Source organism: Sceloporus occidentalis, unplaced genomic scaffold (genome assembly GCF_023333645.1).
Source record: "Sceloporus occidentalis isolate IW3139 unplaced genomic scaffold, rSceOcc1.0.p SCAF_92, whole genome shotgun sequence".
NCBI classification, from domain to species: Eukaryota; Metazoa; Chordata; class Lepidosauria; order Squamata; family Phrynosomatidae; genus Sceloporus; species Sceloporus occidentalis.
Window position 1 is genome coordinate 3,657,901 of NW_028317072.1, and position 63,186 is coordinate 3,721,086.

General features: G+C 44.4%; 2 protein-coding genes across 2 annotated transcripts; one reads left to right on the plus strand and one right to left on the minus strand.

Annotated features, from left to right (window-relative positions):
• The first annotated feature begins 1,466 nt into the window (after nucleotides 1–1,466).
• LOC149284489 (prenylcysteine oxidase 1-like) lies at nucleotides 1,467–21,091 on the plus strand. The gene is made up of 6 exons (XM_089496653.1): nucleotides 1,467–1,723; nucleotides 3,542–3,748; nucleotides 12,264–12,438; nucleotides 12,638–12,849; nucleotides 13,003–13,143; nucleotides 13,785–21,091. The coding sequence occupies exons 1-6, from the start codon at nucleotides 1,609–1,611 to the stop codon at nucleotides 14,441–14,443; spliced, it is 1,509 nt and encodes a 502-aa protein (XP_089352779.1). The 5' UTR covers nucleotides 1,467–1,608; the 3' UTR covers nucleotides 14,444–21,091.
• Nucleotides 17,427–25,449, minus strand: LOC149284490 (interleukin-17B-like). Its single transcript, XM_089496654.1, has 3 exons — nucleotides 25,368–25,449; nucleotides 20,752–21,071; nucleotides 17,427–18,057 (listed from the first exon to the last, which is right to left on the minus strand). The coding sequence occupies exons 2-3, from the start codon at nucleotides 21,069–21,071 to the stop codon at nucleotides 17,811–17,813; spliced, it is 567 nt and encodes a 188-aa protein (XP_089352780.1). The 5' UTR covers nucleotides 25,368–25,449; the 3' UTR covers nucleotides 17,427–17,810.
• Between the last annotated feature and the right edge of the window lie 37,737 nt (nucleotides 25,450–63,186).

Below are 63,186 nucleotides of genomic sequence, written 5' to 3' on the forward strand. Positions count from 1 at the left end.
CAAGTTATCCCCAACTCATGGTGACTGTGTGGATGAGACATCTTCAAGACATCTCCACTGATCAAGAGGTCCTGCAGATTCAGGCCTGTGACCTTGACTGAGTTTAGCCATTGGCATTTGGTCTTCCTCGCTTTCTACTGCCTTCTACCTTTCCTACCATTATTGTCTTTTCTGGTGAGTCATGCCTTCTCATGATGTGGCCAAAGTAGGACAGATGGCTTCAGTCATGTCATCTTGGCTTCCAGGGAGTATTTAGGCTTGATCTGTTCAAGGACCCATTGGTTTGGCTTCTTGGTTGTCCATGGTATCCTCAGCATTCTTCTCCAGCACTACTAGTCAAATGAGCATTGTCCAGTTCTCCCATCCATACATGGTGATGTGGAATAATAATAATAATAATAATAATTACTTATACACCACTCTTCAGCCAAAAGGCTATCAAAGCGGCTTACAAATTGTTAATTGGACATTTCCCTGCCCTCAGGCTTCCAATCTAAAGAGACAAATCACAAAAGGCTTGGGCAATTCTAACTTTAGTGCTTAGTTGTGTATCTTTACACTTTAGGATCTTGTCTAGTTCTTTACTAGCTGCCCTTCCCATTCCTAGCCTTCTTCTGGTTTCTTGACTTGTGCTTTCATAGCTCCTTGCAATCAGGTGCTGCGTTCCCACCTCCCTTGGGACACGGTGACCAGGTGACCTCCTTTTCCAGGACACACCCTCAATTTCAACCTTCCATCCTGCAGGAATTCCAAAATGACCTCCATTTTGAACATGACTAAGAAGCATGAATTTACATAGCTTTTCTTTGGCCCTGCCTTCCATTTTCCTTGTGCGTCCTCCATTTTACCGTGCCTTTGGGGTGAGGACAGCTGTCCACCGTGTGTTGGGAATTCCTTTCCAACCTTTTCTCCAGGTGTGTTGGATTGCAACTCCCATCAGCCCTAGCCAGCACGGCCAGTGGCGAGGGGTAATGGGAACTGGGGTCTGGCAACGCCTGGAGGGGCTGGGCAGAGACCAGAGGAGGCCATTGCTGGTGCAGGTGCCCTGGCCTGCCCTCACCCCAGGGGCCCTTGGCAGAAAGCAGGTCCAGGGCTGGTCACAGGCAGAATGGCCTCACCACAAAGGAGGACGAGGCACCACAAAATGGAGGACATGCCAGGAAAAGGGAGGATGGGATCCAAAATTAAAACCTCAAAACACTGATGTTGTGCTTCTTGGTCCTGCTCCACATGGAGTGCATTTGGGAATTCCTCCTAGACAGAAGAAGGCTGAGATGGAGGACAGGCCTTGGGAGGAGGAGGAGGAGGAGGAGGAGGCTGGCTTCCTTGCTGAGAGGAGGAGCTCTGTCTCTTTAAAGCGGAGGAGGAGGAGGAGGAGGAGGCGGGCCCTGAGTCTGGGCTGGGAGCATCCCTTCCCAGCAGCCAGGGCCTTGGAGGGAGGGAGGGAGGGAGGGAGGGGGAAGCTCCCTCTCCGCCGCAGAAGGGCGCGCGGGCCAGGGCTGCTGCTGCTGCTGCTGCTGCTGGAGTGAGGTGCATCGCGTGGGTTGCCTTCTGCAGCCCTCTGCAGCCACAAGCCCCCCCCTCCTCCTCCTCCTCTTTGTGGCCCCCATGATGGCAGCCTTCCTTCTCCTCCTTCCCCCTGGCCCTGCCTGGGGGCTGCTTTTCCTGCTGGCTGCAGGAGTCCTGGGGATGGAGGCTGCCTCTCCGCCGCCGGGCAAGATCGGTAGGTCGGGCGGGGGGCTGGGCAGAGGCCTGGGGATGAGGCTGGGGCAGAAGGGGGCCTGGCTCTCCGGTGACACTCCTTGCCAGGGAGGGAGTGCCACCGACCGCGTCATCTCCGATCTGGGGCTGGAGCAAAGGGGACCCCCCCCCCCCGATGTCGTGGTTTGAGGGCTGGGCTCTGGGTTCGAATCCTGGGCTCAGCCCTCTGAAGAAACTTGCCAGGAGAAGGAGAAGAAGGAAGACCCCAGCCTAGGGCCTTGGAGGCACACTGCAACCCGATGGAGGACAGTACTCCCGAGAATAGCCAAAAAGGCAGAGAGATCAAGGCTGATCTCTCTCTCTGGAAGCCAGGATGACATGACTGAGGCTGCCCTGCTTTGTCCGGATCAGCAGAAGTAAAGACTCCTTTAGAAAAGATCATGATCCTAGAAAAAATGGAAGGAGCATCCAGAGCAGGCCCTTCATAAATTATTATTATTATTATTATTATTATTATTATTATTATTATCCTTTATTTATAAAGTGCTGTAAATTTACACAGCGCTGTACATCAGTCTGTTTAATGAGACGGTTCCCTGCCCGCAGGCTTACAATCTAAAAAGACACGACACAAAAGGAGAAGGGAGTGGTGGTGGGGAAAGGGATCAGGTCCAGCAGTTCTTCTCTCCCTCTGAGGCCTGGACCAAGGCAGATGGACTGGAGGGAGGGCTTGGCTTCTTAGCAAAGGGGACTTGCCCACTCAAGTGCAGGCCCCCATTCAAATACTTTAGATTAAGAGAGAGAGCTCATGACAAGACCTTTCTTGCTGGGAAGGTCCATTTCCCCCTCCTGGTAGAGTGGCAATTGCTGATGGACCTGGACAGGACTCCAAGGAATGTGGCAGCAAGTGTCATAGTACCTGCTAATGATAATCTCTGCAGGGTTTTCACCTGTGGCCCCAGATGCCACTATGCTGCTTAGCAAGCATAATGTAGAATGGCCTGTGACAGGACAGAGTAGGGGAGGAGTGGACCAACAGCATGGTAGATGTTTCTGTAGTTGTAGTTTTTGCCTTCCTGCCAACCAGACGGGCATTGCCCAATATGCTCTGACATTTGCATTGGATACTTGTGGTTTTTTATGGGAGGTAATGCACACACAGTTCTGTAATATGGAAAAGGCAAGATGGGGGGGGGGGGCTTGCTTCTCTCCTTCAAGCATTATGTTTGTGCTCATGCAAATGCTGTCCCCTTTCCGGTTCACTTTGTGGCTTTCTTTGGTGGTGGAGAAAGAATCAAGAATATGTGTGCTTCTTGTATTAAGCAGCTCTCTCATCCTTGCTTGGGAGAGTAGGCCAGGCAGTCAGAGGCAATTCTGCTTATGCTGGTTTATACAGTTAGCCCTCCACATTTGCTGATTTGATTATTCACAGATTTCATTATTGTGTTCTGTCTAAGAATTTCTAAGTCCTCCAGTGTGACTCTAAGTCCTCTATGGAATTTGACCATGGAGGACCTAGTATGACTCCTAGAGACAACAGTTCTCTATGCATTTGTAAGTCCTTCAGGATGATTCTATGGTCAAATTCCCACAGATATTGACTAGAATTTGGTTACACCAGGGATTCCTAGAGAGGTGTTCTCTCAGGTTGAAAAACTTAGTGGTTTCTTATTTGTGGTTTCCCCACTTTTACAGGCGTCTTCAGCCCCTAACCCTAATGAATGTGGAGAGCCCACTGTACTCACATTTCATTCTGATGGTGAGAGGTCAAGATGGGTAAGAGGTAACTGTGCAGGTACTGTCTCTTATAGTAACCACTGCTTTTGGTTTGCCCTGGCAGCTGTGGTGGGAGCTGGGATTGGCGGCTCATCCGTGGCCCATTTCCTCCAGCAGCACTTTGGGCCACAGGTACAGATAGATGTGTACGAAAAGGACACCGTGGGAGGCCGTCTGTCCACCATCACTGTCAACAAGCAGCTGTATGAAAGTGGCGGAGCCTCCATCCACTCCCTCAACTTGCACATGCAGGACTTTGTGAAACTGCTGGGTGAGTGGAAACCATCAACAAATTGCTTTTCCGATACCTTTTTCTACTTCCTAGAAATCTGTGTACTGTGGTAGCCTGACATTCTTTTTATTTTTATTTTTGTTTATTTCTATTTACAGTATTTGTTTGCTGTAATAATAATAATAAATAAAAGTTTTATTTTTATACCGCCCTTCTTACAATCAGGGCGGTGCACAGCATATCAATAATCACAAATACAAATACAATAAAAATACAATTAAAACCCACATTAAAAACCCCATTCTAGCCAGCTTGCCACTGCTGTCGGGGGGGGGGGGGGGAGACTAACTGGAACTTGTGTCTGGGAATGCTAACTGGAACAGGAAGGTCTTTAATTCCTTCCTGAACTGGGCCAGGGAGGTGGCCGAGCAGAGCTCTATGGGCAGCGTGTTCCAGAGGGTCGGGGCGATGATGGTAAACGACCTCCTCGATGTGGAGGCTAATCTAGCCCCTGGGACCCTCAGTAGCTGCTGCCCAGATGTTCTGAGGGTGCGGGGCGGATTGTATGGGGAGAGGCGGTCCTCTAGGTATCCTGGGCCCAAGCCATGTAGGGCTTTATAGGTTATAACCAACACCTTGTATTGCACCCGGAAGCGAATAGGCAGCCAGTGCAGATCTTTAAGTACAGGTGTAATATGACTGGCCCTGGATGTACCAGTGACCAGTCTGGCTGCCATGTTCTGTACCATTTGTAGCTTCCGGGTATGGTACAAGGGTTGCCCCATGTAGAGCGCATTGCAGAAATCCAATCGAGAGGTTACCAGAGCATGTACTACCGTTTCAAGGTCCCTCTGGCCCAGGTATGGGCGCAGCTGGCGGATAAGCCGAAGCTGATAACAGGTGCTCCTGACCGTCGCATCCACCTGAGATGTAAGGTGGAGCGACGAGTCAAGGAGCACCCCCAGACTGCGCACGGAGTCCTTCACAGGAAGCGTGATCCCGTTCAGGACAGGTGGAACCACCGCCATTCCCGGGCCAGGAGAACCTATCACAAGTACCTCCGTTTTCTCTGGATTCAGACTGAGTCGGTTTTCCCTCATCCAGCCCATTACTGACTCCAGGCAGGCCACAAGAGGAGAGATGCCATCCTCGGTCACTGCATCAGTCGGAGACATAGAGAAGACTATTTGGGTGTCATCAGCATACTGATAACCCCGCGCCCCATGTCTCCGGATGATCTCTCCCAGCGGTTTCATGTAAATGTTAAAAAGCATGGGAGACAGAATGGCTCCTTGAGGAACCCCAGGTATAAGGGCCCTCTTATCAGAGCTCACGTCTCCCAGCTGCACCATCTGGAACCTCCCGGAGAGGTAGGACCAGAACCACTGGAGCGCAGTGCCCCCGATTCCCACCTCTGCCAGGCGCTCCAGAAGGATACCATGGTCTACGGTATCGAAAGCCGCTGAGATGTCCAAGAGCACCAACAGGGACACGCTTCCCCTGTCGATGCCCAGACGGAGATCATCGACCAAGGCGACCATGGCCGTCTCAACCCCGTAACCCGCCCGAAAGCCAGTTTGAAATGGGTCCAGATAATCTGTTTCATCCAAGATCGATTGAAGCTGGATTGCAACCGCCTTCTTGATCACCTTCCCCAAAAATGGCAGCAGCGAGACTGGCCGATAATTACTATGCATCAGGGGGTCAAGGGAGGGCTTTTTTAACAGCGGTTTTATAGTGGCCAATTTCAAGCTGGATGGAAATTGCCCATCCCTCAGAGACGTATTAATAATCCGGTGTAACATCGAAGTTACCACCGGTCCCCCCTGAGCTGCTAGCCATGAGGGACAGGGATCGAGAGAGCAGGTTGTCTTCCGAACGCTTCGAAGGATCTTGTCCACATCCTCGGTACTAACTGACTCAAACTGATCCAGTTTAATGGAGTCCACGGAGGCTCTGGATGCCTCTACTCTAGATTCTGCCCTAATGTCGGCGTTAAGACCTTCGCTTATCCGAGAGGTTTTATCCGCGAAGAAGTTGTTAAATGGGTCACAGCAGGCCTTAGTAGGTTCAAGGATCTGGTTCAGGGTGGGAGGGAGCTGAGTTAGCTCCCTGTATTCCTCAAACATGAGATATGTAAGTGATTAGGAATCATAACTGTTCTGTTATAAGCTATTTGACACGATGTGGACTCTTCCCATTTTTAGGATATTCCAGCATAATAATAATAATAATAATAATAATAATAATAATAATAATAATAATAATTTATTAATTTATAGCCCACCCAATCACGAAGAATCTGGGCGGGTTACAACAATAAAATACATCAATTACAATAGAGTTAAAAATCAAACCCTAGACCTACCGCCCACCCCATACCCAATACTAAAACAGAATTAAACAATAATAGTATTAAAAACATTAAAAACATTAAAAGCATTTTTAAAAAGGCAGAAACATAGGTGGGGAAGAATAGACAAATGAGGGGACAATATCTCTGTATCTGGGGAGGGTAACTAAGTTGGAAAGGCCTGCCGGAAGAGATCCGTCTTGAGTGCTTTCTTAAAAGCTGTCAGAGTGGAAATGTGACGGATCTCCTCCGGCAGGTCGTTCCATAGTTTAGGAGCAGTAGTAGAGAAGGCCCTCTGGGAAACTGACGTTAACCTAGATTTTTTTGGCTGTAGTAGATTTCTTCCAGAGGACCTTAGTGTGTGGGGTGGACAATAGGGAAGAAGGCGTTCCCTCAAGTATTCTGGGCCCAAGCCATGTAGGGCTTTAAAGGTGATCACCAACACTTTGTACTTTGCCCGGAAACTAATACGCAGCCAGTGCAGGGACTTCAAGACTGGTGTTATATGGTCATTCCTAGAAGTTCCCATGATTAATCTGGCTGCCATATTTTGTACCAACTGAAGTTTCTGAACTTGACACAAGGGTAGCCCCAAGTAGAGCGCATTACAGAAGTCCAATCGAGAGGTTACCATTGCATGTACTACTGTTTCCAGTTCCCTTGGCTCCAGGAAAGGGCGCAGTTGGCGTATCAGATGAAGCTGATAGCAGGCGCTCTTGACTGTCGCATCCACCTGAGCTGTCAGTTGGAGCGACAGGTCAAGGAGCACCCCCAAGCTGCAAACAGAATCCTTTAGGGGAAGTGTGACCCCATCCAGAACTGGCTGACACAACTGCATTCCTGGATTCGGGGTTCCTATAGCGAGTACCTCCGTCTCACCTGGATTCAGCTTGAGTCGGTTTTCCCTCATCCAGTCCATTACCGCCCCAAGACAGGCATTCAGAGGAGAGATGCCATCCATTACAGAAATCTAGACGAGAGGTTACCAGAGCGTGTACCACCGTTTCAAGGTCCCTTCGGCCTAGGTAGGGTCGCAGTTGGCGTATCAACCGAAGTTGATAGCAGGCACTTCTGTCCGTTGCATCTACTTGAGATGTCAATTGCAGGGACGAGTCCAGAAGTACTCCTAAACTGCAAACTTCGTCCTTCAGGGGAAGTGTGACCCCATCCAGAACAGGTTGACAGATTTCCTTCCTTAGGCCCGAGGAACCTATCACAAGTACTTCCGTTTTCTCTGGATTCAGTCTGAGTTTGTTTTCCCTCATCCAGCCCATTACCGACTCCAGGCAGGCATTCAGAGGAGAGATGCCATCCTTAGTCACTGCTTCAGTCCAAGACATAGAGAAATATATTTGGGTGTCATCAGCGTACTGATAACACCCCGCCCCATGTCTCCGGATGATCTCACCCAGCGGCTTCATGTAAATGTTAAACAGCATTGGGGACAGAATCGTGCCTTGAGGGACGCCCGATTTGAGCTCCCTCTTGGCCAAACAACTGTCCCCAAGCGACACCATCTGGAACCTGCCTGAGAGGTAGGACCAGAACCACTGCAATGCAGTGCCTCCAATACCCAACTGTCTCAGGCGTTCCAGAAGGATACTGTGGTCAATGGTATCGAAGGCTGCTGAGAGGTCCAAGAGCACCAGCAGGGTCACACTTCCCCTGTCGATGCCCAGACGGAGATCATCGACTAAAGCGACCATGGCAGTCTCAACTCCGTATCCTGTCCTGAATCTGGTTTGAAATGGATCCAGAAAATCCGTTTCCTCCAAAACTGTTTGTAGTTGATTGGCGACTGCTCTCTCAATCACCTTGCTCAAAAATGGTAGTAGTGAGACTGGTCTGTAGTTATTTTTATCCAGGGGGTCCAGGGAGGACTTTTTTAAGAGTAGTCTAACTACTGCCTCCTTGAGACAGGGAGGCAGGGAACCTTCCCTGAGGGATGCATTAATTATGTTTTTCAACATCACCTTTATTTTTTCTCCCCCCTGGATAGCCAGCCAGGTTGGGCAAGGGTCGAGAGGGCAAGTCGTCTTTTTCAAACTACTAAGAAGCTTGTCCACATCCTCAGTACTTACCAACTCAAATTGATCCAGTCTAACAGTAATGGTGGAGGCACTGGATGCCTTTCTAGTTGTCTCTGTCCTCAAATTGGCATCCAAATCAGCTCTTATCCGAGAGATTTTATCTGCAAAATGATCATTAAAAGCGTCACAGCAGGCTTCAGAAGAATCTAATAAAGGGTTCTGGGTAGGAGGTAGTTCGGTTAGGTTCCTCACTACCCTGAACAGCTCAGCTGGATGAGATTTTACAGACGAGATAGATGCAGAATTGAAGGACTTCTTCGCTGCATCTATCACCACTTGATAGGACCTAAGAAAGGTCGAATGAAGTGTTTTATCGGATATGAGTTGAGATTTCTGCCACTGGCGCTCTAGTCATTGTCCTGTTCATCCTGTTCTTCAGTTTTTTCTCTCCCCACCACAGTTAGTATTCCATGCCCAAGCTCATTTTTCTTTCAGCTCTTTGAATTTTGTTTCCTTTTAAAGAGTTTTTCCCCTCTGAAGTATGCTGTTCCTTCCCTCTTGTCCATGACGTTGAGCTGCATAAACAGAGACACTTTTATTTTATTTTATATGATGATGAAAAGATAAAGGAAAATGTGTTAATAATAATAAAAATAATAAATCGTTTATTTATATCCCGCCTTTCCTTGGAGATCAAGGCGGGTTACAGAACAATAAAATATACAAAAGTAAACAGATAAAATACAAGATAAAAACAGTATAATGAAAATACAGATTAAAAAACCATACAAAAAAACTAGCTGAAGTACAAGTGCAAAACAGGGAGGGAGAGGAAGCATTACAACATCTGAGGGAAAGCTTGGTGGAAGAGAAAGGTTTTTAATCTCTTCCGAAATAGGTTGAGGGAGGTGGTCGAGCGGAGCTCGTCGGGAAGAGAGTTCCAGAGCTGCGGGGCCGAGATAGAGAACGCCCTCTGTGCAGTCATAGAATGTTTTGTATCTGGAACCCTCAAGAGTTGCTTCCCGGCTGACCTGAGTGTGCGGGGCGGGTTATATGGGGAGAGGCGGTCCTCCAAGTACCCTGGGCCCAAGCCATTTAGGGCTTTATAGGTTATAACCAACACCTTGTATTGCGCCCAGAAGCGAATAGGCAGCCAATGTAGATCTTGAAGGACAGGTGTTATATGGCTGGTCCTGGAACATCCAGTGACCAGCCTGGCTGCCATATTCTGCACTAGTTGAAGCTTCCGGGTTTGGTACAAGGGTTGCCCCATGTAGAGCGCATTACAGAAATCCAACCGAGAGGTTACCAGAGCGTGTACCACCGTTTCAAGGTCCCCTCGGCCCAGGTAGGGTCGCAGCTGGCGTATCAGCTGAAGCTGATAACAGGTACTCCTGACTGTCGCGTCCACCTGAGATGTAAGGTGGAGCGACGAGTCCAGGAGCACCCCCAGGCTGCGAACAGAGTCCTTCAGGGGAAGCGTGACCTCATTCAGGACCGGTGGACAAATCTCCAACCCTGGACCCAGGGAACCTGTCACGAGTACTTCCATTTTTCTGGATTCAGTCTGAGTCTGTTTTCCCTCATCCAGCCCATTACTGACTCCAGACAGGCATCTAGAGGAGAGATGCCATCCCTGGTCACTGCATCAGTCAGTGTTAAGGATGTCTTGGCTATACAGCAGTTATACATGTGAGGGCTGCCAGTGCACCTGCAGGTATTGTTAGTGAGAATAATAATAATAATAATAATAATAATAATAATTATTATTATTATTATTATTATTTGTATCCCGCCCCTCTGAGAACAATCGGGGTGGCTAACAAAGTTAAAAATACGCAACATATAAAATCCCTGGTACCCTCCCCTCCTTAAAACAGTATTAAATCCAATGCAATACTTAAAAAGCAGGACAAAAACAACAACAAACAAACAAACATACAAGTTAAAAACTGACCAGAAGGTCAACAACATCACACCAGCAAACAATCAGTGGGAGCAGCAGTATCTTTCCCAGACATTTTTCTAAGTTACTGGTGTATCTGAAGGATATATTAGTCAAACAGCTTTAGATATAATTCCACCAGAGCCCACAAGAAGCTATATTTCTAATTCCTTTCATAGAGTTTGGTAGCTACATGGTCATCCTACATCAGACCTCTCTCCCCTCCAGTTCTGAGGGGTAAAAGACATTATACCAATTCTGGTGTAAAGGACATTACAGAAACCAGGGCTGGAACTGCCAGATTACAACATTTGTGAGGGAGAAAAGGGGAGTCTTAACTGATAAAGTGGAGTTGTGTGGTGACAGGGCCAGAATTGTAGAATATGCCTTATAGCAAGACAAAATGTTGTATGGAAAAACACCCTTTGTGTATGAGTTATAAATCTGTCTGACATCAGGTTTCTCCAGAGTCAATGTGTCTTGTGAGTCAGGTCTCTTCTCCTTGTTGTTTAATATTACTTATGCTTTCATTTAGGAAGGAATATTTGGCCCCCAGTGATATATTTGTGCTAACAGGGTGTAAGGACTTTTAGTTGTCTTTGTATCCAAATCATCTTGCAGGTAAGGGCAACCATCCAAAAGTGGCCACAGGGCTAGAGCAGCTGACTTGTAAGGAAAGGTTGCAACATTTGGGATTTTTTCCTTAACAAGAGAACAAGAAATGGGGGTACAATACAGGTTGACTATGCCTTATCCAGGAATCCAAAATACTCCAAAATCCAAAATTGTCCTCATGGGTGGCTGAGATAGTGACACTTTTGCTTTCTGATAGCTCTGTGTACACAAACTCTGTTTCATGCACAAAATTATTTAAAATATTGTGTATAAAATTACCTTCAGATTGTGCATAAGGTGTTTATGAAATATACATTACTTTCATGTTTTGACTTGGGTCCCGTTTCCAAGATATCTCATTATATATATGCAAGTATTCCAAATTAAAAATAAATAAATCCCAAATACTTCTGGTCCCAAGCATTTCAGATTAGGTATACTAAACCTGTAAATAGAATTACATAATGTGTGGAAAAAGTGGATGGAAAGAAGTTTTTCTTCCTCTCTCAGAATATTAAAACTAAGTAAGGGACAGTGCCCACTCAAGCGAAATGCTAGGAGATTCAGGTCACACAAAGAGCACAATGCATAGGAAATGTGCAGAATTCAGTTCTGTAGATTGTGGTGATGGTGACCAAACTTTGATGGCTTTAAAAGCCAGATTTATGGAGGATAAGGCTATCAGTGCCATTATGGTAATATCAGCTTCAGTATCAGAGAGGATATGTCTATGGTGCTTTACAGAGTGCCCAAAAAGGGTGCTCAGCCAGTGCCCGTGTTTGCTGCACGAGGGAGCTGCAGCAGACAAACCACACGGCTCCCCTGCACAGCAAAAAGAACCCACAAAAAGCGGGTTCTTCTTCCGGCGCAGTTGTGACGCCGCAAGGTGCCAATGGCACACTTGCAGCATCACAACCGCCGCCATTTTTACGCCCCCAGTACATACTAGGGGTGAGGCCTGATTGGACGCTGCATCCTCAGCCAACCCCTAGTACGTACTGGGGGCGGAGCAAAGAATACCTTTTGCAGAGTAATTTGTGTCTGATAGTATTATTGACCTCCTGTCCTTCCTGTCAGCTTCCTATAAGTGTTTCTTTGGTCACAGTAGCAACAGAATAGAGGACTAGATATGCCTTTGGTTTGATCCAGAACAGCTCCTTGTATGTTTTTAGGATTGAATTAAACCCAAATCTCTCTAGTTGTGCAAGCCCCAAGGCATCTGAGAATATCTGGACTGAGGTTCTGACTCACTTTCTCATAGGAGTTTATCACATTACTTACCTCCCACTCTGCTCCCGTTGCCCCAGCATCATCGATCTGCGACAGGAGCCTCCTGGTGGGATCGCGGACAGCGCTATATAGGGGGAATGCTTCCATTTTCTTCATGGAAGCGTTCTCGTAATTGTTTAAAAATGGGCCCTTTTTAAATAACGGAATTAAACAACGGGAATAGAGCGGGAGGTAAGTAATGTGATAAACTCCATAGTCTGAAAATTCCTATGAGGTTGTATTCTTTGACTTGGAAGAACTCACTGCTTGTGCACCACTGTACAAGATGTTAAGGATGACTGAAAGTAACTTTCTTTTCAACTTTGTTGTTCCCTTGTATAGGACTGAAGCACCGTCGAGAAGTGGCAGGGAAGAGTGCCATCTTTAATGGGGAGCAGTTTGTCCTGGAGGAGACAGATTGGTATCTTCTGAACCTCTTTCGGCTTTGGTGGCACTATGGCATGAGCTTTCTCCGCCTACAGATGTGGGTGGAGGAGGTAATGGAGAAGTTTATGAGGTACGTAACAGGGAAAGTATCTCTGCTGATTCCAGAGAAATGAGAGGAAAACAGCATGGTCTGTCTTCTTCATTAAGCCTTGAATTTAGATAGCATCTAACTTGACTGAAGAAATGCAGAGCAAGATATTGAAATCACTTAAGACTGCAGGAGAGGAGTCCTGCTGCCTAAGCTTATTCTCCTTCTTTTTGTCCTGCAGGATCTATGAATACCAGGCTCATGGCTATGCATTCTCTCGCCTTGAGGTACTCATGCACTCCCTGGGTGGTGACACCTTTGTGAACATGACTCAACGCTCTGTGGCAGAGTCCCTGTTGGAGGTGGGCGTCACCCAACGCTTCATAGATGATGTCATTGTGGCCATTCTCCGTGCCAGCTATGGCCAGTCCCTACTGGTGCCTGCCTTTGCAGGTGAGCGCAGCTGATGTTCTCTTGCTCCCAACCTACCAAGGCCCTTTGATTCAACATGGCAGTCCAGAGCATGTAGCAGAAACCAGTAGAGTTGTATAGTCTTGTCCAGTTTATTCTTCTGATACTTTATATCCCCTGTATTTCTGTGTTCAGGTGCCATGTCATTAGCAGGAGCCCAGGGCAACATGTGGGCAGTGGAAGGTGGAAACAAGCTGGTGTGCTCAGGTTTGCTGAAGCTGACCAAAGCCAATGTAATCCAAGCTACTGTGACAGCCATCTCTCTGCACAATTCAGGTAAGCTACATGAGAGACATCTTTTTTGAGACCTTGGATAATATTGTCTAGTGGCAGTTGGAACTGCCTTTACTGAAGTTCTGAGAGAATTTCTGGCAATCAATGTACATTGCAAAAGGGTAGATTGACTTTGGGATTTGACTACAGCTTCTCAGTCAGATCTAGTCATGCTTGCAATTTTAGTACTTCTTTTTGCCTGTGTACCCAAGGTTACAATGTCAGGACATGTACATATCCTACTTCCTTTGCCTTTCCTATGTTAATTCTGTTCTAATGTTTTGGCTTTGCTTCATGTATCACTTCCATCTGTACTCATAGAAAATGTGATTGATCTGGCTTGATGTGATGTGATTGATCTTGGTGACAAAGTAGTGCCTGAATATTTAAACAACAACAACAACAACAACAACAACAATAATAATAATGTTATTTATATCCTGCCCTATAAAGGGGATATATAGAGGTTACAAGTAACTGTGGCTTGTGGAAAAAATAGGACATTGGCAGAATTATGTCTTTTGGAAGCTTCATCCCTTTTTGAGGCTTTGTTTAGTCACTTTTTAAAAGCTTTCAGCAGGAAGTGATAATAATGGCCATCTCAGTCCTCATTTAGTTTTGTTTTCTTTCTTGTCTCTTTCCAGAAGGAAAAACCTTCTACCAGGTACATTATGAAGATGAGGAAGGCCAAGGTTCTAGCTTCTATGATATTGTGGTCATTGCCACTCAACTGCATGACAGCAAGAATAACATCAGCTTCCAGAACTTTGACCCACCAATTGCTGAGTTTCCTGGAATCTTTCACACTACTGTCACCTCCATCATCCATGGCTACCTCAACTCCTCCTATTTTGGCTTCCCCGACCCAAAGCTCTTCCCTTTCGCTAGCATTCTCACCACAGACACCCCCACTCTCTTCTTCAATTCCATGGATAATATTTGCCCTGTGAATATATCAGGTACCTTCAGACGAAAGCAGCCCCAAGAGGCTGCTGTGTGGCGTGTCCACTCTCAGCGTCCCCTGGAAAAGTTGGAGTTAAAGATTCTTTTCCGATCCTACTACTCTGTCCAGGTGACAGATTGGCAGGCTTATCCTGACTATGAATCTGCCAAGACTCTCCCACCTATTATTCTCCATGACAACCTCTACTACCTCAATAGTGTGGAGTGGGCTGCTGGATCAGTGGAAATGGCTGCTGTAGCTGCCAAAAATGTGGCCCTCTTAGCCTACAACTTTTGGTATCATGATTTGGAGAAAATAGACCAGAAGGACTTGATGCACAAAGTGAAGACTGAGCTGTGAATTTTGCAAAAGCTGCTAGAGCAGACTTTCTGAGAACCTCTCCATTATTGCATGTAGGCAGAGGGGAGGATTGAAGGTTTACACTGGAGTTTTTGCAGGGAGGGAATGGTAACTAGCACATACATCCCTGTACCTTGTCTGCTGTCTACAGTAAGTGCTTCCCATATCCAGATGCCACTCTGTCTTAGAGTGTCTGTGAACACATATCTGGGGGTGAACAGCTTTTAAGAATTAGGAAACAACCTGGGAAGGGAGAGACAATCTAATCTGAAAATTGTCCAGGCTCACTCCTGCTTTAAAATGGAGGGGCAGAATTTTTCAGGCCAAGGGGTCCTTACCTGCTAAGCCATGCAGTGCTGCTGCACAAAGTTTGGCAGTTTTGAAGGAAACTGCCCAAGAAGGGATTCCCCTCGTGCCTCTGTAGCAAATGCAGTCTTGGCTCCCAATTAATTTGTGCTGGGTTCTCTTCTTGTGCTTAAATGTCTATATGAAAGGCAGTGGCGTTTTTAGGGTGTGGGGGACTTGTTTTTGTGAATTCTTTGTATTTCTGCCACCCTAAGCAGTGTTATTCTTTGCATTGTTACTATGCCTCAATAATTTTCAACTAAATGGTTAACCAGAGAACCCTGAGCTGGATCTTCAGATACTGGCAAAAGCTCAGGTTTAACATCTTGCTGACTCCTACTACCAGGGCATGTGGTACTGCATAACCTCAAAACCCTGCAGCTAATACCTGACTTCATGTAGTCTTGACCTATGTAACATGGAGGAGGGAAGACTTCCCCAAGCTGACAAAATAGGTTGAGCTTACTCCCCCTCCAAAGTAGGGCAAAAGGACTTCCATCATTTTCAAAACTAGGAGAAACTTACAGAAGCATTTGGGGGGAGGGGGGAATTCCTGTGTTTGACACAATCTACCATCTCAGAGATGCCTAAAGAAAATAGTAAAGGACTCCTCTCCCCTTAAAGTCAAGGCCAGCTAAGTTACTTTGGCATGTAAGTCAGAAAACCCCCACACCTACTTCTCTCTGTCTCCCTGGCAGTAAAAAACAAAACAAAAGAATAAATCCATAAATAACAGTTTTCTGACTTTTCACGGTACCACAAACCTGCTGCCTAAGGCAGGCATCTTACTGCTTAATGGGAGGGCTGGTCCTGGGGCCAACAGTTTTATCAAGCTGATTCTGTGAGTCTTGAAATGGATTGTTGATTCAGGAATCTTCCTGCTGCTGCCAATTAAGCTCTGCTTACCTGTAATTACTTTTTAGGAAACAAAGATAGCTTGATTCAGTTGATTTCTTGAATCAACCTGTTTTGATGTTAGAGAAAAGGCTAATCTCATCTCCATTGTCTAAGGTAGGGCATATATACTGGATTTGTTAAAAAGAATAGTTGAACATGGGTTTTGATTAAAGAATGGCATATCTGCAAAACGGGTGAGGAATACACTTTATTGTCAAAAGTAAAGCTGCCTCTTGGTCACAATAAATGGCAGGTGAATTCCTCCAATTTCTGGAAGGCGGAAGACAAGTAGAAGCTGGCTATCCTTTAATAAAGAAACATCCTTTGTTGAGTGTTGGATGACTGCCTGCTACTGTCTTCTCAAGTATGGTTGAACAAAAGTAAGCCAAAAATCAAGCTGTCAAGTCATTCTTCTCTGATGTTCAAAAACAGCCCTGTTGAGCAGGGGTGGGAATCATGTTCCTCTGCAATTATTGTTAGACTGCAAATCCTAGCAGCCTTACCCAGCATAACCAATGGTGAGGAATGTTGGGAATTTCAATCCAACATTTGGAGGGTATTGTTTTCCATGAGCCCGAGTAACCTCTATTCCATCCTTCATTATGGCTTTGTGCTCCTAGGTAATAGAGCTTACATTGTCTCTACTGTGTAATGGCAGTTCTTCAAAGGTCTTGGGTTGGATAAACAATGTCTAAGTACTGCTTGAGCTTGCTGAGCAATGCCTTGAGTTTCTGGGAATTGAACGTGGGCCCCTTGGCATGTAAACTGTTCACTCTGCCACTGGTCTGTGCTGCTCTTCTTCACTGTGGAGACATATTCCTTGCTTTGGCAAGGATGGATGTGACGTGTGAATGGCAGATTGTGTGAATTGTCAGTTGTTGGAGGTTTCCAAATGATCATGGTTCCTAACCCAGAGATAATTTGTTTAATGGCTTGGTTTGTGTGTTGCTCTTGCTCTGGCCTGTGTTTTCCCCAACAGACCCAGGCTAAGAAAGCTGAGAAGTGATTATTTCTATGATTTAGGTTCAATGGAAATAGTTGTCTAACAATGTCTGGAGTGCGAAAGCTTCCCAATCCTAAAATAGTCTTTGCTTTGCCTTTGGTACAAGTGCCAAATGTCTCTTGTTCCTTTGGCCTACACCCTAGCTTCCAGTTGATATCCATATCATATTATCAGAGCTGTCAGCCCAGATTTGCTTGGTATTGAGACACATCATGTTCTTAATAGCTTTGTCTGATGTAAACAAGACCTGTCAAGCAGTCACAGACAGAAAGTCCTCTCATTCTCCACCAAGTATGATGAGAAGTCAGTTCACTGTCTTCTCTTACTGTTCCCTGTAAGGCAGTGGAGGAGGATGAATATTGCAAATGGTCTTGTTCAGGTTTTAGCCTTTAAGCACTTGATGAGGATCATAGGCTCTACATGTGCATGTTATCATCATTTCAGAGGCGCTGTGCAAGAGAGAGTTTAAAAGAGCCTATTTAAATATTGATGTCCCTGGCTCAGGTATTGACCAATTCCTGAAGATGGATACAAATGCAAATTATAAACTGGCTGAGGACCAAGAAAGGTGAAATGGCTGGAGCTCCAGATTGAACCCATTTTCTCTCTCTCCCTCCCTCCCTTTCTTTCATTGAGACAGTTCTCGTTCACTAAATCCTGAGCAAGCAAGCCTGCCAGATAAGAAGGCTGGCTATTGGGAAAGTGGCTTTAGAGTCATAACATGCACTGTCAAAGTTTAATGATATAGTTTTATATTGTGGGTCCTATGGGGCACATAAACTACTTAGAGTCATGTGTGTACTTTCTGTGAGCCCTGAGGGAAGATGGGCCCAACCTAAAACATGAAAAGTTTAGGTTCGGGGACCATATCTACCAGAATCCCCCAACCAGCATAGCCATTTGTCATGCTGTCTGGGGACTCCCAAAAGCTGTAGGTTAAAAAGATATTTTTCCCCCAGCTCTGGAGGCAGCTTCACCCTTTGAAAGCCCATCCTTATCCTGGCAGAAGAAAGAGAAGAGCTGAGATGCTGGAGGAAACTTTGCCATCCAGAATTGGCAAGAGGAAAGAATTCAAAAGCAGTACTTTCCCAGTAGGCACCTGAAGTAGGGAGCAGAGATTCTTCAGAAGATGCAAGTGCAACCAACAGCAATGGTCTCCACAACCATTTTTTGCTCTTTGTGACACTTTTTCTTCTTTCTGTGAGACTTGCTTGGGTCACATAGCAGACGGCGCACTGGTATTTTGCTGTAGATGGGAATGCTCACCATGGTGCGGTCTTCCTGCATGGTGAATGGATTGATGCATCCTGTACATAAGCAGTGTGCTTCTGGGATATCAGCTGGTATTCGTGCTGGATCATGATTTATCCTGGAAGAAAATGTGATATCTGAACATGCATGTTTAAATGGTGGGTTGCAGGCACAAACAGAGATGCTCCAGAACAGAACATGGCATAGTAAAGAACAGCTCCATAAAATAGCATCTTCCAATCAATACTTAAGTAACCTTGAAGTTCTGAATTCTCCCCAAGAGAATTCATACCATAAATATGGGAACAACACAGAAAACTGTCTTAGGATGAATTAGAACATTGGTCCCTCTAGCTCAGCACTGTTGCCACTCATTGGCAGTGGGTCTCCAAGTTTCAGACAGAGGTCTTTCCAGCCCCTGGCTAAATATACCAAGAGCAGAATATGATGCCTCTGGAATGCAAAAGAATTACCTGGTCTCTGTTCCAAAGTTTCATGACTCATGACCATGCTCTTCTGTTGAATGTGGGCCACAGACTATTGCTATACATATGTGCATCTATGCCACAGCTGCATTAAAAAAACCAAAAAACAGCCGGGGCAGCAAACACAGAAGATCATTGTGCTGGGTGAAGCCAGAAGGCAGTGGAGCAACAGTGACCGTGTGCTATCATAACATGATGTATATTGCCAAAAATTGTATCATTGGACTATCTTTACTGAACCAAAAGGGTACCAAAAATATGTTCAAGCTTTTGAGATATCTGATCTCTTTATCAGAGAAGATGTGTCAGGACTGGGGGACTGACTTGATATTGGAGTCATGGTATCTGTATGATCCTCTGAGATGTCCTCCTCCCCATTTGTGTTCTGTAACACGTTGCCCAATGAAGTTATCTGGGGATCTTGGAATTCTGCATACATTTTGTGGCATTTTGGTCAGAACCTTTATCATGGCCAACATCATTACTTTTGATTTCTGTATTATCTCTTACACAGACTACATCTGTTTGATTCATCTTCTGGCATAGTCAGATTAGAACATTTTAGCCCAGACATTAATCAACTCCACACAGTGCTGGATGTTTTTTAAAAAATAGTATTTGGTTCCTAAAAGAAGGGTGAAATTAATAAAAATAACATACTCAGAAACTTTTAACACCACCACAAGGGGGTGATACAGTACCATGAATTCAGGCCCACATTACCGTTTGCTTCTAGTTTCAATGAGATTTTCTTGGCATGCTATTTGCCTTCAAGTTGTTTCTGACATACCACAACCCCAAAGCAATCATAGCACAAGGTTTTCTGAGGCTCCGAGAATTGTAATTGATTAGCATATGCTATTAAAATGGCTATCGAATGCCATGATTAAGCCTTCTCTATAGGCTACCCATGTTACCATGGTAATAAAACAAAAATAATGACCACAGAAGAATTACACAAATGCAATTTAGACAACGAGGAAATTGAAATAGTTAAAGAATTCCCATATCTAGGATCAAACATTGACTAGAATGGAGACTGCAGTCAAGAAATAAAAAGAAAACTAGAAATGGGAAGGGAAGCTATGAAAGAACTGGAAAAGATACTGAAAAACAAAGACATACAACTGAGCACAGAAGTCAGAATTGTTCAGGCCATTGTATTCCCAATTACCATGTATGGATGTGAGAGCTGGATAGTGAAGGAAGCAGACCAAAAAAAAAAAAATCAACTCATTTGAAATGTGGTGCTGGGGAAGAGTACAGTGGGCATTTCCCTCACGCGGGGGATCCGTTATGCATTCTCATTTTTCTCTACTTCCATTTTAGCCCATTAACATCAAACCAAAAGCTAGGGATGTGTTCTCTGAAAGAACGAAGAAACCCTGTTGTGCAGTGTAAGAACCCAATGCCACCAACTGAATGTGTGCCATGAGATTATTCAGAGTACATACCAGGGCTGAAATAATCTTTAATGTCCCTGTGACCCTTGCAGTTTGACTAGCTTAAATAGAATAAATGCTCATTGACTACTGTATAGACTGCCAGTTACATGTCATCCCTTAAGGTTGTACTTCTGTGGGAGAATATTATACAGTCCCAGCACTGGAGTGTTTTCTATTTTATATGTGGAAATATCACATAATAATAATAATAATAATAATAATAATAATAATAATACATAGAATCATAGAATAATCATAGAATAATAGATTTGGAAGAGACCGCAAGGTATTCCGCTTTTTTACAAAGGAATCAAAGCGGATTCCAACATTTCACATGTAGTATATGGTTCATTTTGATGTGGAATGTAGCTGTGCAAGTCTTAAAATCATAGAATCATAGAATCGTAGAGTTGGAAGAGACCACAGGGGCCATCCAGTCCAACCCCCTGCCATGCAGGAAATCCAAATCAAAGCATCCCCGACAGATGGCCATCCAGCCTCTGCTTAAAGACCTCTAAGGAAGGAGACTCCACTACACTCCGAGGGAGTTTGTTGACTTTTACAGGATGTTGCCTGTAACTATAAGAGATAAGTGATAACAAGTCATCCTCACTTTGTGCCTCTTTTGGGTTTTAATATGTTTGATTTAATTTATTTTCTCACTTTTATGCATTGCTGTATACTGGAATTCTTTTTTTTTAAAGTTTCCAAGAAAAGCACAGTTAACTCCCTTATACTCCATGACATGGGGGCAAGCTATTGATCTTTTAGCATTGAATCATTGATTGTGGGAATGAAAATAAAATAAGAGTTGGAGTACAGTTATTTGGTTTATACAGAAAGGGTCTGAGAAGCTTTGTCTATAGTCCTGGTCTATCTCACCTATAAGCCCAAGGAGACAAACTCCTCTTGTTGGACATCCAGAGTCTCAGGTTGACCTGGCACTTGCTGTCCACTGGCTCAGAGCTGTTCTGCAGATGGGCAACCATCTCATGAATGCTTTGCTCATAATCCTCTACAAGGGTATAGTCTGCGGAGGTCCCTGGATTTACTCTCAGCACTGGGTCAGGAGAGGATTCCTGAACCCTCAGGCGCTGATCTTTGGCCTTTGATCTCTTTTTCCCTTTAGTTCCTTTGCTCTGTTCTTTTGCTTCTGTCACAGCATCTAGTGTGAAGGAAAGGTAGAGAGTGCAGAAAACCATCTGTGGGAAAAAGGCAAACAGGCCAGTTACTTTATTTTATGTATTCTGTTATTTGCATTTATATATTGCCAATAATAAATAAATAAAAGTTGTTGCTGTTGTTGTTGTTTATTACCCACTTCTCCCAAAGACCAAGATGGGGAACAACAACAGATTCATATAACAATATATACACATGACATCTGTTAAAAATATAATATCAGTTAAAGATACATAAACCTGTCACAATACAGGACATCAAATGTAAAGTGTTATAAAATACCTAAGTATGATACAACTATAAAAATGAAACAATAATATAATAACATGCAAGTGAAGATTTTAAATTTCAACAGTACCAAACCATAATGAAAAATACAGGTGCAGATATAAAGCCTACATGGTAAAAATCAATTCGAAGCCAGTCTAACAAGATGTTGTCAAAAATGAACAGTGAAAATTATTCAAGAACGAAAACAGCTGTTAAAACCAGTAACATGGAATAGGGATTAAAACAGCAACAATTTTAACATCCTGGTATGCCATGTGTATAAGAAGTCACAGGAATGTCTCCTTTTCGTAGGTCATTTAAGCAGAAGTGGCAAAGAAATGGGATGCAACACTGTCACCATGAAATTTTGGTAGGATTCAGGAGGCAACGAATAAAGCAGAGATGGGCAACTTGATAGAGTGGACAACTCTTGGCCTTTCACACATTGGACTGCAGCTCCCATTATTCTTTACCATTGGCCATACAGACTGAGGTTGATGGGAAAGAAAGTTCAACATCTTCTGGAGGGAGGGAAGTTCTCCATCCCATGAGTAGAGTGAGACTGTCATGAGAGAGTGAAAATTCTGCAGGGTTGCACAGAGCAGTTTCACTGAAACTATTGGTCAGAAAACTAACCTTTGAGAGGTTGATCAAAATAATCCATCTTGGACAAGCCTAAGCTTCATTTTAAAACATCTATTCTGTCAAGTATTCACTGTATAATTCAAGTATAAATATTTCTTAGGTGGCAAAGCCCCATCACAATAAGCAGGCATGGCCAGAGCAAAGGGCAGGAAAGATACCAGACAGTACAATATCCACAAGGAATTCTTGAGAGAGCCCAGTTACATAATTTTTATTTTTATTTTTTGGTACATGCTGAGATCTATTTTCTATTCAGGCCCTGGATTGAAAGTGTGAAGCAAGCCTTCAACCACCAACCTGAAAAACAGTTTGGTTTGACTCTGAAGGAATTGCAGTCCAACATCAGGCGCCTCCACACAAGCCTCATCCCCGTCAGATGGGCCTACTGTACCATATCACATGGACTCTTACCAGCAGTCCCTCCCCAGCAGTAGCGTAGTGAAGCAATGGAGGTGTTAGACCTGGGGTGGGAATTGCATGGTATTCAAGATGTTGCTAGACTGCAATGGTGAGGAATTCTGGATGTTGCATTTCAACAACACCTGGAAGGCTGAATGATGCCCACTGGTGTGTTAGCTACTATTGGCTTCCTTTTTGATAGGCCACTTTCATCTCATGGCTTTCTGATCCATGAGGCATATGTGGAGCTTTAAATGTGTAAGCCAGCCATTCCCATGATATAACAGCTGTCCAGTCATTTGGCCCATATCTTCCATATCTACCATTTGATCTGGTAAAGACAGTCCCAATTAATTCTCTGCTCCCCCACTTTTTCAGCTGCTTTTATAATGTCTCAGTTTCTCTTTCTTTGTCCAATTCCCCCTCTTGCTTCAGTTGCTGCTAATTGAATTCAAACTGTAAAGGTTCAATCAGGGACGTAGCCAGGATTTTGGGAAGGGGGGGGTCCAGACTAAGTGCCACCATTATAATGGGGCTTGGGTGTGGCGGCGCAGCAACATGCACCATTCATTTTATCTAACGGAAGGGGGGGTCCGGACCCCAAGGACCCCCCCCCCACTTGGCTACATCCCAGGTACACTCAATTAGTTCAGCAGTTAGAGGGCAGGATCTTTCCCTTCGTAGATTATTCAGGCAAAAGCAAAATGCTGCAACCTTTCCTAGCTTGTTTGTTCCTCATTAATAACTATGGCCATCTTGACCACACTCTGATGTTGCTTGGCTACATGTATCTTGGTTTTCATCTATGAAATTTTGGAGGGCATATTTGTCCCTTTCTCTGAGGGTGAGAGGAACTTTGTTCCTCTGGGCTTTTTCAAGGAGGATGGGGGGATTTTAAAAGAAGAAAAATAAATCGTGTTCTCCATGCCAGGCACTGTTCATCCAAGCAAAATTTACACTTCCCAAAGCAAACAAGTCTGACAGCTCATTAATACACAAAAAGTCACTAAAAAAAGCCCCCCAAAGGCCAAGCACCTACCAGTTTTGGAGCCCACTCCATCTCAGTGGGCAAGGGCTTCACAGATTTCTCCCTCTGCCACAAAATGAAAGGAGTGATATGGGCTGGCCACTTTAAAAAGGAAAGCAACAGCCCCTAATCTCTTCATTGCCAGGGAGGTGGACTTGCCTGGCACCACAAAATGTTCTCAGGGTGCCAGTAAGGTTGTTGACAGAAGGGACAATTGCTCAGTGCTGTCTGCTATCCGCCAGGCTGGCTTGTAGATTTCCCAAAGAGGCAGCACACAGAGACAAACACTGCATCCAGAGGTTGGGCTTGCTTGAAGACCCAGGGTGGGAGATGAGCTTCCAAAAAAGGGTTTGCTCAATGCCCAGCATCCCTGGGGATGATGACGGCAGAGGGGGGCTGATATTACCCCCATGGAGGGGTTCCCCAATTATCTTCTCAGAGAAGAAGAGCAACGATTGAATGTTGGTCTTGGAGAGTGGAGAAGAGAAGAATGTTTCTCCAGAATGAGTGAAAGGAGGAGGAGATCAGGGCCTTGTGTGAATGTGTATGTTTGTGTGTGTCCTGGGAGGTCTGCCTTTGAGTGGGTGGGTTGCTGAATGCAGGGTTTGTCCAAGTTCACACTAAAGGTCCCTCTTCCATCCCAAGTCAAGCAATTAGCATAACCAGAGTCCTGGACCAGGTACGGTGAAGCAATGCAGAGGCCAGTCAGGGACAAGAACAAAATGGAAGGGTTGCACTCAAGTTTAGGAATGCATGAATGTGTGGTGAGGCAATGTAGCAGGAATAGAAAGTCCATTAATGAACTCCACTTTGGCTTGCTTGCTTATTTATTTATTGAGCATCTAGGATAATCTTGGTGCTGTTAGACAAAGAGGCAAATGATTCTCTTTCCTGGTATTTCATGAATCAAGAAAGAAGGGGGAAAGACAAGAGTAGCTTTGGGGAGGCACAGAATAAATAAGATTATTTTATTTTTTTTTTATTTTTTTTTTTTGGGTTTTGTTTTTTCTCACAAACTGTTTTAATGGTGGTGAATCAGAAAATGATTATGTGTGAGGCTGAGTTTTGGATGGTTTTGGATGGGATGAAGGAGGGAAAAATCAATGGCTACTTGGTGCAACAAGCCTTAGCTGTTCCCCTACTGTTACCCAAAATACTGAGGTCCTGTGAGGGCACCCACAGATTAATATGCTTTAGGGAAATTTTAATAACTCAAATTATGTTTTGGTCAGGGCAATAGCTGGTCTTGGGATCTTAACCCTCTTTATACTGGTACCAAATTAAACATAACTCCAGAGGCAATTCCAAATGGGTTTTGCAGTTTTATTAAGGAAATAATCAACAGACACACGCATATACACATCATACAAGCACATAAAAATAACGAAGCAAATGTGGAAGAAGGTAAATAGTGGAGGCCTTGCTTAACGGTAATACTTTACTTATCTTGAAGCTTGCTTCCAATCAAGGAGTGTTTGGAATGGAAGCACTCAATAGCCACCTAGGCAAGTGTATCAGCCAGCTTATTGAGTTGCTGTTAAGTGAAACCAACAGAGTGTCTGCCTTCTTACAAACTAGACCAAATGGCTAGTGTGCAGTTGGTGGTATATATACCCAAACTCATGTCCAGGGAGCAGAAATCAAGGACTGAATGGACTAACTCTCTGCTAAATAGTTTTCCAGGAGGAAAAGAATGGTTGGGAGCTGTAGTAAATGTTTGGATGATTAGTGTGAATATCCCAGAGAAAAAAAGCAAACCCCTTGCTACTGGAGAAGTGCCTTTTGTTTGTGTAAGCACAACCATCTCCTTTGGTCAGGGTCCCATCATTGCCCTCCATAGACAAAAGCAACTATGCTGATGTCTTGGGCAATCTCATTGTGGTGGGTGCCTTGTTTACTCCCTTGTTGGAGCAAACCCGATTATGGCCAGATTTCCACATTGGGGGCACTCCCGAGTCACTCACTGGTCACCTACCTCAGTGTCCCTTTTAATATTAGATCGACATCAAATATGAGAGGAGTGATTGGAGCTTGATCCAGGGGTAACACTACCACACAGTCAAATCCAGGGAAAGAGTATTGGTTCAAACAATGTGAGGAGTGGATGATTCTCTTTTTGGAGCAAGAGCTGTCGGTGGTCAGACCTTCTTAGGAATCCATCTGAGTGAACAGGTGGGATAAGCAAATTAAAGCAGTGGGAAACAATATCAACATATCTGTTTAGCATGCATTTGTTTTGGCTAAGACAAGATTCAGTGACATTCTGATTTTACTTTTGTCCTGATGTTCCTCTTTTCGTTCTAGCAGCTTTCCCCAACATGGCACCCTGCAGGTGTGCTGGACTACAGCTTCTATCATTTTCAGCCATCTGGCCAGTCTCTGAGTAGATTGGACCAAGTGTGGCTCTCTAGATGTTGTTGGATTGCATCTCTTACTCTTAGTATTCCTCACCCATATCTGTGCTAGCTAGAGCTAATGGGCTTTGCAGTCGCAAGACATTGGTGTTTATCACACGGAGGTTTTTGCAGCTCATATCCAGGGTGACTCCTGGTTCAGCTATGCAAATTCATGTTATAATGTGAATGCTTTATCACATCTGGTTGCCCTTCCGTTGCCCTTTCAAATCGAGGGGGAATCGAATCCAAGGCAAGTCACGTGATGCAGATTCACGCAAAGCGGAGTGAGTGCAAATTGTATTACCACACTGGTGCATACCATGTGGATTCAACGATTCAAATTGGCACCCTTGCGCATGCTCAGTGGGGGTCTGAATGCATCATGACCTTGTACGTTTCTGGGGTGAAAAGGGGCAAAAGTTCTTGTTCCCTGTTTTGCATAATTGCACGATTGCGTGAATATTTGCCTCGTGAATATTTCTGTGTCTTCTTCATCCCCCTTTTTTATTTTGCCTTCCATTTCAGCAATTTCAACACACACACATAGATAGATAGATAGATAGATAGATAGATAGATAGATAGATAGATAGACATATCTGTATATTCACATTCACGCACATACACACACACACATATATATATATATACCAAAAAATGAGTTGCCCTGAAAGTGAAAGGACCACCGAAAGGAAATGGGGGGGGGGGGGGAATTGCAGCGCCACATCATGGGAAATTTGCAACCTGGTGGGGTTGCGGTGGTGCACCAGAGCAGAAGCAAAGTTGCATTCCACACCAGACCAATTTGGAGTGAAATCAAAGTGAGCTTGGAAGCGATTTCTGTGAATTAGCTTGTTACCAATTTTGCCAAAATGAGGGGTCACTTTGGAATCCCTGCAGAAGCAGCACGGAAGGAGCCCCCATAGAAAGGAATCACGTGTGATAACACATCACATTATAGCATGAATTCACATCATTGGACCTGTAGTCACGTCAGATCTGAGCTGCAAAAAGCTGCAAAACCCTCAGTGTGATAAACACCATTCGGAGAATTGCACTTTGCCAGTCTCTTGTCTGTACATACTATATAGTCCATTTCCAAAATGGTAATAGATTTTATTTCATTTGAACATTGTGAGTATGCTTGAGGGAGCTTTCCCAAAAACTGTATTGTCTAAACACTCATCAAAAATCTTCTTCTCTTAGAAAAGCAGCAGCACACAACTCCTCTCAGGAGTTTATCATATTGCCTTTCTGTAATATCTGGGGGATCCTGTGATAGCTTCTTGTACAGCAATGTAGCTAGTCATAAGCACAGTGACTTCTATTTGTTTTAACTTCTTCTTCTTTTTTACAGAGCTGGGAGAGTGGTTCTGGCATGGCACTGCAATTCTCTCAGTCTGATGGGAATAGAGCAATAAAACCACCATATTTAGAACTCAGCTAAGAATATAAGTGAAATGGCCCTCTCTGTTTAGGATTGAAAATACACCTTTGTAGTTTATAACATTTGGAGACAGCCAGCCTGAGAATGTTTCCAAACTAGAAGTCTTTCAAAGTCCCAGGTTTTGTTCCTATACAAACAAATTCTATTTTGGAGGCAGGCTGCACTGCAGAATTAAAACAGTTTGAGACCACTTTAACTGTCATGACTCAAACTGCTTTGTAAACTGCTTTTTGTAGCTTGGTAAGTCATCAGAGCTCTCTCACAGATCAGCCTGAAACAGTGGTGTCTTGTATGTGTGCGTATGTGGGGGCTTTGGGGGGGGGGGGTTGGGGTGGACCCAAAAGGGCCAGCTCCCAATTCTCTGTCCTATGTGGCTTTACTCATGAGTAAAGCCTTGCTGGGCAGGGATGGAAGGGAGCTGGGCCTTCTTCCTTCATGCCCCACCTACCATTACTCTAAAATAAAGACACGCAGGGCAGGAATGGGGGGAGCCAGGCCCGCTTCATGACACATGGCAGGGAGGTGAGGGTGCTCACAGGGTGTCCCCCTCCTTTAGTGGTGTCACCGGTGCAGCCCGCACCCGCCCTAGTGATGCTACTAGGCTAAATAGAAGTATTTCCTCAAACTGGTGACTATACAAGGCATTCCCAACTGCTTCTGGAATCCAGTGCCTCCCAGTGCTGTTATTTATTATTGCCTACCACAAATGGATGGCCGAGGTTCATGATTGCAATTACAAATGTGTAACCTAGAGTTACATATTCATAACTGATTTGTATCTATTCAATTGTGCAGAATATGTAGGACTAGTAAAAAAATCCCCCCATCTTGATTTATTGGTATCAGCCACTGCAAGTGATGGAGATCTGTTCCCCTGTCAATCGGGGTGCAACAGATTGACATTTCCATCCCCCTTCCATGAGTAATGCAAGAAGGAATTACGATGGAGATCCTGCTTCTGATGGTCTCAGCAGAGATCAGATGCAGAAGGGGGTGGAAACATCTATCTGCTATGTCCTGAATGACAAGAGAACAGATCTTCATCACTTGCAGCAGCTGCTGCCTGGTAAGGCAAGATGGGGATGGAGTGAGGATGTTGGTCCAGGGGACACTGCTTATTTAATTATACTTAATTTAACTGATTAGCTTATTTAGAATCTTTGCCAATGTTTTAATATGCCAAACTAGAATCTTAAAAACAGCCAGGTATGAGATTTCATCTAGTCATCCTTCCCAAATGAGATATCCATTCTAGCCAACTTCAACAAATGATCCCACATCTGCCTTCTGTAAGGATTTGCTGCTGTTGTCAGAAACTGGGCACTTATACAGAGCAACAGAGCAAAGGCTTGAGGCCAAACCACATGAGATCCATGATCAGATTGTACAATGGGTACAGGGTGGGGTGGTTAAGCAGCTGCAGGAAACTCTGCATTTGCTTGGAGAAGTGATGGATGAGGATATATTTAACCCTTTCTTTCCAGTCCTTTTTTGCTAATCTAAATCACCTCCCCAGTTGTTTTTTAAATCCTGCAACAGAAAATAAGTTAGTGCAAGTATGCACAAATAAAAATAGAAACCTCTCTGTTTACAATTAAATTACAAAGCAGTTTAGTTTTTGTGTAGGTGACAGTGGCCCTACCAGATATTTGACAACGTATGATAAATATTTTATTTGTTACTGAAAAGCATTCTCATCCCATCAACAAAAAGAGAACAAAGTTATCCAAAGCTGAGAGAGAGTGCATATGAAGGTTTGTACATGCTTTTCCAGCCTCCAGATGTGTTGAACTAGAATTCTCATCCTCTTCATGGATGGGTGTGATGACAGCAGTAGTTTTAAGAAACATCTGGAGGGTACCAGGTTGAGGTTTTTGGGTTTTGTATGAAATATACCAGCTATGCTTGAGTGCATGTGTTCTGAACCAAAACCTTGAAGTCCATGCTGCTTGGTGGTGCCAACTATATGTTATTATGGAACTGGCTTTTTTTTTTTTTTTTTTGTGACAAGGTATGTTTGTGCATCTGTAATGCCCTTTGGACACTATCTTGAATATTGAAAGAACCCCTGGAATATAGACACTTGTCATTTAGTTATGAATTAAAGATTTAGTGCTGATTTACTCCTTTGGGTCGGGGTGGGGTACCCAGTTGTTTCACATTGGAATACTGACATATTTTCTGGGCTGAATTGATTGTTGTATGTGATGTCAAAGAAAAAGTTTTCCTAATATTGCTTTAACTGGTGATGACACTTGTGAATTATTTACCTTCCATCTTAGAGCATGGTGTGGCATAGCAACTCTGTCTGCTAATCAGTTTTATGTGTGGTACATAGACAAACAGACAAACAGACAGACATAAACATGCATGGCAGCATCTCAGCTAATTTGCCCTGTTAGGCAATTTGGCTAGAGGAACCATGGGAGATTATGATCAATCCAGCATTTATCTTTTTAGGTAGCTACAAAATCCCCATAAATTGGATCAGAGTCATGCAGTGGGTGTGAGAAGTTGCACCATGGCATTGCTTTTTTATCTAAATTTTCCCCTGAAGTTGCTGTTTTGATTAAAATGCACATTTACCTTGTATGAGAGAAGCAGGTGTTTATGACACATTGCTAGTCCTTCCAATCAGAGGTATAGTTTGGTGTTTAAGAACCAAAGGACAAGAATGATCAAATGGTCCCCATAAGCAAAGCCTTCACTGCCACCCTGTCTATCAGCGAGGAGATGCTGGGTGAGACTGTGGAGTTTATCAGACAAGGGAAACTGGAAGTATAATCCAATGGAAATCCAAATGCAATCATGGGGTTTAATGTTATTGCGTGATAGACTACCACACGAAATTTCAGGCAATGGGAAGTCAGCCTGAATGCAATCATGGAGTTTCATGTTATTGCGTGATTGACTACCACATGCAATTTCGGGCAATGGCAAGCTATTTTTGGGCAATGGGAAATCAGTTTGAATGCAATTCGAATTCATGTAAATTCACTGAATTAGTGAATTTACGTGAATGCATTCTGGCCCCACTTTCTTTTCACTCAAAATTAAGAGAAATTCCTCCCGTGTGATAATCTCCTGTGGCAGGAGGCAGCAGAAAGAGGTGCCAATCAGTTGGAGACTTTGAACAGTGTCCCAGTACCTGACGTCTGGCCACCCCAGCATACCTTATCAATCTATCCTCCCTTCATCCTCCCTTAGGAACGACTGCCAATCTTTAATTTGATTCCACACACAAAAGGCAGCATGCTGTGGGCTCCTGCATTTTTCCCCCTTCTTCCACAAACCCTACATTTCCACTAACATCAGCACACCACATTTGTAACATATTGCATTCAGGTCCTGCTGAATATTTCTGCCTTGGTTTGAACTGTCTCTTCTTCTCATCAACTAGCGCCAAGATTATGTAGTAAATCCACCAGTGAATTAAGCGATGAAGGGCTCTTGATTGAAGGCCAGGCCCCATCCCCAGCTAAATAACTGTGATTTTGTATCTTTTTAAAAAATGCCTAAACAAGACATGGGGGTAACCACATTTCACAGCCACAAATCCTGCATACCGAAATCCCCATAGGTCCCAGGGTCACGAGGCACTCCCACACAGAGAGTGAAATGAAAACAAGTCAGAAAGTTTCACAAATGATGTGCTTATTTATTTATTTTTAAATAGTTAATTATACTTGCCAACTCTCACTCTCTTTTCTCTGGCGTGTGCACAGAGAGCTCTTCTATCTTACTCGCATGTCCTCCAGATAGACTTGCAACCTAGCCAGCCTTACGTCAACCCAACCATGCTTATTTGCTTTCTAAGTCCACCTTAAATTACATGTAAGAGATGGTTTTATGTTTGAATGCTGTAAAATTAACTTAAAGAATACAGTGGTGGCTTGTCATCCCTCCATTTCTGGATTGGATAGGGAAGAGGAATGAGACAAAAGATCCACATTTTAATTTTTGTATTACTAAATAATTATTTTATTAGTTATTTATATAAGTTTTAATATTTTAAAAGTTATAATATGATGGCTGAATTTTGGCTGATGGACAGTTGGCTGAGTAGCTTTTGTTTTGTTATTTAAATAATTTTATGAAGAAATATAAACCAGCACAATAGCAACAGATTACATGTAAACACCACATTTACAAGTTCTTCCAAATAGGGAAAAGCAGCCCTTTACATTAAAATTTTTATTATTTCCCACTTAGAATTGTAGTGACACAGTGCAAAAGTAATATGCAAAAGTATGGTAGGCACTATGGCACTATAATTCTAAAAAGAGAGAGGAGAGGAGAACAATGCTTTAATGTTTCAGAGTTGAAAAGAAAAAAAATACTTGAGGATGGGAATAACATTTTGCAGCTGTGTTAGGAATTGCCAAAAAATAGTGCAGAGGACAACAGAAACATTATTTTGGCTTAAAAACAAACAAACATGAGAACTACAGCATCAAATGCAGCAACCTCCAGAAACTTCCCAGGAGCTTGCAAATTTCATAGACCATGCAATTGCTGTTGTTTCGTGTCTTAAAGTTGTTTCCAACTTGCAGTAACAAAGAAACAACTTTAAGTCACAGAACAACAATTGCATGCTCTGCACAAAAGATTCTTGTTGTTCAATGTCTTTGTTTATGACTTACAGTAATACAAAAGTGAACCTATCATGGGGTTTTCTTTGTTAGGGATGATGGGAGTTGCAGCTCTTCTCCTGGCTTTCACTCTCACCCCCTGGTTAGCGGAAGAACAATCAGCTTGACTAGATTTGGTCCAAGGTGAGTTGTTCCAAGGCGAGGCTGAGAGAGTGTGACTTGTCCATAGTCACCCAGTGGGTTTGCATTGCTGAACAGGGATTCAAACCCTGGTCTCCAGAATCATAGTCCAGCACTCAAACCATTATACCATACTCCTTTGGAATAAAACTCTGAGAATTTTCTGGCCATGCTGACTGAGTGGCAGTGGTTTTTGTAATCAAAAAGTAACTCTTCTAAGCTCTGTCCTATTCCTTACCTGGGAATAAATATGCTGAATTTAGTGAAATGTTACTTCTCAGTAAGGAATGAGATACTCCTTTTGGATCAGGACCCTCATCCATTGCCAGATGTTTTACTTTAATGACAATTGTATATAGCTACCTGGCATTATTATTAAACTTTATTTATATAGCGCTGTAGATTTACACAGCGCTGTACATACAATAAAAAATTGATAAAAATGAAACCTGCCAATGGTGTACATTCTACAGGATAATAACAAAATACATATAAAACAGTAGATAATAATACAAGATAGCATTAGATAAAATAAGCAAGCAACAAATTAAAATTATATATATATATATATATTATGTATATATATTATATTGGTATTGAGCAGTTAGCCCAAGTCTAACTTTGGGCAGGGCACATACTCACAGCCTCAGGAAAACGCAAAGGCAAACTCCTTGAGAACAACCCCGCCCCAAAAAAACCATGATGGGGCACCTTAGGGTCATCATACGCTGGAACTGGAAATGATTTGAAGACACACAACAACAACAACAACAATAACAACATGTAAATGGCGCAGATGGTGACAAATGTGAAAGAAGATATCCCATTTGCTGTTTCAAGGATAACATACTGTCTATGTATGAATAATGTGCAGCAATGCTTTACAGGGGGATGGGAAATCCACGCTTCTCCAGAAGCTGATGAACTGCTACCCACCCATCCCATTATCTTTCACTTTTGGGCACACTGGCAATTGGAATCAAACATCATCTGGAGGGCCAGAGGTTTCCCAGCCCTGTTATAAATTGCAAACCCACAGGCAATGTAAATGTCTTTATAAAAGGATAATCAAAGATGGCTATTAAGCAGTATATTAGAGCAGGGGTAGGCAACCTGCGGCCCACGGGCCGGATGCGGCCCGGCGAGGCCTTGGGACCGGCCCCAGCCCGGTCCTGCTGCCGATTGCCGCCGGGGCCTTTGGGGGGCAATTGTCTATAGAAGCCTCAGAAACATGCATTTATATTAACATTTTTTTAAAAATCAGCAAATTTTTTCATGTGTCCTCCATTTTTTAAAAAAAGTGTCTTCCATTTGAAAATTTTGTCCTACATTTGTCCTGGTTTATTTATATATTTAATTTTTTAAAAAATTATTTAATTATTTATTTTTTGGCTTCGGCCCCCCAGTTGTCTGAGGGACAGCAACCCGGCCCCCGGCTCAAAAAGGTTGCCTACCCCTGTATTAGAGAGTCAACAGTGACTTAAGCTTTCATGAAAACCCTCCAGGTCTGGTACTTGTTGGATTATTTGTCCTGAGCTTGGGGAAGTGACTTTTTGGAGTACAACTCCCATAATCCCACAGCCTGCTTGGCCAGTGTACTCCAAAATCCTTGTAGTCTAAAAAAGGAATTTTTCCAAGTTCTGTCTTTTCCTTGGTTGTAGAATGAAAGGCAAGAGTCCTCCCTGTATTTCCAGAGAGATGCCACTGGGTGGTGGTATTATAAAGGCAAACTGCTTTCTCTACTCACCTGACACCACCCCAGACTGTCCCAGTGTCTGAAGTTAGAAATACAGTACATTGCCACAATGTAGTTACTCTGTTTTAAATCACTGCTAATTAGGTCTTGCAAGAACCAAAGACCCAGAAATGCTTCAGCAGAGATAGTAAGCAGTGTTTGCAAAAGCAAAGATACCAGTGCTTCTCCTTAAAATCCCTTCCTTGGTCAGTAGGCAGGCATGGCAATCACCTGGATGAACATTTGGAAGGAATGGCATACAATATGCTGTGGAAGAACTTGGCAGAAGAACCCAAGTGGAGAGAGAAGGATGCCTTGGCATGCTTTTTTGGCATGTCTCCATATGCTGCTTACAGAGATAAGCAAGAGTATGAAATCAACCAGTTCTCTCTTGGCCTAAATTGTCATGTATGCTCCAACTGTTTTTCTTCTAAGACCACTGTGCCCATTTTTGCCTTTGGGGAATTTCTTTTCCAATTTTTGTGAATCTGAGTTGCTGTGGCTACTGTTCTTCAGAGTTTGGCTTCCTTCCTAAGATCTTCAAAGAGCTTTACCTCTTAATGTTTTATTGAACCATTTTCTGTATTGCTATGCATTTTATATGTATTATCCTATTAATTCCTAGATTGTATGCCATAGGCAGGTTTACTCTTCTATATTTATTGTTTTTATGTGCAAATCTACAGTGCTAAATAAATAAATAAATAAATAAATAAAGAAAGAAAGAAAGAAAGAAAGAAAAATGGGGTGGTGGTTGAGAATGCACCTTTTCTTTGATGGCCACAATGACATTGTGCCCAGATGAACATGAATGGCATCCAAGTGAAGCTGAATGGTGGAAGGCTCATGAATACTCTACCGCAACTGCCTGGCCATCAAAATGAACCATTCAAAGTACTTGTGGAGTTCACTGACACCAGATGTGGTGATGACTTGTATAGCTTTACAAAGGGAAGTAAATAAAATTCATGGTGGGCAAGACTAAACCTGGCTACTAGTAGAACTGTCTGAGAATGTTGTTTGGTCCACATTTTTAAAAATACTACAGCTTCAGAACTAATGGACAAAACCACTGAGAGCAAGTTTGGATCACAGTGAAAATAATATTTCCAGGATTCTTAGCTAAGGGCCAGTACAGATTATAAGAAAGGGGTGGCCAGAAGCTGTCCCTTTCTTCTCCAGATTGTTGCCGCAGCAACCGCATGGCTGCAGCACTGATCCATCCCAAAAAGGAGCTGCAAAATTCAACTCCTTTCGGTGACACTGCCAAGACACCATTGGCTCCCTGGCACACGTCGATGACACGAGCGTGGCACCGTGACATGCGGATGCTGTGCCGTGCTTGCATCATCATGGTGGCCCCTGTGTGGACAGGAGGCCGCCATCATGGCGGCGTCTGTACGGACTAGGGTTTGGGAGTGTGCGGTTGCTGAGTGCTCCTGAACCCTAGAATCAGCGCTGGCACACTGCTTCTTGCCCATCTGTACCAGGCCTAAGATTGCCAAGTTTTTGAAAACAGAAGTATGAGATAGTCCTCTCTGTTGCCAGACTAACTCACGACTAATTGGTACATGAAAGGCAGGCCTATTTAAAGCCTACCTCATGGTTCCAGGCATCTACAAGATTAGAGAAGCTTTGGGAGTCCAGAACTCTCTCAGGACTGCCTCTTTTTGCCAGACTTAAGGTGGGAGTTAAAGTGAACCTCATATGCTACTTGTTTCAATTGCCTAGGTCTGTAGAGCTCAAAGCTGGAAGACATGGTTCTATTTGTGCTCCCAATAGACTCCTGAAGAATTTGCTGTATGATTTGCCATTCAGTGTATACCAGATGCTCAGTCTGTGGTGAGAATGGCTAGTGCCTGGTCTTTCCTTTTTTTACCAATATGGTAAATATAGGATTTGGGGCTCTACTGCCCCAAAGACAAAAACATGTGCAACATAGTCATGCCCTGCCTCCTGCCCCCAGATTTCTGTACTCTGATTATTTGTATTGGCTTCTCCCCCTCACCCCAACAGCCCAGAAAACAGATCTGAGTAGAAGCATCCTTCAGATTCTGTAGATCTCTGAATTTTGTGGTGCACCTCTCAGCTCAAAAACTATATAGGAAACAGATTTTACAAGGAATGCTACATGCAAACATTAATGCAAATAATTCTGTGCTTAAAAAACCTGCATGAGTTAAAAAATTGAATGGAATGAGATTATCAATGAAAACCTGCAAAAGTGACACCAATCAGATCCAGACATAACCCCAGCTACTAGTGATGATGGTTATATATTACTGCCAGTATTGGGAACATAATGCCTCCCAATAGCTGTTGCTAGGGAACAAAAATGAGAGGATGCTGTTGATCTCACAACCTGTTTGCTGGCTTCCCACAAGCCATCAGCTGGCCATTGTGGGAAACAGAACACCAGATTAGATAGGTCTGGTTCAGCAGAACTCTGCTTAGATTATCATATAGTAATGGCCTGTCATTTCACATGCTGGTGAAGCTTATTTTGAACTATCAGTAATAGATTGTAGGGCTTTTTTTACAGACCTGGAATGTCTACTAAGGAAAATCAAAGGAGAAAGTGCAAAGGCAGGCTTAGTGTTGAACATAAAGAAAACAAAAATAATGATCAACTATGACCTTTATAAGTTCAAACTAGATATGTAGAAATAGAAATAGTAAAAGAATTCCCATACCTGGGATCAAACATTGATAGAAATGGATACTGCAGTCAGGAAATCAGAAGATTAATAATGGGGAGGGTGGCTATGAAAGAACTAGAAAAGATTCTAAAATGTAAAGATATACAACTGAACACAAAAGTTAGAATCATACAAGCCATTGTATTACCTATTTCGATGTATGAATGTGAGAGCTGGACAGTTAAGATGGTAGGGAGAAAATCAATTCATTTGAGATGTGTTGCTGGAGAAGAGTGCTGAGGATCCCATGGACAGCCAAAAGGACAAACAAATGGGCCCTAGCGCAGATCAAGCCAGAAATCTCCCTGGAAGCCAAGATGACCAAACTGAGGCTGTTGTATTTCGCACACATCATGAGAAGGAAGAACTCATTGGAAAAGACAATAATGCTGGGAAAGATGGAGGGAAGTAGGAAGAGAGGAAGGCCACATGCCAGATGAATGGACTCTATTAAGGAGGTTATGGGTATGGGGTTGCAGGAATTAAGCAGAGCAGTGGAGGTCAGAAGGTCTTGGAGATGTCTCATCCACAGGGTCACCATGAGTCGAGATCAACTCGAGGGCAGTTAACAACAACAAAATACTAATTTATTCTCTGTAGGGTTTCTGTGCCTTTACATAACAGCTGTGTGCCTAGTACATAAAGTTTTACCAGGAAAAGGTTCTCTATACCATTACTGCTTTTTGCACAGCTTTTACAGAATAAGAATCTTGCTGTGCAGCCAAACTGGGAGAAGGACAGCCCTCCTTCTCAATGGTCATATGCTCATGGTGTCAGTTCAGCAGATGTGATTACTTCTTGCACAACCACATGCATGTTTTAGTCAGACTCCAATGAAGTTTGCTGAGAGTGGCCCACATTTCCACGCTCGGGAATGAATAATGAAGAAGTTCTCTGAACAGTATTATCTCTCAGCCTGTATAACAATACAACAGCAAACAATAACAATAAGCCCAATAGTCAGGGATATAAGTTTGACTATAGTTTGTCTGCATTGGCATTAAGAGAGTGCCTTTGTTGTGTTGCCACTTAGAAATACTGTTTATGCAAAACAGAAACACCAACTATGCTTGGACCTCAGTTTTTTGCTTTTTTCAGGAGAGAAAAATGTAGAATTGTTCCTCCATCACAACAAATTCCCTGCATTCGGGATATGTCTTCTGAAGCAATAATCTCAATTTTCCAGCACCAGATTTAGTGATGGGTGTTCACTACAGAGAGTATATTTTTCCACACCTTTGTAAGATGGGAGTCTTTCCAGTTCTTTTTAAAAACAGATTAAGGTATAGAGTATTGTACAATTTACAGTACAGCCACACTTACTTGTAATTTGGCTCAAATTCCATGTCTCATTGGCCTGTTTGGTGCTTACAATTAGACTGTGAAAGAGACAGAAATGTGGTAATTTTGGAGTAAAGAGTCTTTCTAGAACTAAGCAGACATTTCCCCCCCAGACCTTTCTGTGAACTTTGAAAAATACTTCCCTTTCAGCAGTTTGGGGTGGGTGGGATGTGTTAAAGGGAACTGAAAGTCACCAACAACTTGGGAAGTATTACCCTCACTCTGAATGGATTTCATTTAACTTCAGTGATGGCAGTACACAATCAAATCTCTTGGTTTTGTTTGTAAGCCAGTTACTTGGAATCAGAATCAATATTTTAAGCAAAGTCTGGTAGCTAGAGAAGGATGAGGTCTTCTGGCTGTAGCTACATGATTAAGGACAAGGCTACTGAGGAGGAGGGTTGAGAGAATGTTAAGTCAGGCCTAAGAATATCAGTCTGTAGGCAAGGAAACAATGGATCAAGTCAAGACAAAAGGGGAACACACTAGCAAATCCTAATTGCCATTTTCTACTTCCATGATTCAGACCAGTTCCTGCCACAGAGAAGAGAAGGAGCTGGGCAGCCATTTTGAGTGGTGAGTGTTTGATTTTTAAAAAAAACTCTGGGAGAGTGTGCTTGTTGCTGAGGGGGTGGAGCTTCTGTGAGTCACTAGGGGTGGAGCTAGCAGACTAGCTCTATATAACTCCTCCCAGAACCTCTTCAGAGCAGTTCCTGCCAGAGAGAGGACAAGGAGAAAAGGAGCTGGGCAGCCATTTTGAGTGGTGAGTGTTGGGGGGTGTTCTCACTTGTGATTTAATACGAATTTAAATACAGCGGTTCATTTTAAAGCGATTCAAAATACAGCGAGTGTTATCTCGCTTTTCAATTTGCTTTATTTGTATCGTTCCCATTTACTTAACGTTTTATTTTAATTCGCTGTAATTGACCCTGTTTCGTCCCCATTCAAGGATGAATTGGTGTATATTTAAACCGGTTTTGTTACTTTTTCGTTCACATTCATTTATTTCGGCTGTCAATCAAAGCGACGTCATCATGACGTCACATTAATTCGGAGTAACATACACCGATGTAGCCTGTACCTGCGTCCCCACTACCTGGCCGTTTTTAATTCATTATAAATTTCGCGGTTGTGTTTTTTAAAAGAGCCAATCAGGAGGCACTTATTCGTCCTCTTCTGTGTCTCCCCATATTAACTGCCATAACTCAGTGCTAGGGAATCCTGGGAATGGTAGTTTATTATGGCACCAGCACTCTCTGGCAGAGGAGGATAAATGTCTCACAAACACAACAAACACAACCATCCCATAGGTCCTCTGGAAAAAGCCTCAGTAGCCCCAAATTCGCTTTGGCTGCCCCAAAGGGGAGAGAATCTTTGGGGAAGATTGCTCCCAGGGCTGTCTGGAGAGCCATGAAGGGGGCTATGTCCTGCAAAACCCATCCCATAGTTCCTCTGGAAAGAGCCTCGGTAGCCCCAAATTCGCTTTGGCTGCCCCATGGGGAGAGAATCTTTGGGAAAGATTGCTCCCAGGGCTGTCTGGAGAGCCATGAAGGGGGCTATGTCCTGCAAAACCCATCCCATAGTTCCTCTGGAAAGAGCCTCGGTAGCCCCAAATTCGCTTTGGCTGCCCCATGGGGAGAGGATCTTTGGGGAAGATTGCTCCCAGGGCTGTCTGGAGAGCCATGAAGTGGGGCTATGTCCTGCAAAACCCATCCCATAGTTCCTCCAAAGTCCATCTGCTGCTCAGGCAGAGGTGAAAAAGAAAAAAAGAATAGTTAAAAATGGTGTTCAATGGCTCTCCTCACACATCGGTCTATGAAAGAGGAGCAGAGGGGAGGTTGCAATCCACTGGAGGAAAGGCTATTATGCGAATGGAAGAAAATGGCACTGGCGATGCAGAAAGAGACCAAGGAGGGTGACACCCCCAGGCCAGCCCATCGCGCTCCGCTCCTCCCATCCACTTGACCCGATTCAAAGGCCGAAACGTTCCTATTTAAATACTCCGAATCCTATCCCGAATCAAGGAAAAATTGTAGGTTCAACCCTTCTATTTTTTTAACTCGGATTATATGCCATTAACACGGATTAAATAAAAATCCGCTTTACGATTCGTATTTTAGTGGGAACGATTGCGGGTTACTCTGGAACTGTTCTAGAGTTAATTCGGTTTCTAATAGGAATGCTATACCTTGGATTCGATTTGTAACACGGAGTATAAGTCAGTGAGAACACCCCCTTTGAATTTTTTGATCCAAAGAAATCTACAGCAGAGGCAGCAGGTGAGAAGCAAACCCTTAGTCAGAACCTTGCCTTTAAGTACAAGCTAGCACAGTGATGGTGAATCTTTTACAGACCGAGTGCCCAAACTGCAACCCAGACCCCACTTATTTACTGCAAAGTGCCACATCCCTTTGGCTTTCTAGTAAGAAACTCTGGCAAACTCTGTGCTAGGGTGACAGCATGTGTGCCCACAGAGAGGGCTCTGAGTACCACCTCTGGCACGCATGCCATAGGTTCGCCATCACTGAGCTAGCAGCTAGAACATTCCTATAAAGTTATATTCCTAGTAGATTAAGCTCGCTGCCAGAGACTGGTGAAAAGGCCAGGTCATCAGGGGCCTTAATGTTGGTGTTTACCAGAGGATTTTTTGAAGAGAAAACCCACAGTCCTGTTTCAGTTCGCAGTATGGAACTGCTGCAGTCACATGTAATACTTGTGGAATGTTTGTCATCTTGCCTACAGAAGTGGAGAACTTCACATGCACCAAGTGCAAGTTGGTAGCACTCTTGGAGGAGAAAGTACAGCAGCTGGAGTCCAGAGTAGCTACACTTCAGCATAAGAGGGAGCAGGAGGATTTCCTGGACAGAAAGGAACTAACAATCTTGGATGAATACCACACAGAGGAAGTTGCTGGGGTGGAGGAGGTCACTTCACACACACAGGAGGCAGACAGCTGGAGGAATGCCATACAGAGAAGTAGGCAAAGAAGGGATTGTTCTGGGAACTTGCAGCTAGAGAATCGATTCGAAGCTCTTTCCCTTATCAAGGAGGACAAGGAAGAGCAGCATGGACAGACTTGAGGGACAGAGCAGGGGAGCCTGAGAGTTCCACCAGAGGGAACAGTCGCTGCTAAGCCTCAGAGGAGGCGTGTGGATGTAGTGGGGGACTCCTTGCTGAAGGGTACAGAAGCAGTGATTTGTAGGCCTGATAAGATGTCTCGAGAGTTGTGCTGTCTCCCTGGGGCTAAGATCTGTGACGTGACAGAGAGGCTGATAAGACTGGTCAAGCCTACTGACCAATACCCTTTCTTTTTGGTCCATGTGGGAACCAATCATACTGCAAGACACAGCCTTCAGAACATCAGAAGGGATTACTAGGCTCTTGGTAGGAAGCTGAAAGAAATGGATAAACAAGTTGTCGTCTCGTCTCTTCTGCCAGTTGAAGGGCATGATCCAGGAAAGGAAAGGAAAATAGTGGATGTGAACAACTGGCTCTGCAGATGGTGCCTCTGAGAATGATTTGGATTCTTCAATCATGGACTGCGGTTCCATGAGGAGGGACTTCTTGCAACAGATGGGTTGCATCTCACGACAGTTGGAAGAAATGTTTTTGCCAACAGTCTCAAGAATAATCAGGAGGCCTTTAAACTGAGTTCCGTGGGGGAGGAAGAAAATATTATGGAAGGCGAAAATAGTCAAACTGACATAGAGGAAACAAAACCAATAGTGCAAGGACCTAACAGTGAGAGGCAAAAAAAACTTGCACCGGCAACAAGTAAAGAGGACCCATGCTCTGCAATGTCTCTACACTAATGCACAAAGCACGGGAAATAAGCAAGATGAACATGAACTCCTAGTACAACAAAGCAAATATGATATAATAGGCATCACTGAAACCTGGTGGGATGAGTCACAGAACTGGAATGTAGAAATAGAGAGGTATAACCTTTTTAAGAGAAATAGGCCAAACAGGAAAGAAGGAGGAATAGCACTATATGTCAGAGATATTTACACCAGCAAAGAGATCCAGGACATCAATCCTGGAAGCCAGGTGGAGAGCATCTGGATAAAAATTAAAGGGGAGGGAAACAACAAGGATGTTATGGTGGGAGTCTACTACAGACCCCCAGGTCAGATGGAGGAATTAGATGATGCCTTTCTAGAACAGATGACTACACACTCAGAAAGGAGAGAAGTAGTTGTGATGGGTGACTTCAACTATCCTGATATTTGCTGGAATTCAAACTAGGCCAAATCCTCACGGTCTAGCAAATTTCTCACTTGCCTCGAAGACAATTTCATTGTCCAAAAGGTGGAAGAGGCAACAAGGGGATCAGCTATTTTAGGTCTGATCCTAACCAACAAGGATGACTTGGTCAATGAGGTGCAAGTGGTGGGATCACTAGGTGGAAGTGACCATGTTCTTCTGGAGCTTGTTATACAGTGGAAAGGAGAAGCCAGGCATAGTTAGACGCATTCTAGACTTTAGGAGAGCGGATTTCATTAAACTTAGAGACGTATTGAGGGTCATCTCGTAGTCAGAAATACTAAAAGAGAAGGGAGTTCAGGACGGATGGGAGTTTCTCAAAAGGGAGATACTGAAGGCACAATTTAAAACAGTCCCAGTGAGGAAGAAAAATGGGAGGTGTCTCAAGAAACCAGGATGGATGACTAAGGAACTTTCAACTGAGCTAAGTTTTAAACAGAACATGTATAAGAAATGGAAAAATGGGGAAATCGCCAAAGAGGAATTCAAACAAATATGTGTAGGGGTAAAGTCAGAAAAGCTATAGCGCAGAATGAACTCAGTCTTGCTACAGAGGTTAAAAACAATTTTAAAAGGCTTTTTTGGATATGTCTGCAGAAAAAGGAAGAAAAAGGAAACGGTAGGGCCACTCCGTGGAGAAGATGGCAAAATGGTAACAGGGGACAGAGAAAAAGCAGAATTACTCAACACCTTCTTTGCCTCTGTGTCCTCAAAAAAGGAAAAGGGTGCTCAACTTGAGGATAATGGAGCAGAAGACAGAATAGGGGAATTTCAGCACAGAATAAGCAAAGAGATAGTACAGTAATACCAGGCTAATCTAAATGGATATAAGTCTCCAGGACCAGATGAACTACATCCAAGGGTATTAAAAGAACTGGCAAATGTAAAATCAGAGCCATTGGCAATTACATTGAAAAGTCCTGGAGAACAGGAGAAGTCTCAGCAGACTGGAGGAGGGCAAACGTTGTCACCATCTTCAAAAAGAGGAAAATGAGGATCCCAACAATTATTGTCCAGTTAGTCTGACAGCTATACCAGGAAAGATTCTGGAGCAGATCATTAAACAGAGGGTCTGTGAACATCTAGATGGCAATTCCATAATCACAAAAAGTCAACATGGGTTTCAGAGAAATACGTCATGCCAGACAAATCTGATCTCTTTCTTTGATAAAATTACCAGCTTGGTAGATGAAGGGAATGCTGTGGATATAGTATATCTTGATTTCAGTAAGGCCTTTGAAAAAGTTTTCCATGACATTCTTTCAAACAAGCTTGTAAAATGTGGGCTAGACAAGGTAACTGTTACATGGATTTGTAATTGGTTGACTGGCCGAACCCAAAGGGTGCTCAACAATGGCTCCTTTTCATCCTGGAGAGAAGTGACCAGTGGGCTCTGTCCTGGGATCAGTGTTAATCCACAATTGGGGGCATACTTATCAAATTTGCAAATGACATCAAATTAGGAGGAATAGCTAATACTCCAGAGGACAGGATCAAAATCCAAAATGACTTAAATAGACTAGAAAGCTGGGCCAAAGCCAATAAAATGAAATTCAACACAGAGAAATGTAAGGTACTGCACTTAAGGCGGAAAAATGAAATGCACAGATATAGGATGGGTGACACCTGGCTGAATGAGGCTACATGTGAAAAGGATCTAGGAGTCCAAGTAGACTACAAGTTGAATATGAGTCAACAGTGTGATGCGGCAGCTAAAAATGCCAATGCAATTTTAGGCTGCATCAATAAAAGTATAGTGTCTAGATCAAGAGAAGTAATAGTGCCATTACATTCTGCTTTGGTCAGGACCCACCTGGAATAGTGTGTCCAGTTCTGGGCACCACAAGTCAAAAAGGACATTGAGAAACTGGAGTGTGTCCAAAGGAGGGCAACTAAAATGGTGAAGGGTCTGGAAACCATGTCCCATGAGGAACAACTTAGGGAGCTGGGAATGTTTAGTCTGGAGCAAAAAAGGTTAAGAGGTGATAGGATAGGCCTGTTTAAATATTTGAAGGAATGTCATATTAAGGAGGGAGCAAGCTTGTTTTCTGCTGCTCCAGAGAACAGGACCCAGAACAATGGATGCAAGCTCCAGGAAAAGAGATTCCACCTCAACATTAGGAGGAACTTCCTGACAGTAAGGGCTGTTCAACAGTGGAACACACTCCCTCGGAGTGTGGTGGAGTCTCCTTCTTTGGTTGTCTTTAAGCAGAGGCTGGATAGCCATCTGTCAGGGATGCTTTGATTGAGATTTCCTGCATGGCGGGGGGTTGGACATAGTGCTGGTGGAGTGCTGTGACACCACGGGCTGTGTCGTGTGGCACGTGGAATCACGGCACCTCGGGGGGTAGAGTTCGGGCATACGTCAAGTGGAGGCGATGCCCCAAGTCCACCCCCAAGCTGGCCGTAATGGACAGTCTGCAGAGCCCCATAGTTGCTGCTTTCTCACCATTTCAAACAAAATCAGACTTTCAGTGATCTCAGCACTTTGTGATCCCTGATTGGCAAAGATCATCTAGCAATGGAAAAGAATCAGGTAATTTTAAACTTATAAAGTAGTGGGACAGTCTCTCCTCCCAACACCTCTTGTGATTTTGCCACCAAATAATCTCAAACTTTTGTACCACTAAAGTGCCTTTCAAATTTCAATTATCCTTTTTATTCTGTCTGAAGACACCAGAATTTCTTTTTCTGAGCTCTGAGCAGGGCCCCTTTGCTTCCCCAGCCCATCTTGATTCTTGAATGTTTAATGTAATGAAACTGTGCTTAAATATTAATCATGTGAATAACTTAGGCCCTTTACAAACGGGCCTATGCAGCATCCCCGTCACATGCTAGGGGTTGGCCAAGGACCTAGTGTCCATACTGGCCTCACCCCTAGCACGTGACGGGGGTGTAATAATGGCGGCGCCCTATACACATGGGCGCCGCCATTTTGACATATCGGACACATAGCGTCCGCACGTCGCACCCTGGATGTGACGCCGCGAGTGCTAAAGTAGAGCCTCACGGCGTCCCATCCGGGGCGCAAGAAGAAGCGCCATTTTGGTGCATCCGGGAACCATGCGGTTTGGCTGCTGTTGTTCCCAGACACAGCAACCAGCGGCGGCGGCAGAGTGCCACTTTTCAGTGGTCTGTAACCCGCCCTAGTCTCATAGAATGTGAACTGAACATAAGAGAATCAGGGAAAGCAAGTTAATTTGCTTCCCAATTCTCTCTGGATTTGTATTTGCTCTCATATTTAGCATCACAAAATAACATATGTTATGGCCAGAGCTCCTATGAGAACAATAGAAGCAAGTAGAGAGAGGTTGCCTCTACATAGAGAGAGTTATAATGAACATTTTTGGGATCTTTGTTCAAACTAAGAAAGAAAATAAACACAGGTTGAGTCGTCCTTATCCAAAATGCTTGGTAATAGAGCAGTTGCAGATTTTGGAGTTGGGTTTTTTTTGGATTTTGAAATATTTGCATATACATAATGCGATATCTTGGAGATGAGACCCAGGTCCAGACATGAAATTTATTTATGTTTTATATACACTCTATACACATAGCCTGGAGGTAATTTTATACATAATATTTTAAACAATTTGTGTATGAAACAAAGTTTGTGTCCATTGGATCAACAAAAAGCAAAGGTGTCACTATCTGAGCCACCCATGTGGACAATTTTGGATTATTTCAGACTCCATAATTCTGGATAAAGTAGATTCAACCTGTGTATTATTGTGGAAGAGTGTTTTTCCAGGTGGGCAGACATGCTGACTCTGCCACCTCCCACCCCCAAAAAAGCAACAACCAAAGTTCAAACAGTTGCAAAAGTAGCACAAAAAGAAGGACAAAAAAGAAGCACAATCAAAACACTGGTAGACTGAGCAAAATGCATCTGCGAACCCCACTTCTTGGAAGATGAACTGAAGCACTTGGACTGGGCTCTACAGGCTAATGGTTATTCCAGCTCAGACATCAGAAGGGCTGCCAGGCCCAGGAAAACCCAGAGAAGTGAAGACAAGCAGCCACCCAAAGGGAAGGTATTTTTACCATACATCAAAGGAGTCACAGACAGAATAGGCAAAGTGGTGAGGAAGCATAACTTGCAAATGGTTTACAAACCGACGAAGAAAATCCAGCAAATGCTTCGCTCAGCTAAGGACCAGAGAGACCCTCTCATTGCTGCAGGAGTTTACCGCATACCATGCAGCTGTGGACAAGTCTACATAGGGACCACCAAATGCAGTGTGCAAACAAGAATCAAAGAACACGAGAGCAGGGACGTAGCCGGGGGGGGGGGGTTCTGGGGGTCCAGACCCCCCCCCTTCCATTAGAAAAATGAATGGTGTGTGCTGCTGCGCCGCCGCACTCAAGCCCCATTATAATGGTGGCACTTAGTCTGGACCCCCCCCCCTTCCTAAAATCCTAGCTACGTCCCTGACGAGAGACACTGCAGACTGGGCCAGCCAGAAAAATCAGCAGTAGCAGAACATGCCACAAACCACCCTGGGCATAAAATACTGTTTGAAAACACTGAAATTCTGGACCATGCCAACCACAACCATGTCAGGATGCACAGGGAAGCCATTGAAATCCACAAACATCGGAATAATTTCAACCGGAAAGAGGAAACCCTTAAAGTAATCAAGGTTTAGCTACCAGTCCTGAAAGACAGCAAGATAAAAACTCAACAAATGCAAATGTGAACTCTCCCAGCAGACAATGAGCACTATCAAGCAGACATTAACCCTCTTGTGCAGACCCTCACACCCTGAGGCCTGCCATTAGCAACAAACGATATACATGCAAATCACTCCTGCCTTTCCAGGTCACACAATATATTTAGCCAAGTCCTTCCCAGGCAAACATTCTCTGAAGATGCCAGCCACAGATGCTGGCGAAACATCAGGAAGAAACTCTGCTAGAACATGGCCATATAGCCCAAAAAACCCACAAAAAACTATAGTTGCAAAAGTATTTTTTGGAAGAGCTAGCTTGCTTGATTGCTTGCTTTTTCTTTCTTTTTTTCCTGGTCACTACAATGCTCCTTATACTAACCAGGGAAAATTTCTGAGATGAGGTTTCTGCAAAATCTGCAGCCTACCTGAGATAAATATGTCTTGTATCTCACACTAGCATCCACAATTTCATGGCTAAGTACAACATTGAAAGGCATACTGCTTGTGATGTTCCCATCTTTGGTGTAATATAAACAGAAGAATTTGGACAAGTTACTCCCCTATATCATTATGACTTACAGATCTAGTGTTCAGTCATTCATAGGATTAACACCAAATATGGAAGTGTTTGAGGATGGCATTTCTCTTCCAGTTGAGCTGATGACTGGAGCACTTTTAAAAATATAGATCCCAGAGTATGTTACTTGAATTAGATGACATTCTTAACACCTAGGGCCACACCAAAGTAAGGCTACAGCAAAGTAAAGCCACACAGAGACAAAAGGAACATTATCTAATGTACGACGTGTTAGTGTTCAACCATACAAAGCAGGGATTGCAGAGAGAAGACAGTTTTGGTTGCTAAACCGGGGGTGGGGGGGTGGGGGAGATACAAGGGGCTATACAGGGTGAGTAGCAACATGGATCCTGGAATAGAGAGGCAAGGAGGCTTGAGACCCCCTAAGGTGGGGGACAGCAAGAATGAGTCTTCATTAAGACTGCGTATATCTTTTTTTCCCTTTCATACCAGAGGTTGGAATTCTCTTTCAGCCTCGGCAACAGCCACAGGCCTCCCAGCAGTCATGTTTTTTTCTGCAGTAGTCACTCAATTTCCCCTTTGAGACTGGTGAAGAGTACAGATGATTAGAGAAGTATCTAGGGACAGGTATGCACTTGCCAGAATCCTATGGGCTGCCCTTGGAGTTTTCTGGTTGCGAATTACCCCCAAATTTTCCCCTTTACCTGCTATCCTTTGCTGTAGGTTTCTGGATCTTGTAGTGAATGATGGGTAATTGCCTTCTCATGAAACCCCCTGTTTATCACCTGGTGCCACTACTGAGGTCAAAATGAAGGACCCAGCAACACTATCGATGCTGGGTGCCTTGTTCTGACCACAGAGCAATTTGCTTCTGCAGAGGCAGCAGCAGCCCCAGGCAGCTCATGAGACCATGAGTGAAAAGGCAGTTGCCATCATCACTGCGAAGAGAGCCAATAATAATAATAATAAAAAAATAAAAAATAAAAAAAAACCCCACAGCAAAAGGTGGGTTGGGGGAGATGGCCAACAGATTGGAAATGATCAATATATAGCCCAGTATACAAGAAAGGAGATACAAAAGAATCGAGTAATTATAGAACCATAGTATTAATGTCACATACAAGCAAATTAATGCTTAAAATTCTGCAACACAGAATCCAACCATACATGGGAGTTTATCACACGGAGGAAAATTGTTGAACTCTTGTGCAGAAACAGGATGTAAAAGTCTGAAAAAACCCGCAAAAGCGGGTTGTTTTTCAGACGTATTTGTGTAAAGGCAAAATAACATGACATTAACCCGAACTGAAAGTCACCCAAACCTACTCCTTTTTACTTTTGGAAGTTATTTCTTCTTCATACAAATGTTGTCTGAAAATCTACCCTCTTTTGTGGGGTTTTTCCACTTTTTTTTTCGGGTTAACTCGACATCATTTGAAGATCTACCTGCTTTTGCAGGTTTTTTCTAGTTTAAATTCAGTTTCTGCACAGTAAAGTTACTGCCAGAGAGTGTGCCTTGAACCAGCACTGTACAGTAGGGCGGTGCTCCATTTCCCTCTTTTCCTGCTCCTCCTCTTCCTGCTTTCCCTGCCGGCTGTCTTCCCTTACCCAGGCCTTGCTCAATCCAGCCATGGCAGAGGGGAGGGGGACCCCCAAGGATCCCCAAAAGACCCCTGCTATGGCTGGATCGAGCGAGGCCCGGGTAAGAGAATACAGCCAGCAGGGGAAGCAGGAGGAGGAGGAGAGGGAAACGGAGCGCTGCCCCGCCACACAGTGCCAGTTCAAGGCACACTCTCTGGCCAAGTCACACTCTCTCAGCCAGAGGGAGGAGGAGGAGATGGCAGAGGGGGGCCCAGGACTGCTCTGCTCATGCTCCCCGCCAGTGAGGCCTCCAGGGGCGGGTAGGAGCTGGGGGCCTAGAGAGTGAACTGAGGGGTTCCCTCCCTGGAGCATGTAGCATTCGCATAATCCGTCAAAATAAATTACCAAAAAAAAGCCGTGCAAGAGGAGAAGCATGTTCCTCCCACTGCCCACTCTCTGACCTTTAGCCTTCCCCCTGAACTTGACCCGATCATGATCAGGGCCAAGTTCATATTCGCTTGCACCAGGTTTTCTGAAAAGAAACGGGGAATACCCCGCTTTCAGAAAACCCGTGCTTAGGGAGATTTGCCCTGGACAGGGTGTGCAAAACCCCAATCTGGGTGTGCAAAACCTGGCACCAGTGGGAACTTCTCACTTTCAAATCGGGTTGCAGTTCGGTGCAAAATGTAGTCTGAATGACCCCTACGTTTCTTATAAACTCCTGAGAAATAATAATAATATTATTGTTATTTCTTATTATTATTATCAACTCCTGAGATTATACAGAGGAAGCCAAAAAAAAAAAAAAAAAAATAGATAGCCTCTCCAACTGTGGAATTGCCAGTGCTATAAAAAGTGATGGAGAAAATTGTTTAAAAACCACAGTGTGTCACCTGACATCTGCACTTCATATAACTGTGAAGGGTCAACAGACGATGGTGCATTAGTGGAAGAAATGCAGCCCTCATGTCTGAAGTGAAATGGAAAAATGCTACATTTCTATAAATCACATGTAAGCCGCTCTGATAGCCTTTGGCTGAAGAGTGGGGTAGAAATACTATAAATAATAATAATAATAATAACAACAACGACAACAACATGCAAATGCATTAGTACAACAGCATAATACTGCTTTCTTGCATACTTCATACACACACACACACACATACACACACAAGGTTATATGTGTTACTCTTTAAAAGATTAAAATACACTTTCATATTAATGTAGCTCCCCTCTCTGCCCCTGCCATGATCACTGCTTTTGAAAGCAACCGTGTTGTAAATTAGCAGAGGGAAAGCAAATAATCAAGGGGAATGGCGAGGGATTTGTTAAGCTAGATGTAGCATGGCAAGAGCCTCTTCCCCTTGCAGTTATTCGTCTTTGTAACCTACAGGTTTCCATCCTTGGCTGTTCATAACTTCATCCTGAGACGATGGGATCAAGGCATTTTATAAATAATAATAATAATAAATGTTTTATTTGTATACCGCCCTTCCATAAGATCAGGGCGGTTTACAGCATTTAAAATACACAAAGATTCCATTAAAACCATATCAAAATTACATCAATATACTACAACACATAACAAAAGAAAAATAAAAACAACAACAAATGCCCCCGGGTTAGCCAACCATTGCCAGTGCGGCCTTTGCGGCGGGGGGGCCTATGGGGACTTAATCGGGGAATGCAGTTTGAAACAGGCAGGTCTTTAACTCCCGTTTGAATTGGGCCAGGGAGGTAACTGAGCGGAGCTCTATGGGCAGCGTATTCCAAAGGGCCGGGGCGGCGATGGAAAAAGACCTCCTAGAGGTGGAGGATAACCTCGCCCCGGGGACCCTAAGGAGTTGCTGCCCAGATGTTCTGAGGGTGCGAGGCGGAATGTACGGGGAGAGGCGGTCCTTCAAGTATCCTGGGCCCAAGCCATTTAGGACTTTATAGGTCATTACCAGCACCTTATATTGCGCCCGGAAGCGAATGGGCAGCCAATGGAGGTTTTTTAAAACCGGTGTTATATGGCTGGCCCTGGACGTGCCAGTGACCAGCCTAGCAGCCATGTTCTACACCATTTGAAGCTTCCGGGTTTGGTATAAGGGCTGTCCCATGTAGAGTCCATTGCAGAAGTCCAGTCTCGAGGTTACCAGGGCATGTACCACAGTTTCAAGGTCCCTCTGGGCCAGGTATGGGCGCAGCTGGCGAATAAGCCGAAGCTGATGACAGGTGCTCTTGACCGTCGCATTCACCTGAGCAGTCAGGCGAAGGGACGAGTCAAGAAGCACCCCCAGACTGCGCACGGAGTCCTTCACAGAGAGCGTGACCCCGTTCAGGACAGGTGGAACCACCGTCATTCCTGGACCAGGGGAACCTATCACGAGTACCTCCGTTTTCTCTGGATTCAGCTTGAGTCGGTTTTCCCTCATCCAGCCCATTACTGACTCCAGACAGGCCACGAGAGGAGAGGCGCCATCCTCAGTCACTGCATCAGTCGGAGACATAGAGGAAATTATTTGGGTGTCATCAGCGTACTGATAACCCCGCGCCCCATGACTCCGGATGATCTCTCCCAGCGGTTTCATGTAAATGTTAAATAGCATGGGAGACAGAATGGCTCCTTGAGGGACCCCAGTTTTAAGGGCCCTCTCATCGGAGCACACGTCTCCCAGCTGCACCATCTGGGACCTCCCGGAGAGGTAGGACCGGAACCACTGGAGCGCAGTGCCCCCAATTCCCACCTCTGCCAGGCGCCCCAGAAGGATACCATGGTCTATGGTATCGAAAGCCGCTGAGATGTCCAAGAGCACCAACAGGGACACGCTTCCCCTGTCGATGCCCAGACGGAGATCATTGACCAAGGCGACCATGGCCGTCTCAACCCCATAACCTGCCCGAAAGCCAGTTTGAAATGGGTCCAGATAATCCGTTTCATCCAAGACCCCCTGAAGCTGGATTGCAACCGCCCTCTCGATCACCTTCCCCAAAAATGGCAGCAGAGAAACTGGCCGATAATTGTTATACACCAGGGGGTCGAGGGAGGGCTTTTTTAATAAAGGTCTTACCAGGGCCAATTTAAGATCAGATGGAAATTGCCCTTCCCTCAGAGATGTATTAATTATCCGGCGTAACAATGAAGTTACAGCCGGTCCCCCCTGGGCTGCTAGCCACGAGGGACAGGGATCGAGAGAGCAGGTTGTCTTCCGAACACTTCCTAGGATCTTGTCCACATCCTTGGTACTAACCAACTCAAACCGATCCAGCTTAACTAAGTCCACGGAGGCCCTGGACGCCTCTACGCTAGGTTCTGCCTGAATGTCGGCGTTAAGACCTTCGCTTATACGAGAAGTTTTATCCACGAAAAAGTCGTTAAATAAGTCGCAGCAGGCCTTAGAAGGTTCAAGGATCTGGTTCAGGGCAGGAGGGAGCTGAGTGAGCTCCCTGACTACCCTGAACAACTCTGCTGGACGCGACTCCGCGGACGCGATACGAGCACCATAGAACGAATTCTTTGCTGCTTGTATCGCCTCTCCATAGTCCTCTAACCGTTGGGCTAGGAGAGTCTTGTTGTGTAAGCGAAGGTGTTTCCGCCAACGGTACTCTAGCCGTCGCAGCTCCCGCTTCCTTGCCCGGAGATCTTCCGTATACCAGGGCTTGCGTTTGGAAGCGGGTCTGAGAGGGCGCTTGGGAGCGATGCTGTGTATAGCCCTCGAGAGACCGGTATTCCAGATACCAGTCAGGGCATCAACAGAATCGCCGTCGCTTCCAACCATGTGTCCCTCTAGGGCTGCCTGGAACCGATCAGGTTCCATTAGCCTTCGAGGGTGGACCATCCTAATAGGTCCGCCACCCCCGGGAGGGATCTGGGTAGAGACCTTGATTTTCACCTCAACCAGGAAATGATCCGTCCATGGCAAGGGGGAAATATCAGATATTTCCACCCACGGATTTTCCGCATCCGAACAGAAGACCAAATCGAGAGTATTACCCGCACAATGCGTAGGACCCTGAATTAGCTGGGACAGGCCCATGGCAGCCATGGTATCCATGAATTCGCGAGCCGCACCGGGTGGAACATAGCTGGCCGTGAGGGTATTTTGGAAGGTATGGCTTCTTCCTGGAGATCTGATATGGAGGGGCAGATAGGTTGCCTTGTAAGAGGGCCTGCTTTTGCATCCATGTCTGTCTGCATGCATATTTGTAAACAAAATAATGATTACAAAAAACTCTTATCATTCATCTGTGCTCTCTCAACAAAAAAAGAAGCCAAGTACAGATCAGTTGTTCCTGAAACATCTCATCAGTTGAGAGAATGGGGCACCTGTAACAACTTAAAGTCAGCTCCTACACAATTCAGCGACTTGCTTTCTCTATATTAATTCAGCAGAGAGAGACCCCACCTACCCTGCTGCCTCACTTGGCCTGCCAGCCAATTTTTGGTCTAAACATGCTCTAGCTGTCTTAGCAATTCCATCTATGGATACAGAGTTTGGGCAAACTGACCACATAGTAATGCTTTCCACTCCCTTGCACAGGGAGACAACCACGAGTGCTAAATCAATAGTATCAAATCCCTAAAAGAGTAGGAGACTGTGTTCAAAACGCCATATTGTACAAGGTCAGTATTGTAAGGTAATTGTTAAACTCTCAGTGTAAAGAAGAGAATTACAGTATTTCTTGGGATGGCCAAATAAAAGGCAATATTTTTTCCAGCTTTTAGTCATGCACACATTCTTTCCAACTGCCACAATTTGCCAAGGAATGTCCTAATTAATCTTCTGTCATTCCACCTTTTCAGGTACTTTTTAAATGCTCCAGTTTCCCTCACCTCCTCCCCCTTTGTCCTCTCCTTACTTAAATTGCTGCAAACTGAGTTCAAAGTGCAAAAGTAGTTTGCACTCAATTAACCGGGCAGAGGAAGGGGCAGGATCTTACCCTTCCTTGTAGACTCAAGCAAAATCAAACTACTGCAACCTCTCCTAGTTTTTCTATTCTTCCTCAATAACTTTTTGCCATCTTGACCATACTCTCATATTGCTTGGTCACACATGTTTCAAATGTAAATGCATTTAATTTGATGGAGAGGATTAGAGGCTTGATCGCCAGTATGCCAATAGCCAGCTAAACCAATAGAAAGCCTTGAAGGAGTAGGCCATAAACTCATTCTTCCGAAGAATGAAGGACATGAAGGGTGTCTTGTTGGTAGAACAATTATTGAGGCCCCATCGCACACCCAGGGTCTCTCTCCCTCTCCTGTTCCAACACCAAAGAAAAATGTCTTCACCTCGCACAGCAACATCTGAAATCTGCCACCATTCAGGGACTAAAAGTATTCTGATTAATATGTCTCCTGGAACTAAAACCTGGAGACATATTAATCAGCTTTGATGTGGTCCCCCTGTTCACCAAAGTCCCCATAATGGACACCATGACACGCATCCGACAGATTTTTCCAGAAGACATCACAGCCCTGTTCGAACATTGCCTCACGACAAGCTATTTCCAGTGGGACAGTGGATTCTGTGAACAGAGAGATGGGGTAGCAATGGGAAGCCCCCTAAGCCCTGTGATAGCAAACTTTTACATGGAACACTTTGAAAAGCAATCCCTGGAAACAGCACCAAAAAGCCCACAACTTGGTTCCGATACGTGGATGACACTTTCACCATTTGGAGCCATGGAGAAAAAGATCTGGCTGCGTTCCTGAACCATCTGAACAACATCCACCCCAACATCCAATTCACTATGGAAAAAGAAAAGGAAAGAACACTGCCATTCTTGGATGTCCTAGTCATCCACAAACCGAACCAAAGTTTGGATCACACAGTATACAGAAAACCCACACATACAGACCGATACCTGCTCAAGAACTCCAACCATCACCCAGGACAAAAAAGAAGCACAATCAAAACACTGGTAGACCGAGCAAAACGCATCTGCAAACCCCACTTCTTGGAAGATGAACTGAAGCACTTGGACCGGGCTCTACAGGCTAATGGTTATTCCAGCTCAGACATCAGAAGGGCTGCCAGGCCCAGGAAAACCCAGAGAAGTGAAGACAAGCAGCCACCCAAAGGGAAGGTATTTTTACCATTCTTCAAAGGAATCAAAGACAGAATAGGCAAAGTGGTGAGGAAGCATAACCTGCAAATGGTTTACAAACCGACGAAGAAAATCCAGCAAATGCTTCACTCAGCCAAGGACCAGAGAGACCCTCCCGCAGCCGCAGGAGTTTACCACATACCATGCAGCTGCGGGCAAGTCTACATAGGGACCACCAAACGCAGTGTGCAAACAAGAATCAAGGAACACGAGAGACACTGCAAACTGGACCAGCCAGAAAAATCAGCAGTAGCAGAACATGCCACAAACCATCCTGAACAACACTGAAATTCTGGACCATGCCAACCACTACTATGTCAGAATGCACAGGGAAGCCACTGAAATCCACAAACATCAAGATAATTTCAACCAGAAAGAGGAAACCTTTAAAGTAAACAAAATTTGGCTACCAGTCCTGAGGAATAGCAAAATAAGGACTCAGCAAATGCAAATGGGAAACCAATCAGAGTCAGGGGCTTTCCCAGCAGACAATGATCACCAATAAGCAGACATTAATCCTCTTTTGCATTAGCCTCCCAGCCTGAGGCTGGCCATCAGCACAGAACAATACACATGCAAATCACTCTTGCATTCCCAGGCTCACACAGTGAGTGTGTGTGTGTGTGTGTGTGTGTGTGTGTATGTGTATGTGTATGTGTATGTGTATGTGTATGTGTATGTGTGTATACACACACATACATACATACACACATACACACATACATACATACCCACTTTTTCCAGACAAGCATTCTCTGAAGATGCCAGCCACAGATGCTGGCGAAGCGTCAGAAAGAAACTCTGCTAGAACATGGCCACATAGCCTGAAAAACCCACAAAAAACCAACTTTTCATCAGTAAATCCCCAAATAATTTCACTAGGTAAGCAATAGTCTCCTGCCCACAGATTTCTTTTGGTATGATTTTCAAAACAAACAAAAACCTAAACAATATATTCTCGTGAACCTGAAAATCTCTATACCAAAATAAATTAAAAACAAACAAAACCAAGATGTAATGTCGATCTGAATGAGCACATGAGAATAGACATGCTGAAGACAGCCACTTTGGAAACGACTTTCGGACCCCATGTTATGTCTAGGATGAATGAGATTACTTAAGATGCTTTGGCTTAAGATGTATGGGCACATCACATGGGAAGGATAATATACTCCTGTTTCCAAGAAAAGGACATGTTTCTGTACATTTGTCTTATGCATATCCTTACATAGAAATATACATTTATCAACACAGAGATGTGTGCACTTGTATCTTTTAAAACTAGCATGAAATATAGTCCTTAGGAGGTTTCACAATAGTTGACAGACCATCATGGACTATATATATTATAGTATATGTCTGTCCTTGAAGAATATTAGCCCCAGCAACCAGGGCACAAATTCCAAGAAGGCTCCAGTGGAGATGTTCCTTTATCATCTGGACTGTCCCTCATACCTTTGAATCTGGCCCCTTCTCTACCTTAGAATAAGGCTTAGATGCTCTTTGAGGTGCATTACAGACTGCTGAGAAGCAGCAGTCTGGCTCTGCCTCCGCTTGCAGCGTCCGGGAACCGCAGCCTTTAAACGGCGCGGCTCCCGGACACTGCAGAGAAGGAGCGCGGAAATCGCGCTCCTTCTCAGGCCCTGGAAGAGGCACCGTGAGTGCCAAAGGGCGCACTCGCGGCATCACTTCTGGTGTGCCACGTGTGAACGCAGAGCGTCTGCTATGTCAAAATGGTGGTGCCCGTATGAACAGGGCGCCACCATTTTGTACAGACTGAGTCCGTGATAGGGTAAGAGGCGTCTAGAAGAGACGCCCCTTTTTCAAACTGGGACGTCCTCAGGACGTCCCTAATGGCGGTTTGTAACCCGCCTTAGAAAGCTATAGGGATGAACCTGGGGAAAGGAGCTGAAGGTTTGTGAACTTCAAAACCTCTCAGCCTCCATGGCTCCATGGGAACACTGCTAATGTGTGCTTCTATATCAGACCTGTGCAACCAGATATTCTTGAATGTCTCTCCATTAAAGGGTAGAGAACTTCTGGCCCTAAAGGGGAATACTGTCTGTTCAAGGCTTTAATCTGGATTTCCCAGATGAGCATGTCACCTTCCCCAATTTAGCACTGGGGGGGGGGGGTGTTCCTGGCTTTTGTGCAACCCCTCTCTTATTCTATAACATTCACATGACTCTTCTGAGGCTTAGTAATTAGTGATAAATAAGTACATGCCATTAACTAAAATATGTGGGTGTTTTTGGCTCCAACTTTTCCCCTTTTCTCCACCCACCACTGCAATGAAAATTCTCTTAAATCTAATTGGACCCTTGGGCTAAAAAAAAGAGGTCCCTCCAGGCTTCCATTAAAGACTAGTGTCTGATTTAGTAAGTCCTTGTCCTATGTTCAACATGCAAGTTTCCATACACCAAATCCAATTACATGTTGTCACTCCACAATGTCCATTGGAACAAAACTCTTGCTGTGTAATGAATGGCCATATGGGGGCATGGAGATCTGAGGCTTTCCTGCTGCCCCTCCCACCACTTCCTGGCCATCTTCTTCTCCCCATAAACAGTAAATAGCCTTCCCATTGTGTCATAAATGCTCTGCTCAAGTCCATATTTGCACAATGCTAGCAGCTCACAGGATGCCACAGCCTAAAGGGCTTATTTTAAGCTTGTTGGAATAGAACATTGTTTGGTGGGAATAAAACTCCCTGTTCTCAAAAAAGGGCAAAATAAAAAGGGCTTAATTCTACTGACTCTCTGAGTTGCATAAACATGGAGACAAGGCCCATCTGGAAAGAGGGCAGGGAGGAATTTCTTGCTGGCACCCAGCAGAAGTCAATGGCCTTTCCTGGACATTCATCAGGAGTGTTGCTAGGACAGAAAAAGGAGTCCTGTTCCCATTCTGGGCAGACTTTCTCCCAGGCTGTTCCCACTGGGATTTAGAATTTCTATTTCTCTTGAATGCAAAAAAGAAAGTATGACAGACAGCAGAATAGTAAGCATTCCTTTGTGGTCATACTGAATATCATATTTTGTGCTAGGCTGTTGTAACATGAGCAAGGCACTACAAATCTTCCCCTCTCCCTTTACCTTCCACATGTAACCGAGTTAGTGCAAGATCATCAAGTCTTCTGAGTTCCAACCACCCTTTTATCAATCACTTGCTGGGTGATCCTAATCAGACAGAAAACATTACATTAGTGCCACATTGTCAGGCAAAATGCACACCCATGAAATGAATACCATGAAATGAATAATTTGCTCACAGTTCATGTGCTGGAACAAATAGGGTTGCCATAACTCAGGACCTCCAAACCGGGAAAAGTGTAGGACAAAATTATGAAATGTAGGACACTTTTTTTTTAATGGAGCCTCCATTAAAAAAAAAAAACGTGTCCTACATTTCATAATGCAATCACTGATGGCCCCACACGCTCCTTCCTGGCCTCTGCGGAGGCCTCGGTCTCCTCGGAGGCCGGGAAAGAGGGCGCGGGGCCGCTGGCGATCACCAGGGCCTGCCCTCCTTCTTGGTCTCCTCGGAGGCCGGGAAAGAGGGCGCGGAGCCTCTGGCGATCGCCAGGGCCTGCCCTCCTTCTCGGCCTCCGTTCTCGGCCTCCGCGGAGACCGAGAAGGAGGGCGCGGAGCCTCTGGCGATTGCCAGGGCCTGCCCTCCTTCTCGGTCTCCTCAGAGGCTGGGAAAGAGGGCGCTGAGCCTCTGGCGATCGCCAGGGCCTGCCCTCCTTCTCGGCCTCCGAGGAGACCGAGAAGGAGGGCGCGGGGCCGCAGGGAAGCGGGGAGGGTGGTGCGGCCGCGCGCAGGAGGCGCCGCCTCCCCCTTCGCCTCCTCCGCCCAAGTCCTCGCTGTCCTCCTCTTCCTCTGCGCGGCCATGCGAGGTGGAAGAGGAGGAGGGCAGCAAGGCTCCACAGGTTGCAGCGCAACCCCACTGCAACCGGGCTTTTCCCGGTTTTTGGCGGCACCCGTGACGTGAGCGGGCAGGTGCCGCCAAAACCGGGAAAAGCCCAGTTGCAGCTGGGTTATGGCAACCCTAGGAACAAATAAATGAGTCTGAATGCAAATCAAGCCTGAGCTCTCCCTGGAAGCTAAAGTGACTAAATTAAGGCTATGGTACTTTGGACATAGTCTGTGATAACATTACTGTCTGGAAAAAAAATAATGCTCAGAAAAATGGAAGGTAGTAAGAAAAGAAGAAGATTATACCAAACTGACTCCATCAAAAAAGCCACAGTCCTGAGTTTTCTAGACACCAGCAGGGCTTCTGATAGGTGTCTCATTCATAGGGATGCCCAACTTAGGCCTCATTCCCACTATGGTTTAAACCAGATCATACAGAATCACGACCCGGTTTAAACAAGCATGGTTCCCACTTAATCCGAATCGCTGAAGTGATTCAGAAAGGGGGGGGGGGCATGCTTTTGATCCATTTAACCCACATCAAAAAGATGCTGGTTAAATCAGGGTCTTTGGGGCTAAATCAATTTATTTAGAAATAAATCAATTCAGCCCAAGTGGGAACCAGGTGGATTTGCATCTGCTCTGGCCTCTCTGCCCCAGGCCTACCTTCTTTGCCACCCAGCCAGGCCTTTGCCTCCACTCGGCCAGGCCTCTCTATCGTGCGGGCAGGCCTTCTCTGCCTGGCTGGGCTTCTCCGCCCAACCGACTGGGCCTTCCCACAGTCTCTCCGGCACCGCCCTTGTTCCGGTGCAAAGGTGATGGGAACCATGCTCGCTGCTGAACTGGTTTCTGGAGCAAATCAGGAATCGGTTCAGCAGCAATTCCCAAGGTAAATGGGAACGAGACCTTAACAGCATTTTAACAACTATTTGCTAGATAACCTCCAGATTCCTTTGGCACATGTCACCTCACCCTGTCAGCACACACACATGCTCAAATGGCTGGCATGTAAATGTGGCTGCACTAAAGGAAACACATTATTATCCTTTCTGTGATACCATTCTTCAGTTCCTTACCATTCCTTTTCATAGTTGCCCAGGGATTCAAACATGGATTTCTTCAGTTTAAGACCAGAATGCTATTCACTAAACTCAAAGGCTGTGGATTATATTAAGCAGATGTAGAGTCCTCAGAGCCTAGAAAAATTACTTTTTTTGATGACAACTCAAATCTCCCAGTTAGCTTGGCCAGTGGCCATGCTGGCCAGGGAATTCTGGAAGTTGTAGTACAAAAATAGTTTTTCCACTTTCTGTTGAGGTGCGCCAAACCCCTTTCCTCTTATTATACACCACCCCTCCAGCTGTCCCCAAACCTGATGTATCCCATTCCTACTCCCAACTGTGTATAAAGCGCTGGAAAGAAAAATGACCTTCGTTGTCAATAAACAATGTATGTTCCTAAAGGCAAGCCCAATGATGTGTCCAGGCATCTTGCACATCCTGCTTCTAGGACCTGAGTGCATTTATCATTGCTGTAAAGTTTATAACACACACACTTACAAGTTCCAGATGCACAGTTTCCTGCTAACAGCTACTTTGTTCTTCCTTTTCCGTGTCTCTTTGTTTGTAACTTCTTGATCCCAAGCACCTGATGGAAAATGAGCCAGTATTAACTGTTGTACGTTTGAAACACTCTGGCAATTTAGTACTGCTTCCTGTACCTCCCAAGCCTCCTGGCCCATCTGACATCCATGTTATTAGCATCTGCCCAGGAAAACTGTAAGAAGCATAAGGTATATATACACAAGTGCCTAGAATGGACACACACAGCACAGAATACTCATCTAAACTAATAGGAAGCTGACTTATCCTGGGTTATCGTAAAAAAGAACAAAAACAAAAAAGCAGAAAAGACATTGCTGGATCAGCCCAAAGATCAATCTAGTCCAGCATTTGGTTAGCACAGTGCCTCAATAATGCCTTGGGGAAACAAGAATGCAAGATAAGGAAGCAGGGGACATCACTCCAAGCTTCCCTCCAGAAGAAAAAGAAATATAGGGCCCAAACAGACAGGGCAAAATAAAGCTGCTATGGGTCACTTTGGAGGTATGCTGTTTAAATGATGCATGCATACTAAGAGGCCAGAAGCTGTGCCAAAGCCATGCTCCAGTCCTAAGGACTGGAGCGCAGCTTTGATACAGCTTCTGGCCTCTTAAGACGCATGTGTCGTTTAAATAGCATACCTCCAAAGTGACCCGAAGCAGCTTTATTTTGGCCTGTCTGTTCGGGCCCATAGCCTGCAAAATGTTTTTTATCTCTTTACAGAGTTGTGTGCTTGGAGGACTTCATGGAGGAGAAGGAAGGGAAAAGGCACAATCATAGATTGGGAGAGACCGTGAGGCCATCCTGACCAACCCCCTGCCATGAAAGAATACACTACTAAAGAACTTCTGAAGGATGCCCATCCAGCCTCTGTAGCTCTTTAAAGACCTACAAAGGAGTCCACCTATCTCTGAGGCAGAATATTCCACTGTCAAACAGCTCATAAAGGATGCACCTACATTTGAGAAATAATGCAGTTTGACACCCCTTTAAGTGCTGTAGCACCATCCTATGGAAGCCTGGAGTTTGTAGTTTGTAGTGGTGGTGCATCACAGAACTACAAATCCCAGGATTTTGTAGGATGGAGCCATGGGAATTAAAGTGGTGCCAAAGTTGATGCTAATGTTTAGGTGGAATCTTTATCTTCTTATAATGTGAATCTATTGTTTTATACCCCACTCTCTGATGCAGCAGAAAACTAGTATGTTCTGTCTTCCAAATACCATCCTTTCAGAGACTATGGCCATCTAAGTCTTCTTTTCTACTGGCTAAACAGAATAAGCTCTGTAAGAGGTTCCCCATAGGGGCTGGTTTCCAGAACTTTCATCATTTTGATCCCCATTTGACATGGAGTAGTATTTGTTGAGTGGGTATAGGTGATAATCTTCTGAGTCTAGCAATAGCATTATTGGAGCCTCCCACTTTACAGCTAAGGTTTTAGAGAGAGCTATAAATAATAAAAATAAAAAGGGTAATTTTAGCAGACCCTACTACTTTAGTATTAAAGCTTTAGAGATATGCTTAAAAACTTCCACCGTGCCAGTGTTTATGGAATACATGTTGCTAAGGGGACAGTAGGAATACATCACTAACAATAAAGGTCCATTTCTCTCCCATCCAACCCTTCATCCCCAACACCAATGCTATTTTCATCCTTCATTTTTTAAAAAAGTGTTTAGATAGGAAAGGTACAAGAACCAACAAGAAGCAAGATAAAAAGGTGTGCAACAAATCAGCACCAACCACCAATCTGGAGGAACCCACTGCTAGCCAATTTTCTTTTAAAGTTGGCCTAGTTGATGTCCAGCAGTACATCTTTCTACACTGTGTCTGAAAAGACAAAGGCACAGTTTAACTGTTCATTATATGGGAAAAATATATTTCTTATCTGTCCCTTATTTCCCATTGTTTAATTTTAATGGATGATTTTGGTCACTGGTATTACAAGATAGAAAGAAAAAATGACTTATTATCCACATTTGCCATCCTGTGCATAGCAGCATTCACTTTGTCCTGTCTCCTGTTATTCACATTTCTCCCCAATCAGCCCAGACAGTCTAATTACAGTTCCTAGATCATTCTGACTGCCTTTTTCTCCATCTAGCTCAGCAGTGTTTACTGTCTGGCAGGCATTCTCTCTAAGAGCCAGCATGGCATAATAGTTTGAGTGTTGGACTATGACCCTGGAGACCAGGGTTTGAATCCCTGCTCAGCCGTGGAAACATTGGGGAAGTTGCACTCTCTCTGCCTCAGAGGTAGACAAAAGCAAACCCCCTCTGAACAAATCTTGCCAAGAAAATCTGGTGATAGATTCTCCTTAGGGTTGCCATAAATCAGAAATGTCTTGAAGGCACACAACAACAAAAAGACATTGGTGTTTATCACATGGAGCTTTCTGGAGATTTTGCAGCTCAGATCCGGGGTGACTGCGGGTCCAATGCTGCGAATTCGCGTTATAATGTGAATGTGTTATCAGACGAGATTACTTTCTATGGGCACTCCTTCCATGGCACTTCCGCAGTGATTCCAAAGTGACCCCTCATTTTGGTAAAATTGGAAAAAAAGTGAATTCACAGAATTCGCTTTCAAGCTCATTTCAATTTCACTTCAAATTGGTCTGGCTGTTCATTCGGTCCGATCCTGGCCCCAGTGACCCCCTGCGACCTATCCCATCATCCTCTGTCTGCTCCTTCAGTCCGATCCTGGCCCCAGTGACCCCCTGCGACCTATCCCATCATCC

Bases quoted from the DNA above. Each gene is read 5' to 3' on its own strand.
- LOC149284489 (XM_089496653.1), top strand. From the start codon at position 1,609: ATGATGGCAGCCTTCCTTCTCCTCCTTCCCCCTGGCCCTGCCTGGGGG. The intron at 1,724-3,541 runs GTAGGTCGGGCG...TTGCCCTGGCAG, and splicing joins TCCGCCGCCGGGCAAGATCG to CTGTGGTGGGAGCTGGGATT. The intron at 13,144-13,784 runs GTAAGCTACATG...GTCTCTTTCCAG, and splicing joins CATCTCTCTGCACAATTCAG to AAGGAAAAACCTTCTACCAG.
- LOC149284490 (XM_089496654.1), bottom strand. From the start codon at position 21,071: ATGGTTTTCTGCACTCTCTACCTTTCCTTCACACTAGATGCTGTGACA. The intron at 18,058-20,751 runs GTGAGATAGACC...ATTTTCTTCCAG, and splicing joins TTGTCTCCTTGGGCTTATAG to GATAAATCATGATCCAGCAC.